At 39.2% G+C, this 72,089-nt stretch overlaps 2 protein-coding genes across 8 annotated transcripts in view; both read right to left on the bottom strand.

Annotated features, from left to right (window-relative positions):
- The window catches only part of LOC147424659 (casein kinase II subunit alpha-like), a 2,874-nt gene extending 1,961 nt beyond the window's left edge, over positions 1-913 (bottom strand). The window contains exon 1 of one of the 4 annotated variants that reach the window (XM_086500399.1): positions 1-913. This exon is cut by the window's left edge and continues 661 nt beyond it. The gene's annotated coding sequence lies outside the window, so the exon portion shown is untranslated. The other 3 variants (XM_086500398.1, XM_086500401.1, XM_086500400.1) reach the window with 3 other exon arrangements.
- Positions 914-41,621: 40,708 nt separating this feature from the next.
- LOC147424660 (uncharacterized) lies at positions 41,622-44,491 on the bottom strand. Of its 4 annotated transcripts, none has more exons than XR_015186446.1 (3): positions 42,922-44,491; positions 42,342-42,499; positions 41,622-42,253 (listed from the first exon to the last, which is right to left on the bottom strand). XR_015186446.1 is itself a non-coding variant. In XM_086500378.1 (3 exons), exons 2-3 carry the CDS (start codon positions 42,481-42,483, stop codon positions 42,162-42,164), a joined length of 234 nt encoding a protein of 77 aa, XP_086356504.1. In that variant the 5' UTR covers positions 42,484-42,499; positions 44,231-44,478; the 3' UTR covers positions 41,622-42,161. The 4 variants fall into 4 exon arrangements, 3 of the variants coding, with proteins under 3 accessions (XP_086356504.1, XP_086356503.1, XP_086356502.1); XM_086500378.1 differs by having other exon boundaries at positions 44,231-44,478; XM_086500377.1 differs by having other exon boundaries at positions 44,245-44,476.
- Positions 44,492-72,089: the final 27,598 nt, after the last annotated feature.

Below are 72,089 nucleotides of genomic sequence, written 5' to 3' on the forward strand. Positions count from 1 at the left end.
AAATCGATTTGCTCCACAAGTGATGTCTCAGGCGGCAAAGGTGTTGGTATCGCCGGAGTTGAAGAGCTGCCATCATCTGCACGTTTCACCTGCTCTAGTCTCATCTTCTTGGAAAATCCCTGCTGGGTGCCAATCTTCCTTGCAAGTTTGGACTTTTCCTTTTCTGCTCTCCATTTCTCGTTCCATAGCCCCATGTTCGCTATGCCATACCTTCTGGCAAATGATCGCGCAAATCACGTACGCACTTTGGCATGTCTCCCACAATGGTGCTTATCACATGTCCCACATCACTCATGTCAATAGTTGGAAATTTTGTACCCAGTTTCAGAATAATCTCTCTGCACATAGATGCAAATCTAGCAGCATCAGAACATGTGCGATCCATGTCTTCTGGTGAAAACCCATTGATTACTGTTACCAAAATCTGGCGAACGGCAATTTTTACTTCTTTGCTATAGTGTATGCTTGCTTTCTCTGTCTGCATAGCTAGTAGTCAAAAATGAATTCACGCAAATAGCACCTACTGAAAGCTAGCCTGTAAGAGAAGTATAGCACTATGCACACATAGAGGGTCCTCCTGGGCTCCCCTCACACATGCATTTTCAATGCCCTCACTGCGAGCTCTTATTGTTGGGGAAGTCAGCTTGCCGTGATCAACTCACTCTGCTTTGGTGCTTGGGGTAGATCTTCCATCATGTCCAGAGCTTTGTAATCTATCTATGTGGGTTAGCAGCTCTCCAGCAGACAGAAACTGCCCTCGATGAGCTGGAAACCCATTGCTATGGCACTCTGGTCCCAGCGTGAAATGCTGAAGCTATTCCTGTATTGACCTAATGTTTGGAGGAGCTTATGTTAAATAGGTCTCTATCTGTCTACAAGGAGCTTATATTGATAGGTCTCTACCTCTCTACAGTTTCAGTATGGTACGTCTAGACGATTTTAAAAAAGTCCTTAAAAAGACAGAATGAGTAGGCGATGCTGAGGAAAAATCCAAAGGGGATTGAGGGTGGTCGTACCTCAGGAGATCGTAGGAGTTGCCAGGTGGCGGCGAAGCAAAGAGGGAAAGGTTTTGCGTCTCTCTCTCAAGTTGTGCGAAGGCGGTGGGTGGCCGCTTGCCGACCTCTCCCTCTCTATAAATACTTGTGCTTGTCAGTCGTCTTGCTCAAGCTCCTGTAGGGACATGTATCAAGAGAAGGATGCAAGCAACGGTGGAGGGTGCATGGACACGAAGGGACTAGGGGGGCAAGGGTGCATGCGACGGGTCTCTCTCTCTCTCTCTCTCTCTCTCTCTCTCTCTCTCTCTCCCATGAGCCTGAGCTCACGCGGCTTAGCTGTGTGTGGCAAGTCCTGATGTAGTCTAGAGAGTGTGAAGGCTATGAGTCAACGGGCACCTGCTATGAACGTGATGTTGCAGATTGAGGTTTCTAGGCAAGGTTGCTATTCCAATGAGTTGCAGACGGTTGACTCCGCCATTGAGGGCAAAGGCGGCAGAGGCAGAGTTGACGTAAGGGGGGTGGGGACGAGAGAATCTCGCGAGGGGATTTTTAAAACTATTGGATTTTATGGTTCGGTCACGGTAATGGGTTTGGATAAATCACATAAGTACTGTATATTTTTATTCATCGAAAATGAGAGCACATCAAACAGAAATACAATATACTCTGTGATGTACAAACGATTAATTTTAACATGAAAAATTAATTGAATTGAAGTACATTAGTGGCAATGTATTCTAAGCAAGAATATACATCTATCCTCATGATTCTATGCAGAAGAAGTTGGCAACGCGGCAAGGGGTCGATACAGGAATTATATAGTGGCTATAGGTACGTTGATATGTTGTTGAAGTATTTTTAACAAAAGCCTCATCTTCTAAAATGTGGGAGAGGTGAATAATCACGAAGCTGAAGTTGATTGCACAATCAAGGTCGAGTTTATCCAAAATTGGGTGGAACATCATGAGATGGCTCTTGGCAGGATAGGCATTTAATACTTTCATGTCAATGTCAAAGTGTTCTTGTTGTTCCGTTCCACTTTGCATAGTGGGGTATCCTAAAGTTATAGATGTTGTAAGTTGTTAACCAATCGTCCTCTTTCGATGATGAAGTTGTTCCTGCTCCAAATATATTAGTGTTTGTGAAATTCTTGTGCAAGATGAGGTTGTTGGATTTGTACACATCATCTTCATGTATGTAAATATTGTTGTTGTAGTGTCTATATTTTGTACGAGCAATGAGGCATTTAGAAAGTGGGCTTTGAATCTCAATCTATGTGGCTGCCTTTGTCATAAGACATGGAGAAATTTGACAAAGGATAGATCAACTGCATGACAAACTGAGAATGCCATGTTGTGGACACGTGCATGCTTGATGTCTGGGGATTGAATGGTTGCACATGACTCACAAAATAGTCTGGATGCTTGCCACCTAAGGACGCCTGTGAAAGCTTTACAAAAAGGAGCACAAGATTCTTGGAGAATAGATAGTGTAGTGAGATGTTTGTCACGTTTACTATTTGTCTCACCATAATGTCAAATGTTGTGCTCGTGATCATCAATAACTCACCAATTATGAATACATCATGTTGCATGATTGCAATGATTCTCTTATATATTGGATGAATTGATTTTGGATAGTGTTGATTCTTTGATCCTACGGTATATTGTTGAAAACTTTTCAATATAAAATGGGACTATTTTAACCCATCTTTGGGGACTCCCTTTCTCTGAGCAGCACAGATGGGATTACCCCATTTCTTGAACACTGTGTTTTTCATTATATTCTCTTGCCTATATATATATAATTATATCGGGATATGGAAGCCATACAAGGTGCATAATATATTAACTTTATTACAAAGCCACTCTTGAATTGGAGGACGTAAGTGTTTATGCAATGATGGGTACTCGACTAGATTGTCCCGCATCTAAAACATTGTGTCTTTTGAAATGTGTTCTCTTGGAGTCTATCTATTGGTTTATTCAGCACTTTGTTAGTTCATTGTTGCTATTTGTGTGGTCTTGAAGGTTTTGTTAGCTCTCTTGTTGACTTGTAACTGCAATTTCTAAAAGTCAAAACTAGTAATAGATGAAGTTAAACTATAGCAGAACAGACTACTAACCCCTTTGCAGTGTCATCTACCCAAGAAGACTATGTACTAGAGGGATCAACAATCACAAAATGCCTTTTTAACTTGCAGAGATGTCAGAAGACAATAGTTATGGTTAAGACGCAAAGATATGGTAATAACAAAAATCGAGACAAACTTGTGTTCTTTTGATCTAAATTTGCATTGAAATTCACTAATAGGCTTAGATTGGTCTCTAGATACATTTGTGTAACTCTCCATCCCATATGTGCCCAATGAGGATCGCGATCCATATTGCTAAAAAATATTAAAATCTGACCACACAATTGTGATCTAGAGTGTGAAGACGTTTAAACCAACCCTATACTTTTCTGATGTTTGAAAGCCAAAACCCCAACCAAAAGTCAATTCTTGACTCAAAGCTTTGAAAATTGCAAAATCCCACCTAAAATCCAATTTCAGTGATCCAAATTCAGAAAGGTGGTGCCTAAATGATCTACTAATCATGTTGATCCAAACCCAATCCTCAAAAATAGATTTGGCAAAAAATGATGGATTGTGTTCCATCACCCCCAAGCTAATTTTCACATGTCAGTTTGTCCACTTGTCCTTTAGGTTAGCATAAGTCAACTAGTGAATTTGGTCAAAATAGGATTCAAATTGCACACGTTATGTTCAGTTTTGTCTTATGGTTAAGTTATGGTCATCGAAGCAAAAATTGGATTTCATCTTACCTGAGGGTAAACCTAATTCTGAGAGTTAAGTTATTGTGATATCTTACAAGATGCCTTGACAACAGAAGCCCAAATCACCTAGCAATTCATGTAGATCATCCACAGTATATGAACATCCAACTTATGTGGAGAACATTGAAAATGACTCAATTAATGCTAACTGAGTCAACGTCAGTTAGCAGAAGCTGTTAAAAGACCGAAGACGTACGAATGCACATCGAGGATCAATACAAGGAAGCAGTAAAGATTGGAGTTACACATTTTTCACATTTTTCCAAAATGGTCATGTATTGTAAATTCCCAATTTATTTCAAGCCATTGTAATATTTTAATGTTACGGGCTCAATGGGAGTTCCAAGCTATAAAGAACAGGCCATTTAGTGAGCCTAGGTGGCAGCTTCAGTAAATGGTGGAGCCCTAATGGCCTTGGGCACCCGGACATTGCATATTTTTACTCGAGATATATAAAGGCAATGTGTAAAAGAAGTTAGGGTTCTCAAGCTCATTTGTTGAGAGCACTCTTTGGTGAGAGCTCTTGAGGTGTGTGGCTATGGAGTCCTTGAGCTTCTCCTTACTCATGTGACTTGATTAACACTAATCAATTCTTAATTCTCTTTCACTATGCCTCTCTCATGCTTCTTATGATTGCCAATGATACTTTGATTAGCTAGATCGTAACTAATTAGTGGCTAATCCCTCTCTAATCTTGTGTGATTGCCCTCTCTTGCTTGTGTATGCATGTAGGTTTGATTGGAGTGTGGTGCTCGATAGACCTATGTATGTGTGCTTGCGATTATTGTTGCATGATAGGATTAGTGTTGTGTGCGTCTTGCAATCGTTAGTGTGTATGATTGGGTTGATTAGAGGTGAAGAGAAGTGGATGTGGAGATTGCCCATCACTGTGGCTTAGCTCCTCCATAGGCCGAGAAGCTCACCTCGTAGAGTCCTCCATTCGTGTTTCCATGATTAGCTCACTAATCGTGTGAGTGTTTCCATGCCCTAGTCGGGTAGCTCATCCCTTCGGATTGATAATTTTGTGGGTAATTGGAGCTATGAAAAAATGAAAACCCCCAATATTTGGTGCCATTGTCGGGGACGATGGCCTACGCTAGTGTAATTGTGGCATAATCGGATGTGTTTCCTCACTAATTTCACTTGTGTGTTTATGTTTTTGTGGATTTTAGATGTGTGTGCATGAAGCAATGTGTTCATTATTCCCTCATTTGTCATCGTATCTTGCTAATTGTGTGTTTAGACACTCTAATTTCATACTAACCCTTTGCTAATTTCACTAATTTTGCTAACTTCCACACTAATTTGCTACGGAGGATTGGAGCTTTCAACCGTTCAATCGATCTTCAATGGAAAGGTAATCAAGGTGGTATTCTCAACCTCCCTAGAATCTAAAGATGTGTAGAATTGTGTAGAGACTCCACCATGATGCAATGTAATGTTGATGCTATGTTATTGCAATGCAATGTTGATGCTATGTTGCTTTGAAAAATTTTTGATTGTTTGTTTTAATGCCGTTGTAATGCCGAAATTTTCTAGATCAGGTGGCGTATGAAATTGACAAGTTAAATTGTTGATTGATGATTGTACATTGCTAATTGGGTGCCTAATTGAGTTAATTGCATGCTTGAATGGTCAATTGCAAGTGTGTGTGCACTAAAATCAAGTGTGTGTGCATTCTAATTGAGTGTGTGTATGCCTAATTTTAGGTGTGTGTGCACTATTTTGCCCTTCATTATGCACCTAAAAACTAATGTGTGCTTAATGATTTTTCAATTGTAATGATTGATTTGTCTTTTGGTCATACCCAACTAGAGATTTGTGAAATCACATTGCAATTTCGACAAGATTAATTAACCATTTTGTATCCGCACCTAAAGATTGATAAAAACTGCGAATTATTAGTGTGTGTGTGTATGTGTGTGTGTGTGTGTGTGTGCCTAAAAAGTGCTTAATGTGCATGATTAATTCCATTTTTTATTGCATGTTTGGTGTGTGCAATGGTTTATTGTTGCCTTTCTGAGCTTAAAACACGGATTTACACACTGTAAATGCGCCAAATTTTAACCTAATTTTACCGATTTAATTGCCTACTTTGAATTTTCTTGATCAAATTAAGTGGCAATTGAAAAGAGGTGCTTTTTGTGATTTTTTTTTGCTGCACTAATCCCCTATGTGTGAAGAATTTTCCAAAAAAAAAGAGTATTTTTTGGGTAATTTTTGGTAATTTTTGCATAATTCTGTAAAAATTTGATATCTTGCGATCTTTACGAGATTTTTTGAATGTGTATTTACGGCATGATTTTGAGCGCATTTGGACCTTCGGTCGTAAAATTATGATCGTTTTGCTATTTTCGGTGGTCAGGCTGATGATTTTGTCGAATTTGGCTTTTTTGGTAACAACTGCTATTTTTGGTGTGCTTATGCGCGTCAAAAGTGTTCGATTGTGATTGCCAATGATTTTTAGAGATTTCTAGAATTTTTCAACAAAAAAAAAAAGATTTTTCTCACAATTTTTGGGATTTTTGAATGATTCTTAGTGTTCTCGGGTGATTTTCGGCCTAGTTTTGGCACTTTTGGACGTTTGAAAAACAAAATTAAGCTTCGGTGCGGATCGGTGAGATTTTTTGAACCTTGGCGTGTAGTCCGATACGATCGGCAAATTACACCGTGCAAAGTGAGCAGAAGTCGAGAAGAAGAGCCAAGAAAAAATTGAACAAATCGCGAAAAAGCCAGAATAGCGGAAAAAAGCGAGAAAACAGTCAACTCGAAGCAGCGGAGTGTCAGACAAAGTTCAAATTTTGCACGCTAGAAATTGGCTAGTGCAAGTAATTGCAGTGCAAATTAGCTTCTAGTTGGACGAACACGGATACAAATCACGGTGGATTGCATATAGGCTATCCAGAGCCCAGATTTTCATCATTTCAAAGGCCCATATCAATTTTGACACTACCGAGCTAGAGTTAATCAACTCTTGTGAGTCTAAGAACAGTCAACTGCAAAGTGCTTTGGCTAAAGAAATTTTATCAAAACGAAGCAGCAGAAATTCTGCTAATCGATACCGAAATCTGTTAGGAGACACTTTAGTGTTCGAAGTTTCCAAAGGATGGTTCAGTTAGGGCCATATGCAGGTTGTAGCTTGTGCATAGTGATGTTTGTGGGCCCATGTAAACTCCGTCATTGGGCAATTACCTTTACTTTGTGACTTTCATTGATGATTACTCTAGGCATGCATGAATATTTCCGCTTAAAGCAAAGTTCAAAGTATTTATGTGCTTCAAAAAAATTTTGGTTATGGCTGAAAATGGCTCAATATGTACTATGGGCACTCTCTGTTGCGATCGAGGGGGGGAGTATATGTCTCACGAATGTAATGCATTTTTGGCTAGTCGTGGGATAAAACACCAATGTGCAGTAGTGCCTTATATGCCTCAGCAAAATGATGTTGCTGAGAGAAAAACAAGCTACTTACGAAAATGGCACGATATATGGTCAAAAGTCAAGCTTTGTCACATTCATTTTGGCTTGAGGCCATCATGTGTGCCACCTATGTACTTAATAGATGTCCTACAAAAGATTTGCAATCTATTACTCCATATGAAGCATGGCATTTTTTTGGTTGTTTGGCATATGCTTTGGTGCCACAAACAGAGCACAGAAAATTGGATGATAAGGCTGTCAAATGTATTTTTTTTTATTATAGTGTTGAAATCAAAGGTTACAAGTTGTATCATCTGCAAACAAAGCATATATTAGTCTCATGAGATGTTGTGTTTGTGGAAGATTCTATTCAGCCCTTACTGTCATGTATTAGAGACAATAATATCAACTCAAATGACATTGATAACACTTTGTTGCCTCTTTTCCATGGTGGAAGTTCAAATGTAAATTCCAATGAGGAAAATGTGTAGCCTATGGGGGTTTCTGAAAATGTTACAGATCAGCCTATTATTGATGCAGATGTACATGATGTACTTGATGAGGAGAGGACTGAGAATGAGCACGCTAGAGGTATGCCTAAATGGCTGGTGCATACTTTACATGAGAGTAAATTAGATGCACCTTTGTCTAGTCATACTCGTTCAAGTTCTTGCCATGCATCTTATGCATCAGACTGTTATGCTTTGGTTGTGTCTAACTTACATGATGTTGAGGAACCTCTATCTTTTGATGAAGCACAACATTCAAAAATTGGATGGCTGCCATGCAATCAGAATATGATGCACTTATAGAAAATGACACAAGGACTTAATGTGATTTGCCTCCTGGTAAAAACTCCATGGGTACAAAGTGGGTTTACAAGTTGAAACGCAAGCCGGATGGTGATATTGATTGCCATAAGTCTTGACTTGTTGCAAAAGGTTATGCACAGCAAAAAGGCATATATTATGAAGAGACTTTTGCTTCCACTTGTCGTATTACTACTGTGTATTTTCTATGTGCATTGGAAACTCATTTTGGTTGGAATGTACATCAATCCGACATTGTTACTGCTTTCTTAAATGGTGACACATTTGAGGAAGTTTATGTAACACAGTCTCGCGGTTTTGTCAAGAAAGGACAAGAGGATAAAGTGTGTAGATATAAGAAAGTTTTGTATGGGTTGAAGCAATCTCCTCGTGCTTGGTATGAGAAGGCTGACACTCATTTGGTCAAACAAGGCTTTCATAAGAGTCCAATAGAAAGCACATTGTATATAAAGCGTGAAGGTGGTGTACTTCTCATTGTGGTTCTTTAAGTGGATGATTTGCTGATCAGTGGACCAAATGAGAGAAATATCACTGAATTTAAGGTTGATTTGAGTGCTACTTTCAAGATGAAATATTTGGGACTGTTGCATCATTACTTGGGTACACAGTTTAAGCAGTGTGATGGTGGTATTGCCTTGCTTCAAAAAAGTTACATAGAGACATTGCTATGTAAGTTTGTACTTGAGGATTAGAAACCTATTGTCACCCTCCCATGGTAACAGGTTTGAAACTGAGTCTTCATGATGTTGGTGATCTTGCTGATGTCATTCTTTACCAAACTTCTATTGGTTTCCTCATTTATGTATGCAACATGAGGCCAGATATTCAGTTTGCAGTCAGAGACGCCTCCTTCTCTTGCCATTGTTATTGAAGATTTCTTCAAATCTCACTTTGGCATGTCCGGAGTTATGGTCTATGGAGCACATAGAGTGGGTAAGCAAGGAGCTTCTCGCTTGAGAGAACGACCAATTGTATGCACCATGCTCGATGAGATCAAATGAAAGATTATCCTTGATAATAGTTGGATCTATTTGAGGGATACAAAATTTTTTAAAATTATGTGAAGATTGCACAATTAAGCAAAAAAATATGTGTTGCAAGGCATATGAGGAAAAGAATAAGAAAAACAAGGAGATCTCTCACGAAGAAAATGCACCTAAGGAGCAGGCAAGACCCTCGAGCAAATAGGGATGCGTGATGTTAGCAGCGGCTATAGCACACATGATACACTGATTATGCACCAAGCAAGGATGTGCTATAGATGTTCACAATATTTCCTAATCACATTGTATAAGGTCTTGGGCTCATTGGGAGTTCCAAATTGTATATGCTAGCTAGAGGGCTCAACTTAATTCCATAGTAGAAAGGATTGTGGTCCATGCCTTTATAAGAAAGCCTTTATGCAAAGAGGCTTCATTCTTGAGGATTCATTATTGAGTATCCACTCTTGAGAGCTCTCTTTTGAGTGTTGGCTTTATGGATGACCTAGCCTTGAGCTTAATGCCCATGCTTAGAAGGCTAATCCTTTGTAGTTAGAGAAGCATTTCTTAATCTAATCTTTACTTTCTTCATTAGTCTTAATTCTTCTATATTCCATTATGTCATGAAGTAGTTTCACCTTCTCATTGTTCTAGATTTGTGTGTGTGTGTGTGTGTGTGTGTGATGACTTCTTGCTTATTGACCACTCCTATCCTTCTATGAGCACTCGCTTTGTGATATTTAACATCTCTAATAAGGTTGATTAAGTTGGTTCTTAATCTTGTGATTAGTGTATGCACCCTATTATTTTCTTGTGTGTGGATGGGTTTAATGAAACTCCAGCACCATTCACCTTGTGTGTGTAGCTTTTGATTAAGTACCTTGATTGGCATATGGTGATTGGAGAGGACAACACCAATGCAGTTAGTGTGTGCTTGTCAAGAGCTTGCTTTGAGATTCTAGTCTACGGCAAGTCGGACTTTGGTGGGCTTAATGTGTGTAGGTGATGCTTGATTGATGATTATGGTGTGATTAGAGTTAGTGATTCATGGCTAATATCTATTGCATTGGAAGAGCTTTCTCTTGAATCCTCTCATTTGATATATCCAATGATGCTCATGCTTCTATGCCCTAGCTAGGTTATCGATCCTAGGATTGATAATTATGTTGGTCTTGCTCTCTCGTTTCACGGTGTACGCGCTCTCCGGAAGCTTTTGTGGTGGATACCTCTACGTAGCTCTCATCATCGCTCTCTTGCGACAAATCAAGAAGCCTTTTGACAACCCCTAATCAATTATAAAGCACAATGAGAGCCATCATCATCTCTCTCTCTATGTCGTTTTTTTGAGTAGTCACCCTCTCGATGACTGTTTTTTCGTATACAAGTGCATGTATGGATTAACCGAGTACGTATGAAGTTGCCCCATGATTGCTTCATCATGTTTAGCATGTTGATTGGTTGATTAGGTGATGCTATGATTACCCCCAGCATGTGACCTTTTTCTTCTCTTGTTTTTTGTCATCCCTCTTTGAATTATGGTGTGGAAAAGTTTGCGATGGTCTTCTCCGTTTAGGAGGTGATGGAGAGCGTTTTGCCCACCGTCTTTGTGGAGCCATCTCCACCGAGGTGGCAAGAGACTCACTTATTTCTCATTCTTTTGGTGGGGGCTCTTGAGTTCTCCTTTGGGAAGGAGATGCATCATCAAGTAGTAGATTTTTGAGCCCTTCGTACGGATCCTCTTCTTCTTCCCGAATCAGAGAGGGGCCTTTTTTGGAAGTCTCACAAGGAGGCTTCCTAGGTACTCTCTCTTCATGGTGGGAAGTTTGGAGAATCCCATGAGTACGTAGCTGCCGTTGCACTTCACTTTGGAGGGAGGGATTGCCCATGGCTTGTTGAAGCCTAGAAACAAAGTAGTTAACAAGCATAGGGGCATCATTAGTAGCCTGCTCATTAGCAAAATCAAAGCTATCAACATTAATTTCACTCTCTTTACTATTGTCAGCCATTCTAACAACTTTTAGGTGTAATATTTTTAGGTGTACTTTGGCACTTCAAGCCCTAGTTGTTGCTCCTCTTAACCCCTTTAGAAAAGCACTCAAGCTCCTGTACTAGTGGCTCAAATATCATTAATTGCAAGGAATAGAAGAGAGGGTCTTTCAACACCAAAACAGTACCGGCTCTTGTCAAGCTTCTAATAGCTCAATAGTGATTAATCCATAGACAAGCCCCATAGGACTCCACTATTAAGATCGTAGCTCTTGACAATGATGCCCCGTTATCTTCACGAAGCAGGCACACTGCAAGGCTGAAAAATCCCTATTCTACTTACTTAATTGCTATTAATAATACCAACCATTTATAGTTAGGTTGAGGACCTCCCTTCTTGATCAAGATAAGAGAAACCTTGTGCTCTGATACCAATGTAACATTAATGGTCTAGTAACTTGTGTGTAGCAGAAAATAACATAGACATAGTGAGAATTTCATTAGAATAAATTCCTAATGAGCATAGTAAGAGTGCTTGGATAGAGAGAGCAACATAAAGCATAACGCCTAGTTAGATAGGCATGAACAATACGTCAAAAGAGAGATAAATTAAGCTATTGAAAACAGTTGAGGACCGGGTTTACAGGGAGCCAATCCCCCCTCCAAAAGGCATTGTATTATCGGTTTTTCCCATCAAGGGAGACATTTTACAATACAATACTTTGTGTTCCTTCAATAACTTGCTAGTGAAATGAATAGGGAAGATTCAAGCACCAAGCTAACACTTGTAAAACACAACATCAACTCCCTCACGGTCTCAAACCCAAGACCTCACACACCTTCGAAGATGGTGAGAGCTAGCGGGGTATGAGAGTAGATTGAGAGGAAGGAGTATTATTATAAGAAAGAAGTATATCTCCTCACATAATCACTAAAAATAGCTTAGCATAGATTAGTAATAAGCATGGTAGAGGATATGAGCATGCATTGGAGCTTGGCTCTTGGTTAGATTTGCATCACAAAGCCAAGAGTTGTTGGTGTACGCCTCCCTTCTCACAAGCTTGGAGTAGATAATGAGCTTTTCATTAAAGCTTGAGAAGGAGAGAGAGTCTTCGTTTCTTCAGTGTAAGTGTGTAAATGATAATGCCTTGCAAAAATCATCCCTCTCTCTCTCTCTTGGTCGACCCCTCATGATTTTTCCTCATGCTGACAACCCATTGAACTCTGCAAAGCTTAGCCAATGATAATTAAGAAGCATAAGTGATAGCCTTGTGACATGTGTCCCCCTTTTCCCTTTTGTGAGAGCTTTAGGTAATTAAATAATGCAATTAAACTCTCATTGGACCCCTTAGTCTTCTGGCCAATAGGAATCGGGAAAGCCGTTGGGCTATTGAATGCTCATTAGACCCCTTGAGAGACTGTCCAATAGTCTTCTAGAGAGCTTAATTCTAATGGTTATGTTATCAAGTGTTTTAAAATGAATTAAACTAAATGTAATCTAGCCTAACTCTCATTGGTCCACCTCTATGGCCATCCAATAGGATTTGAATGCACCTTGGGGGCAACTGGCCTAGGAAGCTGAAATGTGTCCCCTATTCCCTTTCTGTAAAGGGAGCCTGATAGTGTGTGTGTGTGTGTGTGTGTGTGTGTGTGTGTGTGTGTGTGTGTGTGTGTGTGTGTGTGTGTGTGTGTGTGTGTGTGTGTGTGTGTGTGTGTGTGTGTGTGTGTGTGTGTGTGTATGTGTGTGTCTCACATCCCCTACTAAAAGGGCTCGCCCCCTCCAAGATAGGGATGTGGGAAGACTTTTGAGTCTTCCCACAAGCATCCAATCTTTCCTAGATTTTGACCATTGAACTTAGCCTTTGGATTTTGGAACCTTAGCATTCTGGAACTTTTAATGGGTTGAACCTTAGGGTCTTTAAATCCCATTGTTTCACATTGCCCTTTTGTAGATGACTCCCCCTTTGGATCCCTATTTTCCATCCTTTGGATCCCTACTGTGGCCGCTCTGCCAACTTAACCAATATTCCAGCTTTTTCTCCCCTGGTATTTCCCCATATGAAATGATCAGTTTAACATGCAAAAATCAGTTAGGAGAATTAGATATTAGTTATTATGACATCACCTCTCTCTTGAAATCATAGTCGTCCTCGACTATCCCGGGTAGGTCACCTAATAAAAATGTTACCTATCACGTGAGTTCAACATAAGGGTATTTAAAGTTCTTGAAACTTACAAAAATATGTATACAAAAGGGTATTATTTTTTCCAATTTGAAAAAAACTTACAGATTTTAAAAGAATAGGGTACATTATATTTTTAACAAAATTCACAAATAAGGGGTTTTATAAACATGTCTTGAACCCACGTGATATGGTAGTTTTACACATAGTGAACCCCCCGAGTCGACTATGTGGTAGAGAAGATAAAGACTAGTCCACAGTCCTTTTCCTAGTGGGTAGAGGATCCGTATTTTACCCTACGACATCATTCCAAGGTGGATGACTAATCCATTTGGCGCTTGAGAGCCTAAGCTGCCGCAAGCATGTCTGCGCATTAGTCCTATCAATCTTCCATAGTAGAGTAACAAGCTCTACTTGGTGTTTGGAAGACGTCGTGTCCACAAACTTGATCCTAAGCATGCATACTACTTAATATTTGTGCACAATAAAGAAAAAGAGAGTCTTATAAGACAAAAACTTTGTTCATTTTAAATATTTGTACATTTGCTTACTCTAGGGAAGCATTGTAAGCATTGACAAGGTTTAGGTTATCCTTTAATTGTATGCCTTGCATCCATCTAGAATCTTCAAAAGGATAGTTCTTAAACTTAATAAGATACCGTCGGATAATCTTATCGCCTCTCAATACCTTGTCTTCATGTCGGAGAATGGACTCCGGTTGCAACACCTCTTCTTGGTCCTCGATCTCCGGTGGGTCTTCAATAGTTGGTTCTTGAGGTGGCTCTCCTTTGTAAGGCTTTAGTAGGCTCACATGGAAAGCATTGTGTATGAGCCAATGAATGTCAATTGATTAAAAACTATCACAGATTTAGCTTCAAAAAAGCATGAAAAGGATAATCAAGAGGAGGCTTAAAAGCCGTTTCAACAAGTGCAGAAGAAAAACTATAGACAACCCAAGAACTTAACAAACAACCCTCCTAAGGGAAAAGCTTTCCATGCTCTTTTAGAGAAGGTTTTTGATCCTTTTAAATATGAAATTCCTACTAGCAATTATAATCAAGATATTCTTGAATAGGATGCCCCCTCTCCACACATTGTAGATGAGTAGGGCAACCGCACCCATCAACCTACCTAGGATATTGATGTACCTATGGACCAAGAAATGCCCCCAAGCCCTAATGACTTGACTAGGGCATCCACCCTCTCAAGATTCCTCCTTTTATAGTGAAGAGGAGTTCATCCCAATACTCAAGCATGAGATTTTTTTAAATGCGTACAATATATGTTTTCAAAAACTAAAGAGTGCAGGTGTCAACCTAGAATTCAATCTACTTTGAGCTAAAATTGTAGGGGGGTGATTGATTTCTGTAAAATCGATCTTAAAACATTGGGTTCTTAGTTTTCTTGTCTCTATACAAACCATCAACAAGGTAAAGGGGGAGCTACCATTGTTATCAATGCTAAGTAGGCAAGATTTGTCAAACAAACCCTCCAATCTCAAAGATGCAGTTGATAGAGCTTTCTAAACCATTCAACTACATTGTTATCGATCTATATGCTTCTAACTCCATCTCTAATAGAGACAAATCCTAGTCAAAACTGAGTCACGTGACTAACCATGTTGTGTTGGCTGGTGACTTCAATAACGTTGAAACTTTGCAAGATAGACACAACATCTAGGGGCAGTTATATGTGGAAATGAAAAGATGCAATGGGAGAATACATCTTGCTCAATCTTTGCTCAAGTTAGAAACTATCAGGGCCAAGGTTAAGGATATTTTGAAAGAGTCCATAAAAAATGAATCATCTACCTTCAAGGCATGGAACACATTTGTTAGAAAATTTCAAAGACTCTTCACTTATTCTAAAAGGAAGGCTAGGGAAACTAGGTCTTGAAGAAGAATGATGATTAGGGACAAGGTCTTTGCCATGGAGAATAACTTGTCCCTAGCAGATCCTCCTCCTTAGGAACTTATAGACCTTAAAGAGTCCCTTGGGTAGAAATATCTCCTTGTAGCTAATAGTGCCCTAGCTTGGACTTGAGACTTTCTAGGCTAGGAAAATTGATAAGCCCAATAAGGACATGTTTGATCTACTAAAAAAAAATCCAAAGACTTCATACCTTTTCTCAAAAGTCATAATGGGACAACTGCTTCAAACCACAAAGGGAATTTGGATGTGGCCCATGATTTCTACCCTAATATCTTCTCTAATTCCCCCTCCAACAATGAGGCTACAACAAATGCAAGATCTCACATAGCTCAAATCAGAAAGAAAAGTTTCTCTAAGGACCTGGCTAGGGTTATGGATAAACCTATTTAAGAGGGGGATATTAGAGAGACTATCAAGACTCTTAAATATGGTAAAACTCCATGAATAGATGGTATCCTTAATGAGTTTCATTAATCTTATCATGATTTCATCATTCTCTACCTTCTAAGAGTCTCGCTAGAAGCTGTTAGACTATGAGCTCTTTCTACCAACATAAATATTGGGATCATTAAATTAATCCATTAAAGGGAACCCAAGGAAGATCTATCCAACTAGAGACCTATCTCTTGTTTAAATTCATGTACAAGATCTTTGCATTATCCCTAGCTAGAAGGATCAGCCTTGTCATGGATAAAATTATCCTACAGGAACAAAAAGGCTTTATCAAGGGAAGATTCATCTTAGATGCCATTATCCCTTTATGGGAAGCTATTGGCATGCTATTGAGACAAAACAAGACTTTATTTTCTTTGATATTGACTTTGACAAATACTATGATTGAATGGGGTGGGAAATCATTCTTTAGTCTTCAGGACATATAGGTTTTGGAAAAAGTTGTATAAAATTATTGCATGTGTTATTTGGCAATGTAGTAGCCAAATTTTTCTATCAATACAGATCTTATTGACAACATTCTTCTTGCAAGATCTATAATGCATGTTTGTTCTTTAGCTCCTTTGCCTTTTGCTATATAATCTTTGATGATTTGGGATGGCTAGTCAAGGATGTCTTAAGGAGTCTTACCAAGCACCAATCAAACTTTACCGAGCAAACAAAATACCGAGCGAGATCCAAGCAAAACACAAAAGGGGAGGGGGAGAGAGAGAGAGAGAGAGAGAGAGAGAGAGAGAGAGAGAGAGAGAGAGAGAGAGAGAGAGAGAGAGAGAGAGAGAGAGAGAGAGAAAACACATGAGTAGGAATTATTAGTTGCTATATCCAAGTCTGCTTTTTGAAATTTTCCCTTTATCTTTGGGGAGAAAATCTGTTTAAAAGTACAACTGATGCGAGATAGTTTAGGGCGGTGCTCTTGAAGACCTTGTACTAGGCTGATGATAGGAATGATAGGCCTATGATAGTTATATAATTAATTAAAGCATAGCAATATGATGATAGGAACGATAGCCCTATGATGGTGATACAATCATTTAATCCATAGCCATAACATGATTGGTATATATTAGGCTAAATAACAAACTCTTCATTTTCATAGATCTGCCTAATAACCTTTTCGATGCCCCACCCTTAACTAATGATTCTCCCATTTTCATGTCTAGATAATTATGAGAAGTGGCACATTTTGATAGCGGTTGAGGATGGACATTGAGCAAGACTCTAAACCCTGCAATGTACATTATATCTCTATACCTAGCGGAAGCATTTATGACAATGTCCCATCCTGAAAACGGATCCTTACTCTTATAACTAGGCCACACATGAGTAAAGGTCACTCAATTCAAGCATTTGTTGATAGAACAGGACATTGAACTTACCTATTGCATGCCGACGCGGTATGGATTAGAGCCATGTCCCAAAATAATAATGTAAATATTTTGTTTTTCCCTCTCATGCCGATGCAGTACTGAGTAGGGCCAAGTTCCACTTTATGCTTAGTTTGCTTCTCTGTTCCAAAGGAGCTGGTAATTTTGTTTGCATAATTGATGACTTTATCAGTGAAGACACTTTCGTTAAACTAAACACTTATATTCTAAATTTGATTGAACGCTCGATCTATGTTGTGTGTATGTTTTCTAATTATAGAGAACTAGGAGTGGCATGAAATTTAAATTTTTTCAGCCTTTCAATGATCTGTTTATTTTTTAATTTTGATGAACCTCAGAGAGCAGGTTTTGTGCCCTTTACCCTCTCGCGTTGACGTAGTACTAGTTAGGGGCAGGTCCTGGGTTTGAATGCTTGGTCTATGTTGTGTGTATGTTTCCTAATTGTGGAGAACTAGGAGTGGCATGAAATTTAAATTTTCCCAACCTTTCAATGATTTGTTTAATACACTCTTTTAATTTTGGTGAACCTAAGAGAGCAGGTTTTGTGCCCTTTACCCTCCCGCGCCTGCGCGATACTAGTTAGGGGCAGGTTCCGAGGTTTGGATGTTCGGTTTGTGTTGTGTGTATGTTTCCTAATTATAGAGAACTAGGAGTGGTAATTTTTCTCAGCCTTTCAATGATCTATTTAATACACTCTTTTAATTTTGATGAGCCTAAGAGAGCAAATTTTGTGCCCTTTAAGTTTAACCTGCTGCGCCGACGCGGTACTACTTAGGGACAGGTCCCGGGGTTGTAGGGGCAAGCAATTGCACTTCGGCTTCGCAGCGCCGCTGTCTCTGGCCCTTAATGTCCCACACCGACACGGTACTAGTTAGGGGTAGGTCCCAGGGTTATAGAGGCAATCACATGCACTTCAGCTTTGCACTATGCAGCATTGTCTTTGACCCTAAGTGTCTCACACCGACGTGGTATGGATTAGGGCCTTGTCGCTGTCGGAATAATGAGGTAGAACGCAAAACTCCACATGATCAAGCGCGTCCCTTGTCGATGGACATTGCTTTGGAACCATGTTGTTTCATGCATTTCTTCATCACTAGTGCCGCTTGTTGTCGAGCAAACTCTAGAGGCAACAAATGCTTTAGCTCCCCTAAAACCCTTCCTTAACCATGTCTCCCTTGGGAGTTGTTGCAGCTTGCCACCTACATATAGATATTAAAGAGAGAGACTAAGTGAGGAGTGCATCAACATTGCAACCATCCTGCAAGAGCAAAATCTTCTACGAGTATAATCTCAACCCAGGGTTTCACATTCCCTATTCCCCCCCCCCCCCCAAGGGTATACCTCACTTTGATGCAGGCCTGGAATCGACACAGAGACTCTTTGAGAGTCAATTCCCTCTCCCCACACAATAAAATATAACTTCTTATTTGTATCATTTGAAGTCTCTTCATGCTATACAATTTAATTTGGAAAATGTTGATATTATACATTGTAAATTATAAAAAGAGAACATAAAAAATAATTACAATTCATGTCAATTGTAAAACGTTCTCTTGTATCTCAAATTACAATCGCTGAATAATTTTATTTTCAGGGTAACAATATTTTAAGATGAATATAACGTTCATATTTATTGTCAATTTCAATGAAGCATAGCTAATTTCACAAATAAAACATAAAGGACATAATTTCATTTACATACTTTTTGGATAGGAAAGTCTGGATAATTAGCTTTGCATTGTAATCAGATTTCTAATGCAAGTTTTGAAAGCCTATAAGGCTTTCCCTCGTCATCATTTTGAAAATTGCATTTCTTTCGCTTACAAAGTTTAGTGATATCGAAAACGTTGATTCTTACTTTCATATTGTTCTACTATGGAAGCAAATCCCTGTCCTTGATGAAGAGATCAAAGAGGTTGAGGCCGATCTGGGAGCAAGTCATCGCTTGTTATGACAACACGGGGTTTTGGAACATATCCAGAAGCTCCAAGCTAAGGTTTGACAGTAGGAGGTATTGTATTTTTGGCTTATTGCACTGTGTATGACTGTTGAAAGTGTTTCTTTTGCACATGGTTCGGTGATTTAGCATGTTTGACTTTTTGATTGGCTTATTTCCTGACATTTTTAAGCATTTTTAGTACTTTTTTAAATTGTTTTGGTTCTTTCTCTAACTGTTTTTGTACTTCTTTTAACATTAGATGTTTTCTAGGTACTTTTTGGTACTTTACGGTGCTTCTTTATTTAATTTACTACTTTCTTCTTACTAAATTTTGAGTCTTATAAGGTACTGGCGGTTTTGTCTTAGGTGCTATGTTGGCACAATCCATGGTACTTTTGCTACATTTTTGTTCATTTTCTAATCTTAAGGACTATTTTGGGTACTTTTTAAAACACTAAGTGATGTGTTGGTACTTTCCTTGACATGTGCTTCTTTATTACATTTGGTACTCCATTGGACTATTTGTTTACTGGTTTGGCATTTCTGGGTACTCCATTGGACTATTTTGGTACTGGTCTGGTACTTCTGGGTACTCATATACTATACATTTTGTTTTGTATTGGATTCTATGTTGGCACAATCCTCGGTACTCTGGGTGCTTTTTTGCTCATTTGGTTTTGTTTTCACCTCCTTTGGTATTGCTTTGGTACTTATCAGCTACAGATTTTATGGCCTTATAGGGTACTATTGAACACTATGTTGTCACTATCTTTGGTACTTTTGGTGCTTCCTTATTTCTTTTGGTGTTATTTGGAAATATTTTGGTACTATGTTGGTACTATTTGGGCACTGCTAAATATGTCTTGGGTGCTATATTGGTTCTACCTTTGGTTTTTTTGGTGTTTACTATGCTTCATTTGGTACTATTTTGGTAAATTGGTATTGCTTTGGAATATTTTTGTTACAAGTTACTAGTCTCATTGGGTCCTTTTGGGTCCTCTTATGTGTTTTGGGCTCCTTGTTGTACCAATATAGTGCTATTTAGAATTGCTTTGGTTCAATTTGACTTGTTTTGGTATTGTTTTTCTACATATTTGGTACCATGTTGTTATTGTTTTGAAACTGTTTTGGTACTACATTGTTACCTATTCACTATAGTTTTGGTACTACTTGGGTTTGTCCTGGAAATTTTTGGTACTTGATTGTACAAAAAAGTGATGTTTTGGTACTACATTGTTACCTATTCACTATAGTTTTGGTACTACTTGGGTTTGTCCTGGAAATTTTTGGTACTTGATTGTACAAAAAAGTGATGTTTTGGTACAATTTTACATGTTTGATATTGTCTTGGTCCCTATTTTGGTACTAGTTTGAATTTCATTTGGTACTATTTTGGTACTGTTTAATAATGTTTGGTACTACTTATGTTCTTCCTTGCTAATTGTTTTCTCTGGTAGATAAGTTAATAGACAACAATACCAAGATTTGATACTACATTACCAAATTTGGTGGCATATTACCACCAAACATTGGTAATGTATAACACAATAGTAGTTGAATAGTTGTAAAGGTAGAAAATAGTACCAAAGGTGGGTAGTATAGAGTATCAAATTAGGTACTACAATACTATAGAGTATAAAATTTGTATGGTAACATAGCGTATCAAATTTGGTACTACAACAGTTAGCTGAAAACAAAAAAGCACAGCACCAAATTTAGTGCTACAGTAACACAACATTCAGGTAAAAAATATAAAGCACAGTACCAAAGTTTTAGATTATAGAGTATTAGCTTTGGTACTGTGGAGGACCAAAGTTTGGTACTATAGAGTACCAGATTGATAACACAGCAATGGCATTAGATAGTACTAATCTCAAGTAAAATTCTATTCAAGAGAATTACAACTGTTGGCTGTGGTTAGGCTGTGGTTAGAATTGTAATTGGGGTAAATAGTGTATGGCTTCACTCCTTCCCACTTCCATCTTCATATGGCATACTATTGTAGATATTTTCATATATCTCTAAGGATAGGTTGAAGTGGTTATGTAGGCCAGGGATAGCCTCCATGGGGAACTGTATGGCCCTAACTAGATGGGATTAGATCATCACTGATGGTTTTTTATTCAATAGGGGTATAGGTATCAACTTTTCCCTCAACGTGGGCATAGTACAAACCCTCAACTAAAATTCCACCTTTTACGATGTTGTTATGCCAAAGGTCCTTCAGTACTCTTGATTCTTGGTACATGGTTTTTGTGCACTTTAGAAGATAGAAGTCCTCTCTTTCCTCAGTTGCTTTTGTTGTGCAAAGTTATCCCCAATTCCCTTATTGTCTCCTTCATTTATAGGCATGCTTAAATCCTAACTCATTTCAGAGGAAAACAAATAAATGTAGTTCTGCTCATCATCCTCATCCTGATCACTATCTGCTTGTACCGACTCCATCAATGGCTTAATGGAGACATATTTCCATTCTTCAATGTGCTTATTATTATTGCATCTCCTCCACTGCCCATTTACACATGGATCACAAAAGCTTGATAGTGTCCAAAACCGCACATCACATGGATTATGCGTTGAGTAGCAGTCAACATAATGGAATGAGCGAGAGCCTGCAACTGTTTTACAATCCCATAGTGGAGACATCAACCAAAACACCCTCTTTGCACTGACACTCCCACCTTCCCTTGTTTGCTAAAACCTTGCCTTTACAAAATTGACCACATCAGCCGGACACTTCATCGGCCAACCACAGGGTTTTAGCGCTTCATGCGTAAGAGCTCTCTTGATAATATCAGTTGCACCATCATGCTCTACTTTTCCATGTCCTAAAGTGGATAAGCTATGCATCATATGCAATCCTCTCAACTGATAATACCTGGCTACAAAATAGTGCGGTCGTCGTGCCTTGAATTGTGAAGCGGCACCATCTGACCATATCCAATGATAATGCAAAATGTGTCCTTGTTGTTTCATCCAATTGTCATGTAGCATAAAACAATGTTGAACAAAGTGCATGTCATGGAGCTTATCATCTAATATGTAAAAATGCAGAGTCTTCTAAATAGCTCCTACTAAATTCTTGATATAAGAAATGTGCACCAGTATTGTTAACTATGTTGACCACCAATGCATGGACTAGATCTCGCTCGTACTTTGAAGCTATAATTCTTTACAAAATCAATAGCAAAAAGCACGACATCTTTAGGAAACTTAAGCAAGCAGCCTTTAAATTGCTAGGCTTGCTACCTAAACACAAATTTATGCTTGACAAAGCTTTTTAGGTGATCTGAAAAAAAGTGAATGAAAGTTTCACTTTTCATCCTTTCCACAATTAAGTCCTTTCTCTTCTTCTCTTTTCCTTTGGCATTAACCTGTCCAATACCCACATCCTTAAATACCTAGCAATCACCTCCCTACTATTTGATGCAATCTCGTCTGAACATAATGACAACTCTCTTACACCACATCTGGGGCACTCTCCAAGTAATCATCTCTTTGCATGATATTCATGATCTATAGGGTGAGCGCACAATATGAAATCCACAAAGTTACTTATGTGTTGAAAAGCTACCTGATTTGCAGAACACTGACCTGTGGCACTATCTGTTTCACAAATGGAGCATGTACATGGATGTTCTTTTGTATGATTCCCAAACTTGTTCCAGTGCATTTGATTGAAAGCATCCGTGAAGTATATCATGAGGATATGGTAAACACAACAAGTATAGCACTCTTTCAATTTTTGCACAAAGAATGGTTTGAGTTTTTCAAAGGACCTAGGTGACAATTTCACCGTAGGATATGTGCTCTTGAATATTGTTAGAGTTCCATCTATAAACAAAAAATGATCCATGTTAGAGCTCATAATATTATAAAAAAAGAGTAAAGCACCAAAGCAGTTTACCGCACCAAATTTGGTACTGTAAACCACCAACTCATTCTAAAATACCAAATTTGGCACTGTATTGCCAGAAATCGGACTATAGTACCAAATTGGGTGTAGAAAAGCACCAAAATTGGCTCTATGGTAACTATGTGAGTCCCATAAAAGTAGATACTCTGTTTTGAACTATACTACCTATAGTGTGACTAGTGTCCAAAATAATTAAATTACATATAATCTTTGGTACTATGCTACTTAAAAGCACCAACTTTGGACTAGTGTACAAAATAATTAAATTACATATAATCTTTGGTACTATGCTACTTAAAAGCACCAACTTTGGTATTATGGATCCCCTAAGGTACTGTGAGGGCACACTAACAATACCATCTATAGTAGACAACTGCATAAAAGAACCAAATTTGGTACTATCGATCCCCTAAGGTTCTACGCAGGCATCTTGCATAGTACCCAGTTTGGTACTTTTCTGTAAACTTCATAGTACCAAACTACATCCCTAGTACCAAGCTGGATTTTTTCGGTAGAGAAAAGCACCAATGTTGGTACTATGTATCCATTTTGGTACTTTGCAGGATACTCTTAAGGCACCAAATCTGTTTTCAACCCAATTTGGTATTATACTACCAAGTGTGAGTGATGTCCAAAAGTATCAAATTGAGACTGTGAATCTCTAAGGTGTTATGCAGGCAAACTCAAAGCACCTTGCATATAGTACCAAATTGGGTACATTTCTTTACACTTCATAGTACAAACTAGATTCATAGTATCAAATGGAAACTTTTCTGCATACTGCATAGTGCCAAAGGATCAGTACTACCAAAGGGGGTACTTTCCAATTTTAAAAAAAAACTTTAAAATTGGTATTATGCATCTTGTTTTGGTAATTCTTAGGTAACACTAAAAGTATCAAGGTACTATACATTTGAGTGCAAGAAGTTCCCAAAATTATCAAATTGCTATTGTGGATCCCCTTAGGTAGTATGTAGACACACCTAAAGTAACCTGCATAGTACCAAATTGAGTACTTTTCTATATATTGCATAATTATAAACTAGATCCAGAGTACCAAGTTAGAAAATTTTTTAGATATAGAAAGAGCCAAAATTGGTACAATCTCTCTTCTTTGGTACTTTGCAAGATACACTGAAGGCACCAAATTTGTTTCCAAAACCTGATTCGGTATTACACTACCAAGTGTGGGTGGAAATCAAAAGTACCAAATTGAGAATGTGCATCCATACTTTTTGGCATTGCAACCAAAAAATTGTATAGCACATCCTCTTGGGAACCTTGCAAAATCTAAAGAAGCACCAAATTGCTACTACGGAGCTGGAAAATGCTACCTACAATGATTGTTGTCCAAAAAGTACCAAATTAGTACTATTTGGCCTAGAGTGATTGTTGGAAAAAAAACTACTAATTTGATACTTGGATGCAAAGGCAATGACAAGCAGTAAGTGGCAACACTTTATCCTCATCTTTCATTTCCGATTGACTGCTTGTTGCCGCTATATTCCATTCATGAACACCCAAGACAACAACAATTTTGGACTAGTTCACTAAGGTTGTCCTTTGATCACCATTATTTAGTATCATCGTTAAAGAGGTTCTCTTCACAAAAATATCAGTTAAAGAGTGGGGTATTTTCAGCTGAGTCAATGTGTTGCAAACGCCAAAAAGAAGACTCGATTGCACATCCGAACTCCTCAACTTGGAAAATGGTTGATGATGCAAGAGCTGGTCTAGAATTTCTTGCCTCTATAAATGCAGTTATCCTTGACTCGATATTGTTGAAGGGATCACGCTCAGTTCCTAGCATTGTCTTTGTAGATATGGTACTGGCCTGAGCTACCATGGATGGAGAGAGAGAGAGAGAGAGAGAGAGAGAGAGAGAGAGAGAGAGAGAGAGAGAGAGAGAGAGAGAGAGACTGAATTATCAACCACGGAGATCAGATATGACCTATGGGACTAAAAAACAAAACATCACAATGCTTGCTTTCAAGTGAAGCGTAGATACAAAATCAGTTAAGGATTGAGGGTCCCTCAAGAGGATAATGAAAACGAAAAAGGAGGATAAAACCTAAGAAGGCTCGGGTGAGGGCGGGGGCGGTTTGGAAGTTTGAAACTCCTAGATGACGGCTTTACCACTGCGATAGACTGCCCATTTACCTTGTTTGTGAGCTTCATGCATCTTCTTGAGTTCACTTGCTTTGGTCTTGAGTTGGCTCGGGGTCAATTCTTCGGTGATCCATAACTTTGTTCCCTTTAGGAGATGAGATTGGCATAGTAGCTTCCACCGTTCTTCTTTGTCCTTGAGAGTAAGGATACAATGCTACGGTGGCACCTTTCTATGTGTGTCGTTGATCCACAAGATGGTTTTTGGCTCAATATTTACTGGTTGGAGAATCCTTTATGGAGGGGGGACCAGCTCCATGTAAATCCCATCCTCAACTGTTGTCAATTGTTCCATTTCTCTCCCTTTTCAAGTATTGTCAATGCCAAATTAGCTAGGTGTAATTTGCTATGTTTCTTTCTCAAATTAAGTACTCTCTCTATGTTCATTAGGAACTTGTTCTTAAAGAAATTCTTACTATGTTATTGATTTCATTTACACACAAGTTACTAGTGCATTAAATGTTATATTGGCATCAGAGCTATTGGTTTCCCTTTTCTTGCTCAAGAAGAGAGGTCATCAAGCTTGCTACAAATGGTTGGTGTATTAATTTCAAAAGAGCAAGTAGAATAGGGATTTTTCATCCTTGAAGCATGCTTGCTTTATGCAGTTATTGGGGATACCGTCGAGAGCTATGGTCTTAATAATGGAGTCCTACAAGGCTTGCCTATAGCTTAAACATTATTGAGCTATTCGAAGCTTGACAAGAACCGGTGATGTCTTGGCTCTCTTGAACCCTCTCTTCTATTCCTTGTAATTAATAATATTTGAGCCATGGGTATAGATGCTTGAGTGCTTATCTTTGAAGGTACATAGGAGTAGCAACTAGGGCTTGAAGTGCCAAAGTACAAGTAAAAATTTACACCTAAATTTTGCTAATATGTATGACAAGGGAAAAGAGATTGAAATGAATGTTGATAGCTTTTGATTTTTCTAATAAAAGAGCAACTAATGATGCCCCTATGCTTGTGAAATATCTTGTTTCTAGGCTTCAACAAGCCCTGGGCAATCCATCCCTCCAAGATGAAGTGCTACAGCAATTGTGCACCCATGGTATTCTCCAAACTCCCCACCAAGAAGAGAGAGTACCTAGAAAATCTCCTGGTGAGACTTCCAAAAGAGGACTATCGGAAGGACTCTCTCCGATAAGGGAAGAAGAGGAGGATCCATACGAAGGGCCCAACATCTCCTTCCCAAAGGAGAACCCAAGTTTCAACGGTAGAGCCCTCACCGAAAGAACAAGAAAGAAGTGAGTCTCCTCCCACCTCGACAAAGATGGCTCCAGAAGATGGCGGGAAAAACGCTCTCCAATAGCCCCTAAACGGAGAAGATCATCGCATACTTCTCTACACAATAATTCAAAGAGAGAAGAGAGAAAACAAGAGAAGAAAAAGGCAAGAAATAGGTCGCCCTCTTCTCCATCTTCTTCATCCTCTTCCTCTTCTGAAGAAAGTGATGGTGCAAACAAGGAGGAACAAGGGAAGAAAAAGGAAAGAAAGAGGTCACCCTCTTCTCCATCCTCCTCGTTCTCTTCCTCTTCTAAAGAAAGTGATGATGCAGCTCTTGAACAACCTAAAAGAAGAGGCCATAGGAAATCCTACGTCGCCTAGAAGAGATCGTGCAAGCTCAAAAAGTTCAAAGAGGGAGGAAAGAACATCTCTTTCCTTACCTACGATGGCACTTTTGGTGCTACGGACAAAGTCTTGGCCTTTATCCAACAATTCGATGCGGCGTTTGGAGATGAGGGCTTCACGGACTCCTCTAAGCTACATCAAGTAGCCATGCATTTTCAAAAGTCCACCAGGCAATGGTGGTCTAGCCTACAGGAAAATAGTGAAGCTCCATGAACATGGAAAGCTTTAAGAGCTTCCATCGTGAAGCAGTTTTTGGTTACCGATGCCAAAGACAAAGTACTCATCGAATGGTGAAGCTTGAAGCTCTCTCCCTACGAATCTATTCACAAATATGTAGACAAGTTTTGGGATATACATCTCAAAGCCATTGTCTTCAAAAAGATGGATTTTGGAGAGCAAAAACAAAAAAATTGTGCGGGTTTAATTGAGGATATAGTAGAGTATGTTAACTCCCAAAGGCCAAAAATAAACTCTCTCCTGAAGAGCTAGAGTGCCATCGGAAGATAACCATTGTTTCAAGTGCGGGGAGCAAGGGCATGCCTACCGTGCTTGCCCCCACAAGAATACACGTAATGAGCCTCCTAGAGCTCCCTTGGTCAAAATTCAAGAAGAGGATGCTCATCACAAAGGATCTCCTCTATGCCATGCTTGGGGAAAGGTAAGAGAGCATGATGCTTTTATTCTCTTTGACCCTGGTTCTACTCACAATACTCACAATTTCATATCCATAGAGTTGGCCACCAAGCTAGGCATCCAAGCGAGATGTTCTACCTGCCGATGGTGCTTTCAAGGGGCAAGAAGCCTCAATCACTCCCTTAATTGAGAGATTGAGGCTCCATGTCCAAAGCTATGTGGACAAGGAGGATTTCTTTATTTCTGCTCTCAAGCTCGAGGATGTAATCCTAGGGGCACGTACCATGGTTTGATCACATGGCTGCCAATGTTAAATTCCCTGAAAGACAAATCTACTTTAGGTTCAGGAAAATAGATATGTACATAGATGCTAAGGAGTTGGGTAGTACCATACCCCTTGTACATAAGCAAGCTTTCAATAAGTCAATAAAGAGCTCTATTTCCGTGTACATGATTTTTGTTAAAGATTCTCAAAATGAACCTAATGCTTTAGCAAAAGAAAATATAAACAATCAAAAGGAATTAGAGTCATCCAATTTCCTCAAGGGTTCCAAGATGTTTTTATTGACGATATCCCTTGTGAACTACCTCCCAAACGCGGCAATGACGACCATGCAATTGAACTTCTTCCAGGAAGCTCACCACCTAATAAACCTCTTTATCAAGTTTCTCAAGCTCAGCAAGAGGAGATTATGCGGCAAGTGCATGATTGGTTGAGAAAGGCATGGTTAGGGCCTAGCTCATCCCCATTTTGTTCACCAGTGTTATTAGTGCAAAAGAAAGACGGCACATATCGTATGTGTGTCGACTATAGAGCACTAGATAGGATCACTTTCAAGAATAGGTTTCCCGTTCCACGGGTAAAAGACCTATTTGATAAGCTACAAGGGTCGACCTACTTCAGTAGGATTGACCTAAAAAGTGGCTACCATCAAATAAGGATAGTTGATCAAGACATTGTAAAGATCGCATTTCGCACTACGTTTAGTCTTTTACGAGTACATTGTCATGCCTTTTGGCTTGACCAATGCACCAGTCACATTCAACCGCTTGATGGAGAAGCTATTCAGGCCTCACCAAACCTTTATTGGAGTGTTCTTTGATGATATAATCATCTACTCTAATTCATTAGACAAACACAAGCAACACCTCCAGGTAATATTTCAAGTTTTACGAGAGAATAAACTTTATATTAATCGAAAGAAAAGTGAAATTTTCTTACAAGAGATTCGGTATTTAGGTCACATTATCTCTCAAGATGGCATCCAAATGGATCTATCAAAGCTAGAGGTAATAAAAGGATGGCCTGATCCAAGGAATCTGCATGAACTAAGAAGCTTTTTAGGTGTGTGTGCATACTATAGATGCTTCATAGAAAAGTTCTCACAAATCACAAAACCATTACATGACCTAACAAAGAAAAATGTTAGGTATATATGGTCCACCAAGGAGAACAATGCTTTTGAAAAGCTTAAAGAAAAGCTCATCTCTCAACCTATGCTTACACTACCGATCTCTCAAAGCCATTTGAGGTCCAATGCGACGCCTGTGGTGATTGTTGATTGTATTTTGTATTGGTGTTTTATACCTATGATATCTCAAAATTTTCCCATATTTCTTGTACATTGATCAATTGCAAGGTGTTAATGTAAAAGCCTCAATGTGTGTGTATGTGGGTGTGTGCGCATGTGAGAGAGAGAGAGAGAGAGAGAGAGAGAGAGAGAGAGAGAGAGTTAAAATATGTCTATAGTCTATTCTATGTCTTGATGTATATCACATTATTACCATTCTATTTTAATGAATCCTATGTTACAAATAGATGTTCCTCAACAATTACACTCACCTACATGCAACATTTTCACTCTTTGCACGCTTGACTGACCAATAGTTTGTAGGGCACAAAGGACCTAGACCCTTAGAAGTGACATTAAGGAGAAATGTGGTAGGGAAAAAATCTGACATTTTTGCAAACATTTATAGATTTTTAGGGCAAGGTGCTTCCTCTAATCCACTACGAGATGAGGGGTTATGTGTCTTTCATCCAACAAATACATCATCTCCTTATAGCATGTCCATGGTATATCTAGTGGAGCAACATGGACCGTCTAGAGCCTGAATTTACAATAAATGCATATCTCACAAAGCATCATCAACTCCTTGCAAGGCTTCACTAGAATCAAGTTGCTACAAACAGTTCACGATCACATGCTATGTGTTGAGTCAATGAATGACCTCAAATTTGATCTCTTCCAAAAGAATCATCCACCTCTCAAGGCATCCTATGAGATTCTGGTGCCATTGGCAATGCTCAAAGGTTCACATGAAAGTAAAATCTATGACCCAAGAAGTAATTGCAAAATTTATTCCCTCACTACATCATTCCCACGCATTCACGTTTTGTAATAGAGGAATTCTTATTGGCACAAGACAGTTGGCCACCCGAGTTGCTTGTGAACGTTGTCAATCCCATGAAATATCCCCTTGCTCACTCAAATGGTTACATTATGTGGTTTTGTTAGAAGAATGTACAACCTTTTTGGTGGTTATAGCCAATTATGGTCTAGTCCTTTGTCAAGGAGTGGAAACTTGGGTCAAATTACAACTAGAGCTAGAGATAGTAGAGTTCAAGAGAGTTTCGCATCCTTGGCTACCATATTTTCATTGATAATTCTGAACTTATTAATGTATATGCATACACGCATTCTAGCAATGAGTTTGTAAATGCCATCCTTGGCTTGTCTGCTTTTTGTATAAACACCTATACATGAGACGTTGTTTATACTTAAATTTTTCATAATCATATCCAAGTTCACAAGAGTTATGCATAAGACCATACTACCTTTTCAAAACCTAATGCAAAATCTTCCCAAAATTTTGACATCTCCTTTGTTTATTCAATGAATATTCAAAAAAGGACGGCCAGTCCTTGTCCATCTCCAAAGAGACCCTCATATGAGGTTTTCTTTTTGAAAAACTTTTCCACTTGCTCATATTACATATACTTATTTCACTAAAACAAGCACCTAATGTAAATGATATCCATAATGATGCACATACCATGTATCCAACAAAAGGGGGTTCACAAATTATGTATAGAAGCCATGAAATTGATCTCCACTGCCTTTGTAACCAAAACAATCATGTGATGCACATTAGGCGATTGTTCATAGTCACAAAAGCCTTTATTAATGAAACTTAAAGCCAAAATTTTGCCAACATGTACTTAGTCTATGTTTAAATACATGGAACCATGCTTTTAAGTTTATGTTTGAGCTATGTTTGAAAGAAGTCCCATATGACCATTGCATTCAAACATCAGTAAGAACCACCAAATTATTCTATGTCAGCAAGATCAAATTTTTTAAGATAAATGCAGTATGGTATAGCATGTTTGTTACCCTTTTCTACGTGAAAATTTTAGAGAATTGGTACATAATTATCTAATTAATAAAAATTATCAACATATGATGATTCACCTTTATAATAAAACCCCTTCCCATCTTAATAGACATGGGATGCCTACCTAAGATATTGAATATGCCGCCATTCTCTACTTAAATCATAGTTCAGAGTTGCTACCGATGCTTCTTTGATTTCCATGTGGATTATAAGGTAACTACCCATATGGTAGATTCTCCTCGGGTAACTTCCAGTAAGTACTAAGATTATTTTCCATTTAATCAACAGTAAGATTGTGTATGTGGAGTGTGTGTGTGTGTGTGTGTGTGTGTGTAGCTGTTTAAATCTTAACTAATAAGACATAATTGAATTTTTACATTCAAAAGAGCAGCTGGCCAAGGAACAATGAGCAGATAAGCACAAAAATAACTCAGTATCAGAATTATTTAGGTTCAATGATTGTAAAAAAAAGATCCTCTTTCAGTTAGACCAGTAGTAAAAGAACTTCTCCGTTCCTCAGTGAGTACTTCATTCCAATGCTGCACTATCTCGACAGAAGATGCCCCCAGTTTGAGGGATGGAGGGGGTATTTGGTGTGCAGACAAACGAGGGGTTAAGCCCACATATTTTTCTAAGGAAGTTGGACAGCTCCGCGCCAGAGGAGGAGAACAGGGCAAGCTCTTGCTGATACTGTGAAGATAGGACAGGAAGTTGGGCAATATATTGGGACAAAAAATTAACTCCTTCTAAGGAGTCTTTTTCCAATGTACCCAGAATTTCTACCCAGTCATTAAATGACAACATATGCAAGACATATAGTTTTTTATCAGAGGCAAGTGCCGAATCATAAATAAGCTGTGAAGCATCCAAGCTGCTAATGCATCTGAGGACAAGAGAGGAGGCCACAGAGAGGGGCTCCAAGGTTAGTTCCAGTCCTTGAGAGAGAGCAAGAGTCTGCAAAACCAGTGAGGTCAGGTTTACATTTTCTTTCCATAGTATGTAATACATAATTTGGTCTTCCTAGCAAGGAAAGGTCTAGTTCTAGTAGCCAAGGCATTCTTTGGTTTATGGTCTTTAAGGTAAAGCTTAATCTGATCGAGAATCTTTGCATGATTCTCAGGGTTGTGATTGGTACTCATGCCTCCTGTCATTCTATAATGTGAGCAATCCTGAAAAAGAGGTAACATAAAATTTGCAAAGTGTCCAAATTGTAATGTATACTTGGTCCTGCAGACCTTCAACCGGCAAAGTCAGATACTATGGTAGCCGTGAGCATGGAACCAGAAAAAGAGTCTAAAAGGGGCCACCTAACACCAATCTACCAATAAAGGATTTACCGACTGTGGGTCCAAATTAGAGCTCCATTCCTTAGACAATTTCCTAGGCCAGCATCCCGATTTCCCCCAGAAAGGAAAAACCTTATGTATAGGATGTGTGTGTAGCTGTTTAAATCTTAACTAATAAGACATAATTGAATTTTTACATTCAAAAGACAGCTGGCCAAGGAACAAAATAACTCAGTATCAAAATTATTTAGGTACAATGATTGTAAGAAAGAGATCCTCTTTCAGTTAGACCAGTAGTAAAAGAACTTCTCCGTTCCTCAGTGAGTACTTCATTTAGGTAAGGTTGCTTGCCAAAGAAAAGAAAACCCTCCAAGATAGGATAGAGTCCTTACCTGCATCCATCCAAACAAGACAACAATGCAGTTAGCCTTGGATGTGTTTTACAAGTATTAATGGACCCTATCAGTTGTTATCCATGTCCATCTTACAGATTTTATTTACTTTAGACAAGCTAGGTTTAGAACTTGTAGTCTTTACTTATTAAATAAAAAATGAGTGTTACCTTCTACCTTTTATACTGAGCTTGTGAAGCCCACCAAGAATCCATTAATTTAACCATCGTGAGATTTATTTATTTAACCATAGCTTGGTAGCTATGCTTTGCAGTAGTAACCATATACTTACCTTCAGGAGTAACAATCTCAAGGTATCATTGGCATTCAAAAAGAGGCCAAGAACGTCTTTAACTGTGTAAGATGCCCAATCTTTTGTTCAAGAGCCAATGGTACCAGAAGAGGGTAATGAAGAATCTCCCTTTTTACAACCATTAAAATGACAGTATGACCAATCAACAGAGTATCGAAAACTTCATTTATATTAAGTGTACTCATAGATCAGTAGCCATAGCTTCAAGCCAAAGCCGAAAGTAACAGCTATATACTTACCTTCAGAATCCCAAGTTATTAGTATCCCACAAAGAACAGTAGTGTCCGGCCTTGTTTGAGTATGATGCCTTAAAGCTTCAACAGTCATAAGTGCTTTTTAAAAAAAAACAAAAAACACCTTATCCCTTTATCTCATATGAAATCCCGATGGTGATACTTTATATATAAGGCCAAGTGTAGCAACAGTTTATCAAAGGGAAAATACCAACAGTTTCCGAACCTGCCAGTCATGCTCCCCTCCTTTTTTTTAAAAAAAACATTGAATATCAAGCGATTTCTACAGTGGTTACGATCAGAGCAACCCATAAGCCAACACACTTGTATTAGGCAATTTACTAGGTAGATATGATAACTAGTTAGTGAAAATAGCAACCCTTAGTTGCTAGCACAGAGCCTATATCCTCTTGCTAGAAACACTTAGTCCCTGCCAGTGTTCGACAGAAGTCGTCACCAAATGTAAAACAAGGTCCAAGACCCAAGCCAACCATGCGATGGCTAAAAAAGATTTTTCATAGTGTACATAGCAGCCTTTATGGCTAGTTTAGAGCAACTCATTACCTGATAGACTTGCAGCGGCAATATGCCAGGTGATATGATAACCATTAGTGAAAACAACAACCCTCAGCTGCTAGCACAGAGCTTATAACTAAGAAAAAAACTCAGTCCGTGCCAGTGTTTCAACAAAAACCGCTACCAAGTAAAAAACGACGAGGTTTCATGCCTTCAGCCAATCATGTGTTTGCACAACACTTTGTTTTTAAGAGGGATCATTATATAGTGTAACAAGCAACCCTTTGCGGTTAGTACAGAATCAAGTATAACAACCTGCATCAAACTATGCTATGTCCATGCAAGTATTCCACAGAGGCCATCCCTATTCTTAATGCAAATCAAGGTCTCAAGACCTAAGCCGTTTATGCCATGGCGCAATAGTTTGTCCTTCCTATGCTCATGACTAATAAACAGTGTATAAAATAGACGGTTCCAATCTTTACCAACCATGCATAGTATTTCAACAAAAAACAAACCAAAACCGTAATTGGTAGTAAGGTAAAACATAACACCTGTGTTGCTTGAGCTGCAAGCTCCATTTCTTTAGCAAGTTCAGACAGTGGTGAAAATAAGCAGAAAAAAACCTAATCCAAGGCTAAGTGAGGCCCAGAGTATGCTCTCACCTCACTTTATATAGGATGGTGTGCACACTCCCTGGGAGCAAGTGGGATGAATGCATTCGCCCGCCCTCAACTGCGCGAGCCTGCAAGTGCCATCGCCTGGAAAAGGCGATAGAGAGTGGACAGGGGCCGCCTACCCCGTTTGATGATAGCATTTATTCTTTCACGCTTTGTTAAGCAGAGGTAATGTCCCATTATAAGGTGGTTTTTATTGGCATAGCAAAAAGGTATCACTACTATGCAAAATGGGGGGGGGGGGGTTGTTTGAGTTATAACCAGTATACTTGTGTGTGTGTGTGTGTGTGTGTGTGTGTGTTTGTGTGTGTGTGTGTGTGTGTGTGTGTGTGTGTGTGTGTGTGTGTGTGTGTGTGTGTGTGTGTGTGTGTGTGTGTACCCGCCCTAACCTGGGCACCACACACAATGGGTCGGTAGTAGGCCCATTGTGTATGGGCTACCTTATAAGAGAGATGAGATTCTCTTTCTGAAACAATAGTCCAGGTCAGTTATGCCTAATGAGAGCTTGTATGATAGTGTTTCAGATCTGATTCTGATTAAATACGTTATAGCAGTATTTTTTAATTAGTACAGATATCTCTTCCCAAGCCAAGGAAGGGGTAGATGAAGAGTAGCAGATTAAGTAAAGAAGACCAATACAGGAGCAAATAGAGGCTTTGTATGGCCTATTGCTATTTCTTTTAATGAAATCCATGTGGGGTAGCTTAAGAAGATCCTTTCTCCAGATTAAGGTCATATCCACCTGTAGATGGGGAATGGAGGGATATTGAAAGATTAAGGAATTGGACAGATTTGCAAAAATCCCCAAAAAATGACGAATTATCTGGGAGGGAAGTGGGTTCAATTTTTAGATAGTGAGGGTAAATTAGACCAATCTCATTAGAGAACTCCCTATTGTTAATACTAAGCAAGTCATCCATGTATCTAAAAGTATGATTAAATAGTGGAAGTTTTTTGTGGTCAATTTTCATGTTCTTAAGACACCATCTGTATTCAAAGAAAGCAAACTAGATATTACACATAATTGGTGAGCAAGAGAAGCCCATAGGGATGCCAAGGCATTGGTTAAAGCAGCAGTCGCTTGAAATAATAGTGCAGTTATTCAACAACCAAGAAATATAGGAGCAAAGTTTTGATTCATTGAAGTGTAGAGGGTGCAAGGAGCGAGATGCATGAATCCATCTAGGCTTCTTGGATAGGGAAATGAAATGATATTTTCTCTTCTTAGCATTGGTAAAGGCTATATTAATAACCTTGGCTAAAACAGTCTTAAGGCCGAGATCCTCATTAAGTGGAATGTTTCCGTAGCATTGTGTAATATCAACTGTAAAGATATGGAAGATATGTGGAGGAACGTTAAGTGTGACTTCTGTAGCGTTTTTAGCTAACCAGAAGGGATTATATTGGATTTAGGAAATCCTGGCAGATTTTCTGCCTATCTGCACATATGAGCTCAAATTCTGTGAGGATAAGGTCAAGGCAAAGAGTAATATCTTTGGTGATATCAGAGAAGATACAATTGGAGGCATCAGATATCCATCTGAACTTATGTTTGTGGAATTTATATGTCGGAAATAGTACTGGTAACTTAGTGTTACTTACCGAGTACCCAAGCTGTCCTAAATGTTTAGAAATCTTGTTAGAGATATTTTGAGGTGTATTGCCAGTATGACAAAATTCTTTACCGGATACTCGATCCCGAGTGGCTTTCCAAGCCAGGTATTTGCACATAATAGTGGGACAGTTGGAGCTTTTGTCAAGCCCGACCACAAACCATTTATCCGAGATCAGTTGAAAATCAAGAGCTAGTTGAGATGTAAGCCAAGAGCTATCAGAAGAAAGCCACTTCCTACGGAGTTGAGAAATTCTATGAAGGAAGCATTTCTTCACTAATTCCTTTAAGTCCGATAGGACTGTCATCTCCAGTCGGAGAGCACTGACAAGGTCAATGAGGCAGTTAAGTAAAGCTGAAAGAGCAAGATACGGGTTTTTTGAAAAGTTAGGTATATGATTGAGGCCTTTGGCCAATAGCTTGCGTATTGTGGCATCAGAATCAGAATTATTTATGTACAATGATTGTAAGAAAGAGATCCTCTTTCAGTTAGACCAATAGTAAAAGAACTTCTTCGTTCCTCAGTGAGTACTTCATTTAGGTAAGGTTGCTTGCCAAAGAAAAGAAAACCCTCCAAGATAGGATAGAGTCCTTACCTACATCCATCGAAACAAGACAACAATTCAGTTAGCCTTGGATGTGTTTTACAAGTATTAATGGACCTTATCAGTTGTTATCCATGTCCATCTTACAGATTTTATTTACTTTAGACAAGCTAGGTTTAGAACTTGTAGTCTTTACTTATTAAATAAAAAATGAGTGTTACCTTCTACCTTTTATATTGAGCTTGTGAAGCGCACCAAGAATCCATAAATTTAACCGTCGTGAGATTTATTTATTTAACCATAGCTTGGTAGCTATGCTTTGCAGTAATAACCATAAACTTACCTTCAGGAGTAACAATCTCAAGGTATCATTGGCATTCAAAAAGAGGCCAAGAACGTCTTTAACTGTGTAAGATGCCCAATATTTTGTTCAAGAGCCAATGGTACCAGAAGAGGGTAATGAATAATCTCCATTTTTACAACCATTAAAATGACAGTATGACCAATCAACAGAGTATCGAAAACTTCATTTATATTAAGTGTACTCATAGATCAGTAGCCATAGCTTCAAGCCAAAGCCGAAAGTAACAGCTATATACTTACCTTCAGAATCCCAAGTTATTAGTATCCCACAAAGAACAGTAGTGTCCGGCCTTGTTTGAGTATGATGCCTTAAAGCTTCAACAGTCATAAGTGCTTTTTTAAAAAAAACAAAAAACACCTTATGCCTTTATCTCATATGAAATCCCAATGGTGATACTTTATATATAAGGCCAAGTGTGGCAACAGTTTATCAAAGAGAAAATACCAACAGTTTCCGAACCTGCCAGTCATGCTCCCCTCCTTTTTTTTAAAAAAAACATTAAATATCAAGCGATTTCTGCAGTGGTTACGATCAGAGCAACCCATAAGCCAACACACTTGTATTAGGCAATTTACTAGGTAGATATGATAACTAGTTAGTGAAAATAACAACCCTTAGTTGCTAGCACAAAGCCTATATCCTCTTGCTAGAAACACTTAGTCCCTGCCAGTGTTCGACAGAAGTCGTCACCAAATGTAAAACAAGGTCCAAGACCCAAGCCAACCATGCGATGGCTAAAAAAGATTTTTCATAGTGTACATAGCAGCCTTTATGGCTAGTTTAGAGCAACTCATTACCTGATAGACTTGCAGCGGCAATATGCCAGGTGATATGATAACCATTAGTGAAAACAACAACCCTCAGCTACTAGCACAGAGCTTATAACTAAGAAAAAAACTCAGTCCGTGCCAGTGTTTCAACAGAAACCACTTCCAAGTAAAAAACGACGAGGTTTCAGGCCTTCAGCCAATCATGTGTTTGCACAACAGTTTGTTTTTAAGAGGGATCATTATATAGTGTAACAAGCAACCCTTTGCGGTTAGTACAGAATCAAGTATAACAACCTGCATCAAACTATGCTATGTCCATGCAAGTATTCCACAGAGGCCATCCCTATTCTTAATGCAAATCAAGGTCTCAAGACCTAATCCATTTATGCCATGGCGCAATAGTTTGTCCTTCCTATGCTCATGACTAATAAACAGTGTATAAAATAGACGGCTCCACTCTTTACCAACCATGCATAGTATTGCAACAAAAAACAAACCAAAACCGTAATTGGTAGTAAGGTAAAACATAACACCTGTGTTGCTTGAGCTGCAAGCTCCATTTCTTTAGCAAGTTCAGACAGTGGCGAAAATAAGCAGAAAAAAACCTAATCCAAGGCTAAGTGAGGGCCAGAGTATGCCCTCGCCTCAGTTTATATAGGATGGTGTGCACGCTCCCAGAGCAAGTAGGATGAATGCATTCGATCGCCCTCAACTGTGCGAGCCTGCAAGTGCCATCACCTAGGGAAGGCGATAGAGAGTGGACAGGGGTCGTCTACAACGTTTGATGATAGCACTTATTCTTTCACGCTTTGTTTAAGCAGAGGTAATGTCCCATTATAAGGTGATTTTTATTGGCATACCAAAAATGTATCACTACTATGCAAAATGGAGGGGGATTGTTTGAGTTATAACCAGTTTACTAGTTTGTGTGTGTGTGTGTGTGTGTGTGTGTGTGTGTGTGTGTGTGTGTGTGTGTGTGTGTGTGTGTGTGTGTGTGTGTGTGTGTGTTGTTCTAAAAAGACTACTTAAACACAAAAGAACATCATGTTCAAAAGCCTAGGGTATCTACTAATGGTTACTGTATGGTATCATGTGAGTTTACAGTAGAGGGTTTTGTAAGGCAAAGAAGGTAGAATTTACAAAGGAAAGTCCGGTATGTAGGGATAAATAAGGCAGTTTTGGTGCACGCAAGTGATGTCTCCCGAGTACCACAAGTGACCCTCGAGTTCAAAAGATGGTTGGCTCAAGACATTGGGAAAGTATTTTCACCAAAAAAAAACGTAAATCAAAGCATTCTTACAATTTATTCACAAAAAATATTCATTCTGATTATCTTGTACATCAAAACATGAAGTAAGTCTATAGATTGAACTAGGACTTCAACTTCAAAGTCAGATTGCAAGGAGAGGACTCTCACCTACATCCTTATAAATAGGAAATCATATTTTCTTAGCCTTGGATACATATTACAAGTTTCGGAGAGCCTATCATTTGTTATCCATGTCAAAACTTAAAAGTTATTAGATTAACTACAGTCCTACTAAGTTCAAAATGTCAAGAATTTGGTACATCTATGTTTTTAAAAAAAAAAGGTTCTGAACAACTAAAATTGGACATAGAGAGGCAGTGACATCCTCGCCATGTTCAAAAGGCCATGACCCCTTTTGATGGGCACGGTAATAAATGGTTTTTTCAAAAAGCCTCATTAGATATTTTAGTCATTTTAACAACCAATGTTGATATTTTGGTAAAGAGAGAGCACCTTCCCTCTCGTTTTTATATAAAAATAACCAAGTATAATTACTTTCTTGATATTAAAGTGAGTAATCTTTTTGTAAAAGAGAGAACCTTGCCTCTTTTTTATATATAAAACAATGAAGTGATTTACTTTCTTGATATTAAAGCGTGTAATCCAAAATCCAACCTTTCTAAGTTTTATTTTAGATTGTTGTATCACGATCTTTCATGACAATAATTGACCTTTTTAAGCCCATAAGTAAAGATAGAAAGAGGCTTTCCAGTTTCTTCACAAGCCTTCGATTCCCTAATGTTTATTTTATGGAAAAATTTTACAAAAAGTTGTTTTTTTTAATAAAATAGTTCATAGTAAAACTCATTCATTCAAACCTAGATCAACTTGTCCTCCCACACAATCAATCACAAGAAGTATTATTTGGACAAATTCTCACAATATTTCCCACATTGTCACTTACCTCAACATCATGAGCTTCTGTGAGGGAGGTGCCTCATACCTAGCTAGGTACGATTGGGGACAAGGGACCGCCGGCCCTGTGGGGGGTGGTCCCTTGCCCCCAATCGTACCTAGCTAGGTATGCGGTGCCTCTTGAGCAGAAGCTCATGATGTTATGCATTGTATGAAAAAAATTAAGAAAGACGATGTTTTCCTACATGAGAAAATTTCTAAATCTTCTTGTGAATGAGTGGGAACTAGTAGGAGAACAACCAGGCATGTATAGCTCCAAGATTTTGCCTCAAATATGCCTCAACAAATAAGTCCTTCGAAGGAAAACCCGATTCACATATTTATGACTCAAAAGTCACCCTCCAACCTTAACAGATCATGTGTATCACAGTTTTGCAAAAACAGAACAAGCCCTTTGAATCTTTTTCACAACACTAAGTACTTTAGTTTAACGTAGATGGGATAGCCTTATAAAGACAACAACAAGGAGATTAGCATGAGGTCAAAAACCATCAAAATAGAGAGAAAGACGCACAAATTAGCACCTCTTCCATATTAAAGACCACAAATCTTGAGCTAGGATCAAATTAGCAAAACCTAGTGAAAGAGCATACATCCCCAAATCATACCATACAAAAGTTTCCTTAAGCAAGCCCAAGGACCAGTAGGTCTAAGTTTAAGATGACACACACACGTGTGCGCGGGCCGGGGGGGGATAAAAGACAATCTATAAACAAAGGAACTTTGAATAGCTGAATGACCAAGGATGCAACTCAAGGCCTGCAACCAAGCATTTTATAGGATCAGACTCAATAACTAGAATATAGATAGTCTAGCAATGTTTTGAGCCAATCAATATTACCCAACCATTTTCTCTTGTGATAGTTACATAAGTAAAACCATATCTAAGACCCATTTCTTAGCTTAGTTTGGCTTAAGCTCATCAAAAGAAGGAATCTAGTTTTAGAAACCGACATCATCTTCTCTCAATATGTCAAAATATCTAAGGCTAAGGGTATCAGGGTTCAAGTCAATCCAAAAGGACTAGAATAAGACAACACAAGTAACTATAGAGAACAACAAGTCTGTATCTGATGCTAGGTGTAAGACCCCCAAAAAAATATGTAGCCAATAATGGATGTCTAGACATATAGGCACAAGAAACTATGTGCTCAAGTTTATCTAGTATACATTATCCCCTTATTTGCAATTCAAAAGGACCCTAAAGAAATTCTAGTAACACCAAGAGCCAGGCACAAGATAGTCATCTCAATAAAAGCATCCCCATCGTTTCTAGTATACCAAAATCAAGGGGCTAACATTAGGTCAAAAATCGTTAGTACAACCAATCTTCTAGTCACTATGAATCTCGAGTAATAACCAAAACCTTAGCAGTAGGCCCAATTCCAAAAGTAAAAATCACATGTCTCCATGCGCTCGAGTCAATGAGCAGGTATGAGCAGAATCTCCGGGGCAAGTGTTAGCCTGCAGGTACCCTATGAGCAATATGCTCCAATGCACACATGGGCACTAACATGCCATAAAGAGGTTAAGTTAAACATCAAGAGGGAATTACTCTACAAGTATGTCGGACCCATTTAAAAAAATCTCTTTCAAAAAAGTATTGCCACAATAGAATTATTCAAAGACTTGAAAGTGAGGACTACAACCAAGACATTATGAAATGGCCCTATAATGGGATAGATGAGGATGATGCAATGTCAAAGCTTGAAAATGAGAGTGTCGATTTACCAAATGCATGCACTTTAGAAGAGAGGAGAATTTTGATGTAGAAGAGTCTACAACATGCTTTAATAAATCGAGAAAGATGTAGTAAGGCTTATTAAATTCCATAAACACTTCATCTATAATTGTGGCAATTTTATTTGAATTCATATATTCCTCAAAAACTCAGTACGTCTTTGAACTCATATAGTCCACAACTGAGGATTACATTACATCATTACAACACTATGAAGTAACTGGCTAGCATCAAACTACAATTAGTCAAAACACATGGCAATACTCAAAAAATATCATTGTCTCCACTCGTATTGATAATTACATCAGTACAAATTACGGTGTTGAACTTACAAATAGGCATTACATTACATATTGGGTCACTATAAATTAAATGGGTAGCATCAAACTACAACTAATCATTGTCTCAATTTAAGTGGAGGGCTGGTTAGCATGCTGCACCACCTGCAGTTTGGGTAGCTCACGAGTAAGTTAGCGTGAAGCTTTGGGAGATGCTTTTGTTGCTACCCAAACTTGTGCCTACACTCCTACGCATCACACACTTAACAAGCATCGCCTCTTGTAGCGCTAATTTGCCGAGCTCTTCTCTTGTAATTGTTACTGAAGTGTTCCGAACATCAACTACGGTCAATTGTGGAGCTTGCAAGCTAAAATCCACCGGTCTCTCAATGTTGAAATACATGTAAAGCATTTTCACTAACCAAAGTGGGGCAGTCAGTGTGATGAAGTGGCTGACCCATGACACCGTGATATATCTTCTCAGCATTGGCCTTTTTGTCTTCATTTACACAGTGGAATAGTTTCAGCCTGCCCGGACCATGTCTTGAGACTCTGCTACATTGATCTCTTTCCATTGCACACCTAATGGCTCTGCCCATTCAGAGCAGCAGGCTCCTACAAGATAGACAACACACTACAAAAATCAACAAGATTGAAAACATGGACAAGCAAGATAGACAACAAGGATAGACAAGTGGCTGACCCATGACACCGTGATATATCTTCTCAGCATTGGCCTTTTTGTCTTCATTTACACAGTGGAATAGTTTCAGCCTGCCCGGACCATGTCTTGAGACTCTGCTACATTGATCTCTTTCCATTGCACACCTAATGGCTCTGCCCATTCAGAGCAGCAGGCTCCTACAAGATAGACAACACACTACAAAAATCAACAAGATTGAAAACATGGACAAGCAAGATAGACAACAAGGATAGACAAGTCTCACAAAACAAAAACTTCATTCATGATAATTCTTCCACTTTTCAAGGCTTATGGAAATATGAAATAGACATCTCAGACATTGGACGTAAATAGCGCTCTGGATGAGCATCTAGTCTTTGAAACTCCTCGTCTAGAATATTTAATGTCCATCTCTGCTGAGGATTCTTGTTGAGACATCTATTTTGGATCAGAGGCTTGATGTAAGAGACGTCAACCAAAGATCTGGTTATAGCCCAATCCGTTTCATAGAAAGCTGCAAACTCTTCACAAAAGGTACACAGTGCAGCAACCGTCCACCCAAGTGCATACACATCAGTGGCTATGCTCCATGGGCACTCACTCTTTGTGTCAAGTAGCTCTGGAGCCCTTCCGAGGCCGGAGCTCATGCTCAAGTGCGTTGACGATATTTGTGGGGCGCTTCTCAAGAGCCATCCGCAGTGCTAGCCCCCAATCAATGATGCCCACTCGAAGAATGCCATCCTCTGTAAAGTCTAGCATTACATTCCATGGGTGGAGATCCGTATGCAGAACCCCCGTTGGATGGGCATGTGCTAAGGCCTGTACTAGGGCATGAATGACCCCAGAAACATGCATGGACAAGCTTTTTGCATGTCGTATATCATCAGGATACAATGTTTTGCTCTCTACTGGCTCAACCACCTTACCCTTTCCAACTTGCTTGGCTAGCATAGTGCATAGGGAGCCATGGGGATGAGGGAGAATCTCCATAAGATTGCCAAGGCTTCCCCCATTAAAGAAAGGAAATATAAGTATCCATGGTGGACTGAACGTGTGAGCCAAAGGTTGCACAATACCCCTTGGAATCAAATCGATGCTGGACTCACAATCAAAAGACTTTAATAGCAGACAAGGTCGGTCCTTAAGTTTTTTTGCACAAAATGTGATCATAGAGGGCAAGAAAGAAATTTTGATCATCAAGCATTTTGCCTAACTTGATGGCCTCATGGGGAATGCCCAAAGTCACGGAACACTGCGAACTAAAATCGATTTGCTCCACAAGTGATGTCTCAGGCGGCAAAGGTGTTGGTATCGCCGGAGTTGAAGAGCTGCCATCATCTGCACGTTTCACCTGCTCTAGTCTCATCTTCTTGGAAAATCCCTGCTGGGTGCCAATCTTCCTTGCAAGTTTGGACTTTTCCTTTTCTGCTCTCCATTTCTCGTTCCATAGCCCCATGTTCGCTATGCCATACCTTCTGGCAAATGATCGCGCAAATCACGTACGCACTTTGGCATGTCTCCCACAATGGTGCTTATCACATGTCCCACACCACTCATGTCAATAGTTGGAAATTTTGTACCCAGTTTCAGAATAATCTCTCTGCACATAGATGCAAATCTAGCAGCATCAGAACATGTGCGATCCATGTCTTCTGGTGAAAACCCATTGATTACTGTTACCAAAATCTGGCGAACGGCAATTTTTACTTCTTTGCTATAGTGTATGCTTGCTTTCTCTGTCTGCATAGCTAGTAGTTGAAAATGAATTCACGCAAATAGCACCTACTGAAAGCTAGCCTGTAAGAGAAGTATAGCACTATGCACACATAGAGGGTCCTCCTGGGCTCCCCTCACACATGCATTTTCAATGCCCTCACTGCGAGCTCTTATTGTTGGGGAAGTCAGCTTGCCGTGATCAACTCACTCTGCTTTGGTGCTTGGGGTAGATCTTCCATCATGTCCAGAGCTTTGTAATCTATCTATGTGGGTTAGCAGCTCTCCAGCAGACAGAAACTGCCCTCGATGAGCTGGAAACCCATTGCTATGGCACTCTGGTCCCAGCGTGAAATGCTGAAGCTATTCCTGTATTGACCTAATGTTTGGAGGAGCTTATGTTAAATAGGTCTCTATCTGTCTACAAGGAGCTTATATTGATAGGTCTCTACCTCTCTACAGTTTCAGTATGGTACGTCTAGACGATTTTAAAAAAGTCCTTAAAAAGACAGAATGAGTAGGCGATGCTGTGGAAAAATCCAAAGGGGATTGAGGGTGGTCGTACCTCAGGAGATCGTAGGGGTTGCCAGTCAGGTGGCGGCGAAGCAAAGAGGAAAAGGTTTTGCGTCTCTCTCTCAAGTTGTGCGAAGGCGGTGGGTGGCCGCTTGCCGACCTCTCCCTCTCTATAAATACTTGTGCTTGTCAGTCGTCTTGCTCAAGCTCCTGTAGGGACATGTATCAAGAGAAGGATGCAAGCAACGGTGGAGGGTGCATGGACACGAAGGGACTAGGGGGGCAAGGGTGCATGCGACGGGTCTCTCTCTCTCTCTCTCTCTCTCTCTCTCTCTCTCTCTCTCTCTCTCTCTCTCTCATGAGCCTGAGCTCACGCGGCTTAGCTGTGTGTGGCAAGTCCTGATGTAGTCTAGAGAGTGTGAAGGCTATGAGTCAACGGGCACCTGCTATGAACGTGATGTTGCAGATTGAGGTTTCTAGGCAAGGTTGCTATTCCAATGAGTTGCAGACGGTTGACTCCGCCGTTGAGGGCAAAGGCGGCAGAGGCAGAGTTGACGTAAGGGGGGTGGGGACGAGAGAATCTCGCGAGGGGATTTTTAAAACTATTGGATTTTATGGTTCGGTCACGGTAATGGGTTTGGATAAATCACATAAGTACTGTATATTTTTATTCATCGAAAATGAGAGCACATCAAACAGAAATACAATATACTCTGTGATGTACAAACGATTAATTTTAACATGAAAAATTAATTGAATTGAAGTACATTAGTGGCAATGTATTCTAAGCAAGAATATACATCTATCCTCATGATTCTATGCAGAAGAAGTTGGCAACGCGGCAAGGGGTCGATACAGGAATTATATAGTGGCTATAGGTACGTTGATATGTTGTTGAAGTATTTTTAACAAAAGCCTCAACTTCTAAAATGTGGGAGAGGTGAATAATCACGAAGCTGAAGTTGATTGCACAATCAAGGTCGAGTTTATCCAAAATTGGGTGGAACATCATGAGATGGCTCTTGGCAGGATAGGCATTTAATACTTTCATGTCAATGTCAAAGTGTTCTTGTTGTTCCGTTCCACTTTGCATAGTGGGGTATCCTAAAGTTATAGATGTTGTAAGTTGTTAACCAATCGTCCTCTTTCGATGATGAAGTTGTTCCTGCTCCAAATATATCAGTGTTTGTGAAATTCTTGTGCAAGATGAGGTTGTTGGATTTGTACACATCATCTTCATGTATGTAAATATTGTTGTTGTATTGTCTATATTTTGTACGAGCAATGAGGCATTTAGAAAGTGGGCTTTGAATCTCAATCTATGTGACTGCCTTTGTCATAAGACATGGAGAAATTTGACAAAGGATCCATCAACTGCATGACAAACTGAGAATGCCATGTTGTGGACACGTGCATGCTTGATGTCTGGGGATTGAATGGTTGCACATGACTCACAAAATAGTCTGGATGCTTGCCACCTAAGGACACCTGTGAAAGCTTTACAAAAAGGAGCACAAGATTCTTGGAGAATAGATAGTGTAGTGAGATGTTTGTCACGTTTACTATTTGTCTCACCATAATGTCAAATGTTGTGCTCGTGATCATCAATAACTCATCAATTATGAATACATCATGTTGCATGATTGCAATGATTCTCTTATATATTGGATGAATTGATTTTGGATAGTGTTGATTCTTTGATCCTACGGTATATTGTTGAAAACTTCTCAATATAAAATGGGACTATTTTAACCCATCTTTGGGGACTCCCTTTCTCTGAGCAGCACAGATGGGATTACCCCATTTCTTGAACACTGTGTTTTTCATTATATTCTCTTGCCTATATATATATAATTATATCGGGATATGGAAGCCATACAAGGTGCATAATATATTAAATTTATTACAAAGCCACTCTTGAATTGGAGGACGTAAGTGTTTATGCAATGATGGGTACTCGACTAGATTGTCCCGCATCTAAAACATTGTGTCTTTTGAAATGTGTTCTCTTGGAGTCTATCTATTGGTTTATTCAGCACTTTGTTAGTTCATTGTTGCTATTTGTGTGGTCTTGAAGGTTTTGTTAGCTCTCTTGTTGACTTGTAACTGCAATTTCTAAAAGTCAAAACCAGTAATAGATGAAGTTAAACTATAGCAGAATAGACTACTAACCCCTTTGCAGTGTCATCTACCCAAGAAGACTATGTACCAGAGGGATCAACAATCACAAAATGCCTTTTTAACTTGCAGAGATGTCAGAAGACAATAGTTATGGTTAAGACGCAAAGATATGGTAATAACAAAAATCGAGACAAACTTGTGTTCTTTTGATCTAAATTTGCATTGAAATTCACTAATAGGCTTAGATTGGTCTCTAGATACATTTGTGTAACTCTCCATCCCAGATGTGCCCAATGAGGATCGCGATCCATATTGCTAAAAAATATTAAAATCTGACCACACAATTGTGATCTAGAGTGTGAAGACGTTTAAACCAACCCTATACTTTTCTGATGTTTGAAAGCCAAAACCCCAACCAAAAGTCAATTCTTGACTCAAAGCTTTGAAAATTGCAAAATCCCACCTAAAATCCAATTTCAGTGATCCAAATTCAGAAAGGTGGTGCTTAAATGATCTACTAATCATGTTGATCCAAACCCAATCCTCAAAAATAGATTTGGCAAAAAATGATGGATTGTGTTCCATCACCCCCAAGCTAATTTTCACATGTCAGTTTGTCCACTTGTCCTTTAGGTTAGTATAAGTCAACTAGTGAAATTTGGTCAAAATAGGATTCAAATTGCACACGTTATGTTCAGTTTTGTCTTATGGTTAAGTTATGGTCATCGAAGCAAAAATTGGATTTCATCTTACCTGAGGGTAAACCTAATTCTGAGAGTTAAGTTATTGTGATATCTTACAAGATGCCTTGACAACAGAAGCCCAAATCACCTAGCAATTCATGTAGATCATCCACAGTATATGGACATCCAACTTATGTGGAGAACATTGAAAATGACTCAATTAATGCTAACTGAGTCAACGTCAGTTAGCAGAAGCTGTTAAAAGACCGAAGACGTACGAATGCACATCGAGGATCAATACAAAGAAGCAGTAAAGATTGGAGTTACACATTTTTCACATTTTTCCAAAATGGTCATGTATTGTAAATTCCCAATTTATTTCAAGCCATTGTAATATTTTAATGTGTTACGGGCTCAATGGGAGTTCCAAGCTATAAAGAACAGGCCATTTAGTGAGCCTAGGTGGCAGCTTCAGTAAATGGTGGAGCCCTAATGGCCTTGGGCGCCCGGACATTGCATATTTTTACTCGAGATATATAAAGGCAATGTGTAAAAGAAGTTAGGGTTCTCAAGCTCATTTGTTGAGAGCACTCTTTGGTGAGAGCTCTTGAGGTGTGTGGCTATGGAGTCCTTGAGCTTCTCTTTACTCATGTGACTTGATTAACACTAATCAATTCTTAATTCTCTTTCACTATGCCTCTCTCATGCTTCTTATGATTGCCAATGATACTTTGATTAGCTAGATCGTAACTAATTAGTGGCTAATCCCTCTCTAATCTTGTGTGATTGCCCTCTCTTGCTTGTGTATGCATGTAGGTTTGATTGGAGTGTGGTGCTCGATAGACCTATGTATGTGTGCTTGCGATTAGTGTGTTACATGATAGGATTAGTGTTGTGTGCGTCTTGCAATCGTTAGTGTGTATGATTGGGTTGATTAGAGGTGAAGAGAAGTGGATGTGGAGATTGCCCATCACTGTGGCTTAGCTCCTCCATAGGCCGAGAAGCTCACCTCGTAGAGTCCTCCATTCGTGTTTCCATGATTAGCTCACTAATCGTGTGAGTGTTTCCATGCCCTAGTCGGGTAGCTCATCCCTTCGGATTGATAATTTTGTGGGTGATTGGAGCTATGCAAAAATGAAAACCCCCAATATTTGGTGCCATTGTCGGGGACGATGGCCTACGCTAGTGTAATTGTGGCATAATCGGATGTGTTTCCTCACTAATTTCACTTGTGTGTTTATGTTTTTGTGGATTTTAGATGTGTGTGCATGAAGGATTGTGTTCATTATTCCCTCATTTGTCATCGTATCTTGCTAATTGTGTGTTTACACACTCTAATTTCATACTAACCCTTTGCTAATTTCACTAATTTTGCTAACTTACACACTAATTTGCTACGGAGGATTGGAGCTTTCAACCGTTCAATCGATCTTCAATGGAAAGGTAATCAAGGTGGTATTCTCAACCTCCCTAGAATCTAAAGATGTGTAGAATTGTGTAGAGACTCCACCATGATGCAATGTAATGTTGATGCTATGTTATTGCAATGCAATGTTGATGCTATGTTGCTTTGAAAAATTTTTGATTGTTTGTTTTAATGCCGTTGTAATGCCGAAATTTTGTAGATCAGGTGGTGTATGAAATTGACAAGTTAAATTGTTGATTGATGATTGTACATTGCTAATTGGGTGCCTAATTGAGTTAATTACATGCTTGAATGGTCAATTGCAAGTGTGTGTGCACTAAAATCAAGTGTGTGTGCATTCTAATTGAGTGTGTGTATGCCTAATTTTAGGTGTGTGTGCACTATTTTGCCCTTGATTATGCACCTAAAAACTAATGTGTGCTTAATGATTTTTCAATTGTAATGATTGATTTGTCTTTTGGTCATACCCAACTAGAGATTTGTGAAATCACATTGCAATTTTGACAAGATTAATTAACCATTTTGTATCCGCACCTAAAGATTGATAAAAACTGCGAATTATTAGTGTGTGTGTGTATGTGTGTGTGTGTGTGTGTGTGTGTGTGTGCCTAAAAAGTGCTTAATGTGCATGATTAATTCCATTTTTTATTGCATGTTTGGTGTGTGCAATGGTTTATTGTTTCCTTTCTGAGCTTAAAACACGGATTTACACACTGTAAATGCGTCAAATTTTGACCTAATTTTATCGATTTAATTGCCTACTTTGAATTTTATTGATCAAATTAAGTGGCAATTGAAAAGAGGTGCTTTTTGTGATTTTATTTTGCTGCACTAATCCCCTATGTGTGAAGAATTTTCCAAAAAAAAAGGGTACTTTTTGGGTAATTTTTGGTAATTTTTGCTTAATTCCGTAAAAATTTGATATCTTGCGATCTTTACGAGCTTTTTTGAATGTGTATTTACGGCATGATTTTGAGCGCATTTGGACCTTCGGTCGTAAAATTATGAGCGTTTTGCTATTTTCGGTGGTCAGCAGGCTGATGATTTTGTCGAATTTGACTTTTTTGGTAACAACTGCTATTTTTGGTGTGCTTATGCGCGTCAAAAGTGTTCGATTGTGATTGCCAATGATTTTTAGAGATTTCTAGAATTTTTCAACAAAAAAAAAAGAATTTTCTCACAATTTTTGGGATTTTCGAATGATTCTTAGTGTTCTTGGGTGATTTTCGGCCTAGTTTTGGCACTTTTGGATGTTTGAAAAAAAAAATTAAGCTTCGGTGCGGATCGGCGAGATTTTTTGAACCTTGGCGTGTAGTCCGATACGATCGGCAAATTACACCGTGCATAGTGAGCAGAAGTCGAGAAGAAGAGCCAAGAAAAAATTGAACAAATCGCGAAAAGGCCAGAACAGCAAAAGAACAACGGGAAAAAGCGAGAAAACAGTCAACTCGAAGCAGCGGAGTGTCAGACAAAGTTCAAATTTTGCACGCTAGAAATTGGCTAGTGCAAGTAATTGCAGTGCAAATTAGCTTCCAGTTGGACGAACACGGATACAAATCACGGTGGATTCCATATAGGCTATCCAGAGCCCAAATTTTCATCATTTCAAAGGCCCAGATCAATTTTGACACTACCGAGCTAGAGTTAATCAACTCTTGTGAGTCTAAGAACAGTCAACTGCAAAGTGCTTTGGCTAAAGCAGTTTTATAAAAACGAAGCAGCAGAAATTCTGCTAATCGATACCGAAATCTGTTAGGAGACACTTTAGTGTTCGAAGTTTCCAAAGGATGGTTCAGTTAGGGCCATATGCAGGTTGTAGCTTGTGCATAGTGATGTTTGTGGGCCCATGTAAACTCCGTCATTGGGCAATTACCTTTACTTTGTGACTTTCATTGATGATTACTCTAGGCATGTATGAATATTTCCGCTTAAAGCAAAGTTCAAAGTATTTATGTGCTTCAAATTTTTTTTGGTTATGGCTGAAAATGGCTCAATATGTACTATGGGCACCCTCTGTTCCGATCGAGGGGGGGAGTATATGTCTCACGAATTTAATGCATTTTTGGCTAGTCGTGGGATAAAACACCAATGTGCAGTAGTGCCTTATATGCCTCAGCAAAATGGTGTTGCTGAGAGAAAAACAAGCTACTTACGAAAATGGCACGATATATGGTCAAAAGTCAAGCTTTGTCACATTCATTTTGGCTTGAGGCCATCATGTGTGCCACCTATGTACTTAATAGATGTCCTACAAAAGATTTGCAGTCTATTACTCCATATGAAGCATGGCATTTTTTTGGTTGTTTGGCATATGCTTTGGTGCCACAAACAGAGCACAGAAAATTGGATGATAAGGCTGTCAAATGTTTTTTTTTTTATTATAGTGTTGAAATCAAAGGTTACAAGTTGTATCATCTGCAAACAAAGCATATATTAGTCTCATGAGATGTTGTGTTTGTGGAAGATTCTATTCAGCCCTTGCTGTCATGTATTAGAGACAATAATATCAACTCACATGACATTGATGACACTTTGTTGCCTCTTTTCCATGGTGGAAGTTCAAATGTAAATTCCAATGAGGAAAATGTGTAGCCTATGGGGGTTTCTGAAAATGTTACAGATCAGCCTATTATTGATGCAGATGTACATGATGTACTTGATGATGAGAGGGCTGAGAATGAGCACGCTAGAGGTATGCCTAAATGGCTGGTGCATACTTTACATGAGAGTAAATTAGATGCACCTTTGTCTAGTCATACTCGTTCAAGTTCTTGCCATGCATCTTATGCATCAGACTGTTATGCTTTGGTTGTGTCTAACTTACATGATGTTGAGGAACCTCTATCTTTTGATGAAGCACAACATTCAAAAATTGGATGGCTGCCATGCAATCAGAATATGATGCACTTATAGAAAATGACACAAGGACTTAATGTGATTTGCCTCCTGGTAAAAACTCCATGGGTACAAAGTGGGTTTACAAGTTGAAACGCAAGCTGGATGGTGATATTGATTGCCATAAGTCTTGACTTGTTGCAAAAGGTTATGCACAGCAAAAAGGCATATATTATGAAGAGACTTTTGCTTCCACTTGTCGTATTACTACTGTGTATTTTCTATGTGCATTGGAAACTCATTTTGGTTGGGATGTACATCAATCCGACATTGTTACTGCTTTCTTAAATGGTGACACATTTGAGGAAGTTTATGTAACACAGTCTCGCGGTTTTGTCAAGAAAGGACAAAAGGATAAAGTGTGTAGATATAAGAAAGTTTTGTATGGGTTGAAGCAATCTCCTCGTGCTTGGTATGAGAAGGCTGACACTCATTTGTTCAAACAAGGATTTCATAAGAGTCCAATAGAAAGCACATTGTATATAAAGCGTGAAGGTGGTGTACTTCTCATTGTGGTTCTTTAAGTGGATGATTTGCAGATCAATGGACCAAACGAGAGAAATATCACTGAATTTAAGGTTGATTTGAGTGCTACTTTCAAGATGAAATATTTGGGACTGCTGCATCATTACTTGGGTACACAGTTTAAGCAGTGTGATGGTGGTATTGCCTTGCATCAAAAAAGTTACATAGAGACATTGCTATGTAAGTTTGGACTTGAGGATTAGAAACCTATTGTCACTCTCCCATGGTAACAGGTTTGAAACTGAGTCTTCATGATGTTGGTGATCTTGCTGATGTCACTCTTTACCAAACTTCTATTGGTTTCCTCATTTATGTATGCAACATGAGGCCAGATATTCAGTTTACAGTTAGAGACGCCTCCTTCTCTTGCCATTGTTATTGAAGATTTCTTCAAATCTCACTTTGGCATGTCCGGAGTTATGGTCTATGGAGCACATAGAGTGGGTAAGCAAGGAGCTTCTCGCTTGAGAGAACGACCAATTGTATGCACCATGCTCGATGAGATCAAATGAAAGATTATCCTTGATAATAGTTGGATCTATTTGAGGGATACAAAATTTTTTAAAATTATGTGAAGATTGCACAATTAAGCAACAAAATATGTGTTGCAAGGCATATGAGGAAAAGAATAAGAAAAACAAGGAGATCTCTCACGAAGAAAATGCACCTAAGGAGCAGGCAAGACCCTCGAGCAAATAGGGATGCGTGATGTTAGCAGCGGCTATAGCACACATGATACACTGATTATGCACCAAGCAAGGATGTGCTATAGATGTTCACAATATTTCCTAATCACATTGTATAAGGTCTTGGGCTCATTGGGAGTTCCAAATTGTATATGCTAGCTAGAGGGCTCAACTTAATTCCATAGTAGAAAGGATTGTGGTCCATGCCTTTATAAGAAAGCCTTTATGCAAAGAGGCTTCATTCTTGAGGATTCATTATTGAGTATCCACTCTTGAGAGCTCTCTTTTGAGTGTTGGCTTTATGGATGACCTAGCCTTGAGCTTAATGCCCATGCTTAGAAGGCTAATCCTTTGTAGTTAGAGAAGCATTTCTTAATCTAATCTTTACTTTCTTCATTAGTCTTAATTCTTCTATATTCCATTATGTCATGAAGTAGTTTCACCTTCTCATTGTTCTAGATTTGTGTGTGTGTGTGTGTGTGTGTGTGATGACTTCTTGCTTATTGACCACTCCTATCCTTCTATGAGCACTCGCTTTGTGATATTTAACATCTCTAATTAGGTTGATTAAGTTGGTTCTTAATCTTGTGATTAGTGTATGCACCCTATTATTTTCTTGTGTGTGGATGGGTTTAATGAAACTCCAGCACCATTCACCTTGTGTGTGTAGCTTTTGATTAAGTACCTTGATTGGCATATGGTGATTGGAGAGGACAACACCAATGCAGTTAGTGTGTGCTTGTCAAGAGTTTGCTTTGAGATTCTAGTCTACGGCAGACTTTGGTGGGCTTAATGTGTGTAGGTGATGCTTGATTGATGATTATGGTGTGATTAGAGTTAGTGATTCATGGCTAATATCTATTGCATTGGAAGAGCTTTCTCTTGAATCCTCTCATTTGATATATCCAATGATGCTCATGCTTCTATGCCCTAGCTAGGTTATCGATCCTAGGATTGATAATTATGTTGGTCTTGCTCTCTCGTTTCACGGTGTACGCGCTCTCCGGAAGCTTTTGTGGTGAATACCTCTATGTAGCTCTCATCACCGCTCTCTTGCGACAAATCAAGAAGCCTTTTGACAACCCCTAATCAATTATAAAGCACAATGAGAGCCATCATCATCTCTCTCTCTATGTCGTTTTTTTGAGTAGTCACCCTCTCGATGACTGTTTTTTCGTATACAAGTGCATGTATGGATTAACCGAGTACGTATGAAGTTGCCCCATGATTGCTTCATCATGTTTAGCATGTTGATTGGTTGATTAGGTGATGCTATGATTACCCCCAGCATGTGACCTTTTTCTTCTCTTGTTTTTTGTCATCCCTCTTTGAATTATGGTGTGGAAAAGTTTGCGATGGTCTTCTCCGTTTAGGAGGTGATGGAGAGCGTTTTGCCCACCGTCTTTGTGGAGCCATCTCCACCGAGGTGGCAAGAGACTCACTTATTTCTCATTCTTTTGGTGGGGGCTCTTGAGTTCTCCTTTGGGAAGGAGATGCATCATCAAGTAGTAGATTTTTGAGCCCTTCGTACGGATCCTCTTCTTCTTCCCGAATCAGAGAGGGGCCTTTTTTGGAAGTCTCACAAGGAGGCTTCCTAGGTACTCTCTCTTCATGGTGGGAAGTTTGGAGAATCCCATGAGTACGTAGCTGCCGTTGCACTTCACTTTGGAGGGAGGGATTGCCCATGGCTTGTTGAAGCCTAGAAACAAAGTAGTTAACAAGCATAGGGGCATCATTAGTAGCCTGCTCATTAGCAAAATCAAAGCTATCAACATTAATTTCACTCTCTTTACTATTGTCAGCCATTCTAACAACTTTTAGGTGTAATATTTTTAGGTGTACTTTGGCACTTCAAGCCCTAGTTGTTGCTCCTCTTAACCCCTTTAGAAAAGCACTCAAGCTCCTGTACTAGTGGCTCAAATATCATTAATTGTAAGGAATAGAAGAGAGGGTCTTTCAACACCAAAACAGTACCGGCTCTTGTCAAGCTTCTAATAGCTCAATAGTGATTAATCCATAGACAAGCCCCATAGGACTCCACTATTAAGATCGTAGCTCTTGACAATGATGCCCCGTTATCTTCACGAAGCAGGCACACTGCAAGGCTGAAAAATCCCTATTCTACTTACTTAATTGCTATTAATAATACCAACCATTTATAGTTAGGTTGAGGACCTCCCTTCTTGATCAAGATAAGAGAAACCTTGTGCTCTGATACCAATGTAACATTAATGGTCTAGTAACTTGTGTGTAGCAGAAAATAACATAGACATAGTGAGAATTTCATTAGAATAAATTCCTAATGAGCATAGTAAGAGTGCTTGGATAGAGAGAGCAACATAAAGCATAACGCCTAGTTAGATAGGCATGAACAATACTTCAAAAGAGAGATAAATTAAGCTATTGAAAACAGTTGAGGACCGGGTTTACAGGGAGCCAATCCCCCCTCCAAAAGGCATTGTATTATTGGTTTTTCCCATCAAGGGAGACATTTTACAATACAATACTTTGTGTTCCTTCAATAACTTGCTAGTGAAATGAATTGGGAAGATTCAAGCACCAAGCTAACACTTGTAAAACACAACATCAACTCCCTCACGGTCTCAAACCCAAGACCTCACACACCTTCGAAGATGGTGAGAGCTAGCGGGGTATGAGAGTAGATTGAGAGGAAGAAGGAGTATTATTATAAGAAAGAAGTATATCTCCTCACATAATCACTAATAATAGCTTAGCATAGATTAGTAATAAGCATGGTAGAGGATATGAGCATGCATTGGAGCTTGGCTCTTGGTTAGATTTGCATCACAAAGCCAAGAGTTGTTGGTGTATGCCTCCCTTCTCACAAGCTTGGAGTAGATAATGAGCTTTTCATTAAAGCTTGAGAAGGAGAGAGAGTCTTCATTTCTTCAGTGTAAGTGTGTAAATGATAATGCCTTGCAAAAATCATCCCTCTCTCTCTCTCTCTTGGTCGACCCCTCATGATTTTTCCTCATGCTGACAACCCATTGAACTCTGCAAAGCTTAGCCAATGATAATTAAGAAGCATAAGTGATAGCCTTGTGACATGTGTCCCCCTTTTCCCTTTTGTGAGAGCTTTAGGTAATTAAATAATGCAATTAAACTCTCATTGGACCCCTTAGTCTTCTGGCCAATAGGAATCGGGCAAGCCGTTGGGCTATTGAATGCTCATTAGACCCCTTGAGAGACTGTCCAATAGTCTTCTAGAGAGCTTAATTCTAATGGTTATGTTATCAAGTGTTTTAAAATGAATTAAACTAAATGTAATCTAGCCTAACTCTCATTGGTCCACCTCTATGGCCATCCAATAGGATTTGAATGCACCTTGGGGGCAACTGGCCTAGGGAGCTGAAATGTGTCCCCTATTCCCTTTCTGTAAAGGGAGCCTGATAGTGTGTGTGTGTGTGTGTGTGTGTGTGTGTGTGTGTGTGTGTGTGTGTGTGTGTGTGTGTGTGTGTGTGTGTGTGTGTCTCACATCCCCTACTAAAAGGGCTCGCCCCCTCCAAGATAGGGATGTGGGAAGACTTTTGAGTCTTCCCACAAGCATCCAATCTTTCCTAGATTTTGACCATTGAACTTAGCCTTTGGATTTTGGAACCTTAGCATTCTGGAAGTTTTAATGGGTTGAACCTTAGGGTCTTTGAATCCCATTGTTGCACATTGCCCTTTTGTAGATGACCCCCCCTTTGGATCCCTATTTTCCATCCTTTGGATCCCTACTGTGGCCGCTCTGCCAACTTAACCAATATTCTAGCTTTTTCTCCCCTGGTATTTCCCCATATGAAATGATCAGTTTAACATGCGAAAATCAGTTAAGACCACGTGAGTTCAACATAAGGGTATTTAAAGTTCTTGAAACTTACAAAAATATGTATACAAAAGGGTATTATTTTTTCCAATTTGAAAAAAACTTACAGATTTTAAAAGAATAGGGTACATTATATTTTTAACAAAATTCACAGATAAGGGGTTTTATAAACATGTCTTGAACCCACGTGATATGGTAGTTTTACACATAGTGAACCCCCCGAGTCGACTATGCGGTAGAGAAGATAAAGACTAGTCCACAATCCTTTTCCTAGTGGGTAGAGGATCCGTATTTTACCCTACGACATCATTCCAAGGTGGATGACTAATCCATTTGGCGCTTGAGAGCCTAAGCTGCCGCAAGCATGTCTGCGCATTAGTCCTATCAATCTTCCATAGTAGAGTAACAAGCTCTACTTGGTGTTTGGAAGACGTCGTGTCCACAAACTTGATCCTAAGCATGCATACTACTTAATATTTGTGCACAATAAAGAAAAAGAGAGTCTTATAAGACAAAAACTTTGTTCATTTTAAATATTTGTACATTTGCTTACTCTAGGGAAGCATTGTAAGCATTGACAAGGTTTAGGTTATCCTTTAATTGTATGCCTTGCATCCATCTAGAATCTTCAAAAGGATAGTTCTTAAACTTAATAAGATACCGTCGGATAATCTTATCGCCTCTCAATACCTTGTCTTCATGTCAAAGGGAATCCAAGAGGAAGAAAGAGAAGAATCTTGATCCAAAAAAAACTTTTGTTGTTCTTCCAAACGTGAAAAAACTAGCAAGAAATGAAGATTCCAAAGTTTTCTACTTTAAGCTACAATTGTAGGGAGGTAAGTGATCCCTCAAAACTAGCACATATTAAAAAATAGATGCATGAGATTTTTTTTAATGCATACAATATATGTTTTCAAAAACTAAAGAGTGCAGGTGTCAACCTAGAATTCAATCTACTTTGAGCTAAAATTGTAGGGGGGTGATTGATTTCTGTAAAATCGATCTTAAAACATTGGGTTCTTAGTTTTCTTGTCTCTATACAAACCATCAACAAGGTAAAGGGGGAGCTACCATTGGTATCAATGCTAAGTAGGCAAGATTTGTCAAACAAACCCTCCAATCTCAAAGATGCAGTTGATAGAGCTTTCTAAACCATTCAACTACATTGTTATCGATCTATATGCTTCTAACTCCATCTCTGATAGAGACAAATCCTAGTCAAAACTGAGTCACGTGACTAACCATGTTGTGTTGGCTGGTGACTTCAATAACGTTGAAACTTTGCAAGATAGACACAACAGCTAGGGGCAGTTATATGTGGAAATGAAAAGATGCAATGGGAGAATACATCTTGCTCAATCTTTGCTCAAGTTAGAAACTATCAGGGCCAAGGTTAAGGATATTTTGAAAGAGTCCATAAAAAATGAATCATCTACCTTCAAGGCATGGAACACATTTGTTAGAAAATTTCAAAGACTCTTCACTTATTCTAAAAGGAAGGCTAGGGAAACTAGGTCTTGAAGAAGAATGATGATTAGGGACAAGGTCTCTGCCATGGAGAATAACTTGTCCCTAGCAGATCCTCCTCCTTAGGAACTTATAGACCTTAAAGAGTCCCTTGGGTAGAAATATCTCCTTGTAGCTAATAGTGCCCTAGCTTGGACTTGAGACTTTCTAGGCTAGGAAAATTGATAAGCCCAATAAGGACATGTTTGATCTACTAAAAAAAAATCCAAAGACTTCATACCTTTTCTCAAAAGTCATAATGGGACAACTGCTTCAAACCACAAAGGGAATTTGGATGTGGCCCATGATTTCTACCCTAATATCTTCTCTAATTCCCCCTCCAACAATGAGGCTACAACAAATGCAAGATCTCACATAGCTCAAATCAGAAAGAAAAGTTTCTCTAAGGACTTGGCTAGGGTTATGGATAAACCTATTTAAGAGGGGGATATTAGAGAGACTATCAAGACTCTTAAATATGGTAAAACTCCATGAATAGATGGTATCCTTAATGAGTTTCATTAAGCTTATCATGATTTCATCATTCTCTACCTTCTAAGAGTCTCGCTAGAAGCTGTTAGACTATGAGCTCTTTCTACCAACATAAATATTGGGATCATTAAATTAATCCATTAAAGGGAACCCAAGGAAGATCTATCCAACTAGAGACCTATCTCTTGTTTAAATTCATGTACAAGATCTTTGCATTATCCCTAGCTAGAAGGATCAGCCTTGTCATGGATAAAATTATCCTACAGGAACAAAAAGGCTTTATCAAGGGAAGATTCATCTTAGATGCCATTATCCCTTTATGGGAAGCTATTGGCATGCTATTGAGACAAAACAAGACTTTATTTTCTTTGATATTGACTTTGACAAATCCTATGATTGAATGGGGTGGGAAATCATTCTTTAGTCTTCAGGACATATAGGTTTTGGAAAAAGTTGTATAAAATTATTGCATGTGTTATTTGGCAATGTAGTAGCCAAATTTTTCTATCAATACAGATCTTATTGACAACATTCTTCTTGCAAGATCTATAATGCATGTTTGTTCTTTAGCTCCTTTGCCTTTTGCTATATAATCTTTGATGATTTGGGATGGCTAGTCAAGGATGTCTTAAGGAGTCTTACCAAGCACCAATCAAACTTTACCGAGCAAACAAAATACCGAGCGAGATCCAAGCAAAACACAAAAGGGGAGAGAGAGAGAGAGAGAGAGAGAGAGAGAGAGAGAGAGAGAGAGAGAGAGAGAGAGAGAGAGAGAGAGAGAGAGAGAGAGAGAACACATGAGTAGGAATTATTAGTTGCTATATCCAAGTCTGCTTTTTGAAATTTTCCCTTTATCTTTGGGGAGAAAATCTGTTTAAAAGTACAACTGATGCGAGATAGTTTAGGGCGGTGCTCTTGAAGACCTTGTACTAGGCTGATGATAGGAATGATAGGCCTATGATAGTTATATAATTAATTAAAGCATAGCAATATGATGATAGGAACGATAGCCCTATGATGGTGATACAATCATTTAATCCATAGCCATAACATGATTGGTATATATTAGGCTAAATAACAAACTCTTCATTTTCATAGATCTGCCTAATAACCTTTTCGATGCCCCACCCTTAACTAATGATTCTCCCATTTTCATGTCTAGATAATTATGAGAAGTGGCACATTTTGATAGCGGTTGAGGATGGACATTGAGCAAGACTCTAAACCCTGCAATGTACATTATATCTCTATACCTAGCGGAAGCATTTATGACAATGTCCCATCCTGAAAACGGATCCTTACTCTTATAACTAGGCCACACATGAGTAAAGGTCACTCAATTCAAGCATTTGTTGATAGAACAGGACATTGAACTTACCTATTGCATGCCGACGCGGTATGGATTAGAGCCATGTCCCAAAATAATAATGTAAATATTTTGTTTTTCCCTCTCATGCCGATGCAGTACTGAGTAGGGCCAAGTTCCACTTTATGCTTAGTTTGCTTCTCTGTTCCAAAGGAGCTGGTAATTTTGTTTGCATAATTGATGACTTTATCAGTGAAGACACTTTCGTTAAACTAAACACTTATATTCTAAATTTGATTGAACGCTCGATCTATGTTGTGTGTATGTTTTCTAATTATAGAGAACTAGGAGTGGCATGAAATTTAAATTTTTTCAGCCTTTCAATGATCTGTTTATTTTTTAATTTTGATGAACCTCAGAGAGCAGGTTTTGTGCCCTTTACCCTCTCGCGTTGACGTAGTACTAGTTAGGGGCAGGTCCTGGGTTTGAATGCTTGGTCTATGTTGTGTGTATGTTTCCTAATTGTGGAGAACTAGGAGTGGCATGAAATTTAAATTTTCCCAACCTTTCAATGATTTGTTTAATACACTCTTTTAATTTTGGTGAACCTAAGAGAGCAGGTTTTGTGCCCTTTACCCTCCCGCGCCTGCGCGATACTAGTTAGGGGCAGGTTCCGAGGTTTGGATGTTCGGTTTGTGTTGTGTGTATGTTTCCTAATTATAGAGAACTAGGAGTGGTAATTTTTCTCAGCCTTTCAATGATCTATTTAATACACTCTTTTAATTTTGATGAGCCTAAGAGAGCAAATTTTGTGCCCTTTAAGTTTAACCTGCTGCGCCGACGCGGTACTACTTAGGGACAGGTCCCGGGGTTGTAGGGGCAAGCAATTGCACTTCGGCTTCGCAGCGCCGCTGTCTCTGGCCCTTAATGTCCCACACCGACACGGTACTAGTTAGGGGTAGGTCCCAGGGTTATAGAGGCAATCACATGCACTTCAGCTTTGCACTATGCAGCATTGTCTTTGACCCTAAGTGTCTCACACCGACGTGGTATGGATTAGGGCCTTGTCGCTGTCGGAATAATGAGGTAGAACGCAAAACTCCACATGATCAAGCGCGTCCCTTGTCGATGGACATTGCTTTGGAACCATGTTGTTTCATGCATTTCTTCGTCACTAGTGCCGCTTGTTGTCGAGCAAACTCTAGAGGCAACAAATGCTTTAGCTCCCCTAAAACCCATCCTTAACCATGTCTCCCTTTGGAGTTGTTGCAGCTTGCCACCTACATATAGATATTAAAGAGAGAGACTAAGTGAGGAGTGCATCAACATTGCAGCCATCCTGCAGGAGCAAAATCTTCTACGAGTATAATCTCAACCCAGGGTTTCACATTCCCTATTCCCCCCCCCCCCCCCCCCCCAAGGGTATACCTCACTTTGATGCAGGCCTGGAATCGACACAGAGACTCTTTGAGAGTCAATTCCCTCTTCCCAAACAATAAAATATAACTTCTTATTTGTATCATTTGAAGTCTCTTCATGCTATACAATTTAATTTGGAAAATGTTGATATTATACATTGTAAATTATAAAAAGAGAACATAAAAAACAATTACAATTCATGTCAATTGTAAAACGTTCTCTTGTATCTCAAATTACAATCGCTGAATAATTTTATTTTCAGGGTAACAATATTTTAAGATGAATATAACGTTCATATTTATTGTCAATTTCAATGAAGCATAGCTAATTTCACAAATAAAACATAAAGGACATAATTTCATTTACATACTTTTTGGATAGGAAAGTCTGGATAATTAGCTTTGCATTGTAATCAGATTTCTAATGCAAGTTTTGAAAGCCTATAAGGCTTCCCTCGTCATCATTTTGAAAATTGCATTTCTTTCGCTTACAAAGTTTAGTGATATCGATAACGTTGATTCTTACTTTCATATTGTTCTACTATGGCAGCAAATCCCTGTCCTTGATGAAGAGATCAAAGAGGTTGAGGCCGATCTGGGAGCAAGTCATCGCTTGTTATGACAACACGGGGTTTTGGAACATATCTAGAAGCTCCAAGCTAAGGTTTGAAGCTAAGGTGACAGTAGGAGGTATTGTATTTTTGGCTTATTGCACTGTGTATGACTGTTGAAAGTGTTTCTTTTGCACATGGTTCGGTGATTTAGCATGTTTGACTTTTTGATTGGCTTATTTGTTGACATTTTTAAGCATTTTTAGTCCATGTCCTAAAGTGGATAAGTTATGCATCATATGCAATCCTCTCAACTGATAATACCTGGCTACAAAATAGTGCGGTCGTCGTGCCTTGAATTGTGAAGCGGCACCATCTGACCATATCCAATGATAATGCAAAATGTGTCCTTGTTGTTTCATCCAATTGTCATGTAGCATAAAACAATGTTGAACAAAGAGCATGTCATGGAGCTTATCATCTGATATGTAAAAATGCAGAGTCTTATAAATAGCTCCTACTAAATTCTTGATATAAGAAATGTGCACCAGTATTGTTAACTATGTTGACCACCAATGCATGGACTAGAGCTCGCTCGTACTTTGAAGCTATAATTCTTTACAAAATCAATAGCAAAAAACACGACATCTTTAGGAAACTTAAGCAAGCAGCCTTTAAATTGCTAGGCTTGCTACCTAAACACAAATTTATGCTTGACAAAGCTTTTTAGGTGATCTGAAAAAAAGTGAATGAAAGTTTCACTTTTCATCCTTTCCACAATTAAGTCCTTTCTCTTCTTCTCTTTTCCTTTGGCATTAACCTGTCCAATACCCACATCCTTAAATACCTAGCAATCACCTCCCTACTATTTGATGCAATCTCGTCTGAACATAATGACAACTCTCTTACACCACATCTGGGGCACTCTCCAAGTAATCATCTCTTTGCATGATATTCATGATCTATAGGGTGAGGGCACAATATGAAATCCACAAAGTTACTTATGTGTTGAAAAGCTACCTGATTTGCAGAACACTGACCTGTGGCACTATCTGTTTCACAAATGGAGCATGTACATGGATGTTCTTTTGTATGATTCCCAAACTTGTTCCAATGCATTTGATTGAAAGCATCCGTGAAGTATATCATGAGGATATGGTAAACACAACAAGTATAGCACTCTTTCAATTTTTGCACAAAGAATGGTTTGAGTTTTTCAAAGGACCTAAGTGACAATTTCACCGTAGGATATGTGCTCTTGAATATTGTTAGAGTTCCATCTATAAACAAGAAATGATCCATGTTAGAGCTCATAATATTATAAAAAAGGAGTAAAGCACCAAAGCAGTTTACCGTACCAAATTTGGTACTGTAAACCACCAACTCATTCTAAAATACCAAATTTGGCACTGTATTGCCAGAAATCGGACTATAGTACCAAATTGGGTGTAGAAAAGCACCAAAATTGGCTCTATGGTAACTATGCGAGTCCCATAAAAGTAGATACTCTGTTTTGAACTATACTACCTATAGTGTGACTAGTGTCCAAAATAATTAAATTACATATAATCTTTGGTACTATGCTACTTAAAAGCACCAACTTTGGTATTATGGATCCCCTAAGGTACTGTGAGGGCACACTAACAATACCATCAATAGTAGACAACTGCATAAAAGAACCAAATTTGGTACTATCGATCCCCTAAGGTTCTATGCAGGCATCTTGCATAGTACCCAGTTTGGTACTTTTCTGTAAACTTCATAGTACCAAACTACATCCCTAGTACCAAGCTGGATTTTTTCGGTAGAGAAAAGCACCAATGTTGGTACTATGTATCCATTTTGGTACTTTGCAGGATACTCTTAAGGCACCAAATCTGTTTTCAACCCAATTTGGTATTATACTACCAAGTGTGAGTGATGTCCAAAAGTATCAAATTGAGACTGTGAATCTCTAAGGTGTTATGCAAGCAAACTCAAAGCACCTTGCATATAGTACCAAATTGGGTACATTTCTTTACACTTCATAGTACAAACTAGATTCATAGTATCAAATGGAAACTTTTCTGCATACTGCATAGTGCCAAAGGATCAGTACTACCAAAGGGGGTACTTTCCAATTTTTTTAAAAAACTTTAAAATTGGTATTATGCATCTTGTTTTGGTAATTCTTAGGTAACACTAAAAGTATCAAGGTACTATACATTTGAGTGCAAGAAGTTCCCAAAATTATCAAATTGCTATTGTGGATCCCCTTAGGTAGTATATAGACACACCTAAAGTAACCTGCATAGTACCAAATTGAGTACTTTTCTATATATTGCATAATTATAAACTAGATCCAGAGTACCAAGTTAGAAAAATTTTTAGATATAGAAAGAGCCAAAATTGGTACAATCTCTCTTCTTTGGTACTTTGCAAGATACACTGAAGGCACCAAATTTGTTTCCAAAACCTGATTCGATATTACACTACCAAGTGTGGGTGGAAATCAAAAGTACCAAATTGAGAATGTGCATCCATACTTTTTGGCATTGCAACCAAAAAATTGTATAGCACATCCTCTTGGGAACCTTGCAAAATCTAAAGAAGCACCAAATTGCTACTACGGAGCTGGAAAATGCTACCTACAATGATTGTTGTCCAAAATGTACCAAATTAGTACTATTTGGCGTAGAGTGATTGTTGGAAAAAAAACTACTAATTTGATACTTGGATGCAAAGGCAATGACAAGCAGTAAGTGGCAACACTTTATCCTCATCTTTCATTTCCGATTGACTGCTTGTTGCCGCTATATTCCATTCATGAACACCCAAGACAACAACAATTTTGGACTAGTTCACTAAGGTTGTCCTCTGATCACCATTGTTTAGTATCATCGTTAAAGAGGTTCTCTTCACAAAAATATCAGTTAAAGAGTGGGGTATTTTCAGCTGAGTCAATGTGTTGCAAACGCCAAAAAGAAGACTCGATTGCACATCCGAACTCCTCAACTTGGAAAATGGTTGATGATGCAAGAGCTGGTCTAGAATTTCTTGCCTCTATAAATGCAGTTATCCTTGACTCGATATTGTTGAAGGGATCACGCTCAGTTCCTAGCATCGTCTTTGTAGATATGGTACTGGCCTGAGCTACCATGGATGGAGAGAGAGAGAGAGAGAGAGAGAGAGAGAGAGAGAGAGAGAGAGAGAGAGAGAGACTGAATTATCATCCACGGAGGTCAGATATGACCTATGGGACTAAAAAACAAAACATCACAATGCTTGCTTTCAAGTGAAGCGTAGATACAAAATCAGTTAAGGATTGAGGGTCCCTCAAGAGGATAATGAAAAAGAAAAAGGAGGATAAAACCTAAGAAGGCTCGGGTGAGAGTGGGGGCGGTTTGGAAGTTTGAAACTCCTAGATGACGGCTTTACCACTGCGATAGACTGCCCATTTACCTTGTTTGTGAGCTTCATGCATCTTCTTGAGTTCACTTGCGTTGGTCTTGAGTTGGTCTTGAGTTGGCTCGGGCTCGGGGTCAATTCTTCGGTGATCCATAACTTTGTTCCCTTTAGGAGATGAGATTGGCATAGTAGCTTCCACCGTTCTTCTTTGTCCTTGAGAGTAAGGATACAATGCTAGGGTGGCACCTTTCTATGTGTGTCGTTGATCCACAAGATGGTTTTTGGCTCAATATTTACTGGTTGGAGAATGTCATTTAGCTTGGTGATTGCATCTTCAAGAGTGTCTTCGTCTGTGCACCATGGTGAGGGAAGTCCTCCAATCCGAACCTTGAGGCCAACAGATTCTTGTAGCCGATTTTCTTGTAATGCTGCTTGAACTTCGTTGACGATCTCTTTATGTGTAGCTTCGTAGACTTCTTTCTGGGCTGCTTTGACAGTTTCAGCAAAATCATTTTTGACCTCATGTGCTTTCACAAGTAGAGCTTGGCTCTCTACTTCCTTTCGTTTCCTCAAGCTTGCACAAAGGCTGCTTCAACTGTGCATTCTCTTTAATGAGCTCTTGAATTTGGGCCTCAAGGTTTGTGATTGTCGCATCTTGGCGAGCAAAAGGATCCTTCTTCGGTGCCGTTGCCACCGCAAGAAAGGACTGACGGGTGCGGGAGATCAACATGGTAGACATCTTATCGAAAACGGGAGAACACACCCTTACCATGAAGGGGAGAACACACCCTTTTTTTTAGGGTTTTGAAGCAATTTTTGAAACGGCTGAACGCTGCACTGTCAACGCACCCGAGCACGACTAGTTGTTTTACGATATGCTGCCAACACACTGAGGCGAGTTCTCTACAAGAGCTGTCACGTAGGCTTTGGCATGGAGATGGGGCTGGCGCGAGCAGACTACAACACAGACGAGGTGCACAGGCTACGGCATAGGGGAGATGAGGGGAGACTGAGGCGAACGCCTCCCCAGAGAGAGAGAGAGAGAGAGAGAGAGAGAGAGAGAGAGAGAGATAATTTGAATACCACCAATGTCTTCACGTTAATGTGTTTTGGGATATTTCAAAAACAAAAACTAAAGTAAAAAACCTCCAAGAATTTTGCATTTGATTTTTCTCCTTTATTTTCCTTTTGAACTCTTTTACTTTAGTCTTATTCTACTAAGGAACCCACCAAGTTTAGGTGGTGTCAATGACAACCAATTTTGTACCACCATCCCTTGCTTTTAGCCATCTCCTACCTGCCACCATCCAAGAAATGCAAGTCCATCAATATTGGCATTGATTGGGAAGATAGGTGTCAAAGAAATCCTCCCCTTGTTATCAGTGTCAAAAATTACAAAAAAAAAAAACTAACAACCTAACATAGATCAAGTATTATGTTTAGAGATTGAGTCTTTTATACAACAAATGTATACTATTTTCAAACAAGCCTAATGAAAATTCTTAGCATGACAAATATCATGCCTTAACTATAGCCATAGCCAAAAAACCAGGATTTTATCACTTTATCATCAGCCAGCAATTGTTTAAGTACACGAAGTACCCATATCTTAAGGTTAGGCACCATATTTAAGCTAATCGATGTATTTGTGTAAAAATTTGGGGCATCATTTTTTGTGCGACTGCTCATTTTTTTTCAAAAGAAAATCAAAAATGTCATCTCCCATGAGACCCTTACATGAGGTTGTAGGGCAAATCACGTAGTGACAAACATTTCCACATACAAAAAATGTTTTTTTCTTGCACTCTATCTAGCCTCAAAGCATTCAAGTCGATGCATTGGACTGGCATACAAATCCATCTCTCTTTATTCTGTCGTTGAAAAGGAAAATATTTTCAAGGAAATATGTCCAACACTCAATATGAGTTGAGTTAGGTGTGCCAAATGTTTGCTTAAGGTTAGGCACCATATTTAAGGTGAGTTAGGTGTGCCAAATGTTTGCTTAAGGTTAGGCACCATATTTAAGGTTAGGCACAATATGAGTTGAGTTATTCAAGGTTTGCTTAAGGTTAGGCACCATATTTAAGGTTAGGCACAATATGAGTTGAGTTATTCAAGGTTTGCTTAAGGTTAGGCACCATATTTAAGGTTAGGTGTGCCAAATGTTTGCTTAAGGTTAGGCACCATATTTAAGGTTATGCACAATATGAGTTGAGTTATTCAAGGTTTGCTTACGGTTAGGCACCATATTTAAGCTAATCGATGTATTTGTGTAAAAAATTTGGGGCATCATTTTTTGTGTGACTGCTCATTTTTTTTCAAAAAAAAATCAAAAATGTCATCTCCCATGAGACCCTTACATGAGGTTGTAGGGCAAATCATGTAGTGACAAACATTTCCACATACAAATTTTTTTTTTCTTGCACTCTATCTAGCCTCAAAGCATTCAAGTCGATGCATTGGACTGGCATACAAATCCATCTCTCTTTATTCTGTCGTTGAAAAGGAAAATATTTTCAAGGAAATATGTCCAACACTCAATATGAGTTGAGTTAGGTGTGCCAAATGTTTTTTTTTTAATTTCACTAACTGGAATCCAAGGGAGATACTTCCATCCCTTAGAGCTAAACAAACAAAAAAGTTATATTCATTAGTTAGTTGAGAGAGGGAAGAAAGGGAAGGGAAGGGTGGTAGATTTGCATTGGGGAGGGGGGCCCCATTGGCAGATCCTTCAAGGGCCACCCTAGCTCACTACTCAGGTTGTGGGGGGTTGCTTGCCATGCTTGGATCCCTACTCAGAGTGGCATGGGGCAACCTTGGGTACGGGCCATCCGGCTGCCCTTGCTGGGCACGGATCTATACTGCTCGTTCAATGACAAGCCTTCTTTTGGTCTAGGGGTTTGGTAGCAACCTTACTTCTTGGAGTGACGAAGCTCGCCTCGTTGGTGTGAAAATCCTGGATTTGTTGTGGAGAAGATGATTGGAAACCGGCTATTGGGTGGCCTAGGGGAGGGGGTGGCATAACCCTACAGGCATGACGACAGGCATGGAAACATGTTAGAGGCAAAAGTGATCCATGATGACAGGCATGGAAACATGTTAGAGGCAAAAGTGATCCAGCTTCAAAAAGCAAAGAGCACCAAATTTGCAAAGATTCTTGTTAATAAAATACATATAGACCCCAAAATAGGTGTTCAAAACGTTTTTTTTTGTTTCATTAACTGGAATCTAAGGGAGATCCTTCCATCCCTTAGAGCTAAACAAACACAAAGTTAAATTCATTAGTTAGTTGAGAGAGTGAAGAAAGAAACGTGACTAGTGCTTAGGATAGAGATGTTAGGAAATAAGACGTAGCTAAATAGATAATTGAGTAGATTACTTAATGGAGAGAGACAGATTTATATACACGAGATTATAGAGTAGAGAGAGAGAGAGAGAGTACACACGATATACATGGTTCACCCAATGTGGGCTACGTCCACGGGAAAGCAGCCACTCAATGGCTTTAGTACTTCAAAACAAGAAGTAATTTACAAAGGGATTATACCCTTAATGGAGCTCCCGCCTTGCTTCACTCTCACCACCTCACACTCACCTTGTTGCATCAACTTCACACTATGAAATGTGTGTAGAAATGGCCTCCTTTTATAGGCCAAAAGGGCTGCCCTCTCTTATGAGAGACAGCCATGTGTAGCCGCCCTTGTGCGAATAAGTCCAAATCGGACCCTCCAATCCGCCCATGTGTGGCCGCCCTTGAGAAGACAAGTCCGCTTTTGAATTCGGCCACCGGCCACCGGCCATTGACTTCCGACCACCGGCCACCCAACCACCGGCCAACCGACCGGTTGTTTTCCGACCACTTTTCCGGCCGCCGTCGGCCATAATATTCCGGCGAAAAAGAATATTCCGGCAGTGAAAATTTTCTTGTCCGTGAAAATTTGGGTTTCCGGTGAGTGATTTTCCTTCACGCACGATGGCTTCTCCTCATAATGGGGGCCTTACAAATGTGCGCTTTTACCACAGAAAATTACAAGGGTTAATCAGGCTCCATACTTAACAATCTCCCACTTGGAGACTAATCTCCAAACCAAACCTGTGACTGCTTTCCATTCTGGCTTCTTATCCTTGAATGCCGATTGAAGATGAGCAAAAGCTCAACTTCTCCTTGTTGACCACCTTTGTAAACATGTCTGCAGGATTTTGACTTGTATGCACCTTTCCTAGCTTTAGTTGTCCCTCTTCCAAAAGAGTGCGTATGAAGTGATACCTCACCTCAATGTGCTTTGTCCTTGAATGAAAGGCTGAGTTCTTTGCAAGATGGATAGCGCTTTGGCTATCACTGTACAAGACACAATTGTCTTGTTTGAATCCAAGCTCTTCTAAGAATCTGTGAAGCCACAGAATTTCTTTGCTTGCCTCCGTCATTGCTACATACTCTGCTTCCGTGGTAGAAAGTGAAACCACTTTCTGCAGCTTTGAAGCCCAGCTTAGTGCTGTGCCTCCAACCATGAACACATAGCCAGTAGTGCTCCTTCGAGTATCTTTGTCACCTGCCATATCTGCATCAGCATACCCTTCTAGAAAAATATCAGTTCCTCCAAAATACAAAGCATTTGTTGTTGTCCCTTTTAGATACCTAAGTATCCACTTCACAGCTTGCCAATGCTCTTTACCTGGGTTGTCCATGAACCTACTCACAACTCCCACTGCATGTGCAATGTTTGGCCTTGTCCAGACCATAGCATACATTAGAGAACCTACCGCTGCAGCATATGGAACTTTAGACATATAGGCTATCTCCTCTTGTGTCTTTGGACACATATCCTTCGTTAGTTTAAAATGACCAGCCAAAGGTGTAGAAACTGGTTTTGCATTTTGCATTGCAAACCTTTCTAGTACCTTCTTGATGTAATCTTCTTGAGATAGCTTTATTGTTTTCTTTGTCCTATCCCTTGATATTTTCATACCAAGTATCCTCTTTGCAGCACCTAAATCTTTCATTGAAAAAGATTTGGACAGCTCCTCTTTTAGGTCTTTGATGTCCTGCATGTTAGCACTTGCAATCAACATGTCATCAACATACAACATTAGGATGATGAATTTCCCATCTCCCAAATTCTTCATGTAGACGCAGTGATCCGAGTTGCATCTTGTGAATCCATGATCCAACATCCATCGATCAAACTTCAAGTACCATTGTCTTGATGCTTGCTTTAAACCATACAAGCTCTTCTTTAATCTGCAAACCATTTTCTCCTTACCTTTTACTTCATACCCCTTTGGTTGAAGCATGTAGATTTCCTCCTCTAAGTCACCGTGAGGGAATGCCGTATTTACATCCATTTGCTCGAGATTTAGATCATGAGCAGCCACAAGGCTTAAGACAAAAGCCTAATTGAGTTCATTTTTACAACAGGAGAAAATATTTCATTGAAGTCAATACCTTTCTTTTGAGAAAAATCTTTTACCACAAGCCTAGACTTGTACCTTTTCTTCCCACCTTCTTCTTCCTTTAGCTTGTACACCCATTTGTTTTGAAGTGCCCGCTTACCTTTAGGCAACTCAACCAACTCCCATGTTTGGTTGCGATGTAGTGAGTCCATCTCCACTTGCATGCTCTTCATCCATTCTTCTTTGGATTCATGTTGAATAGCTTCTTCATATGATTCCGGCTCTCCAGAATCTGAGATCAAGAGATGGTTGAAGGAAGGAACAAACCTTTCTGGAGGTCTACTTGCTCTTGTAGATCTTCAGGGAATAGGTTGAGGCTCCTCATTTGGTTGACGTTGTTGCACATTGTCACCGTTTGCAGTCCTTGAGTCTTCACCGTCCTCAAGCTCCATGTACTCATCACCTGTTTCTTTTGTTTGTTTTCTTTCCAAGTAATCTTTGTACATATTTTGTTCGTTAAAAATTACATCCCTACTCCTTAAGATTTTACCATCTTCAGGATTCCATAGGCGATACCCAAAGTCTCCTTCTCCATAGCCAATGAAGAAACACTTTTTGGACTTTGCATCTAACTTTGATCTTAGGCTTCTATCTATGTGCATGAAAGCCTCACAACCAAACACTTTGAGAAATGCATAATTCACCGGTTTACCTGTCCATGCCTCTTCTGGAACTCCCCCATCCAATGCCGTTGAGGGTGACCGATTGATTAAGTACACAGACGTACTTACAGCTTCCACCCAAAGCTCAAGCGGTAGGCCTGCATGTAGCCGCATGCTTCGTGCTCGTTCCATGATTGTCCTGTTCATCCTTTCCGAAATCCCATTTTGTTGAGGTGTCCTTGGGGTTGTCCTTTGCCTCCGAATGCCATTGCTAGCACAAAAGCTTTCAAAAGCTTGGCTGCAATATTCGCCTCCATTGTCGGATCTGAGGCATTTAACCTTGGTATCTGTTTCATTCTCCACAAAGGCTTTCCACCTTTGAAATATGGAAAATACATCGGATTTATTCTTCATGACATAAACCCATGTTTTTCTAGTCGCATCGTCTATGAATGTTACATAGTACAATGAGCCACCAAGTGATGGTGTACTTGCAAGACCCCAAACATCAGAATGAACCAACTCAAGTTTTTTATTTTTTCTTTCATTTCCTGATTTTTGAAATTTTACCCTCTTTTGTTTACCATAAACACAATCTTCACAGAACTCTAAGTCCACTTCTTTCAAACCTGGTAGAAGCTTCTTTGTTTGAAGGATTTGCATTC

The sequence above is a fragment of the Adiantum capillus-veneris genome, chromosome 25, assembly GCF_014529385.1.
Source record: "Adiantum capillus-veneris isolate H3 chromosome 25, ASM1452938v2, whole genome shotgun sequence".
Lineage (NCBI taxonomy): Eukaryota > Viridiplantae > Streptophyta > Polypodiopsida > Polypodiales > Pteridaceae > Adiantum > Adiantum capillus-veneris.

Bases quoted from the DNA above. Each gene is read 5' to 3' on its own strand.
- LOC147424660 (XM_086500378.1), bottom strand. From the start codon at position 42,483: ATGGGCAGAGCCATTAGGTGTGCAATGGAAAGAGATCAATGTAGCAGA. The intron at 42,254-42,341 runs GTCAGCCACTTG...TCTATCTTGTAG, and splicing joins GATATATCACGGTGTCATGG to GAGCCTGCTGCTCTGAATGG.